General features: G+C 50.9%; 4 protein-coding genes and 1 long non-coding RNA gene across 5 annotated transcripts; 2 read left to right on the top strand and 3 right to left on the bottom strand.

Annotated features, from left to right (window-relative positions):
- Positions 1–33,018: 33,018 nt before the first annotated feature.
- On the bottom strand, positions 33,019–34,271 carry BLOC1S4 (biogenesis of lysosomal organelles complex 1 subunit 4). The gene has a single exon (XM_041750985.1). The coding sequence runs from the start codon at positions 34,218–34,220 to the stop codon at positions 33,564–33,566; it is 657 nt and encodes a 218-aa protein (XP_041606919.1). The 5' UTR covers positions 34,221–34,271; the 3' UTR covers positions 33,019–33,563.
- Positions 34,272–37,943: 3,672 nt separating this feature from the next.
- Positions 37,944–58,392, top strand: LOC121489808. Its single transcript, XR_005987427.1, has 3 exons — positions 37,944–38,419; positions 56,218–56,321; positions 58,265–58,392. It is a non-coding gene; the product is annotated as an uncharacterized LOC121489808 (long non-coding RNA).
- LOC121489806 (S100 calcium binding protein P) lies at positions 49,560–52,636 on the bottom strand. The gene is made up of 2 exons (XM_041753158.1): positions 51,850–52,636; positions 49,560–49,771 (listed from the first exon to the last, which is right to left on the bottom strand). Exons 1-2 carry the CDS (start codon positions 52,258–52,260, stop codon positions 49,622–49,624), a joined length of 561 nt encoding a protein of 186 aa, XP_041609092.1. The 5' UTR covers positions 52,261–52,636; the 3' UTR covers positions 49,560–49,621.
- Positions 58,393–64,058: 5,666 nt separating the features above from the next.
- LOC121489807 (putative MORF4 family-associated protein 1-like protein UPP) lies at positions 64,059–66,090 on the bottom strand. Its single transcript, XM_041753159.1, has 2 exons — positions 65,544–66,090; positions 64,059–64,782 (listed from the first exon to the last, which is right to left on the bottom strand). Exon 1 carries the CDS (start codon positions 65,931–65,933, stop codon positions 65,559–65,561), a length of 375 nt encoding a protein of 124 aa, XP_041609093.1. The 5' UTR covers positions 65,934–66,090; the 3' UTR covers positions 64,059–64,782; positions 65,544–65,558.
- Positions 66,086–67,699, top strand: LOC121489805. Its single transcript, XM_041753157.1, has 2 exons — positions 66,086–66,687; positions 67,549–67,699. The coding sequence occupies exons 1-2, from the start codon at positions 66,086–66,088 to the stop codon at positions 67,565–67,567; spliced, it is 621 nt and encodes a 206-aa protein (XP_041609091.1). The 3' UTR covers positions 67,568–67,699.
- The last annotated feature ends 1,996 nt before the right edge of the window (positions 67,700–69,695 follow it).

Below are 69,695 nucleotides of genomic sequence, written 5' to 3'. Positions count from 1 at the left end.
AGCCCAGGGCCTGATCCTGGAGACCGGAGATTGAGTCCCATGTTGGGCTCCCTGCATGGAGCCTGCTTCTCCCTCTGCCTGTGTCTCTGCCCCTCTCTTTCTCTCTCTCTGTCTCATGAATAAATAAATAAATTTTTTTTAAAAATCAACATTTATTTGTTTTTAGAGAGCATGTGTGCGTGAAAGGGGGAAGTGGCAGAGGGACAGGGACAGAGAGCATCTCCACTGGGCATAGAGCCTGACACCCAATCCCCCCACCTCAAGATCATGACCTGAGCCCAAATCAAGAGTCTCACGCTCAACCGAGTGAGGCACCAGCAGCCCCCCAAAATCAATTTTGTTTAAATGGACAACTCACTAGCATCCAGTACATTCACAATTTTGTTTAACCACCACCTACACGTAGTTCTAAAGCATTTCCATCACCTCTAAAGGAGACCCCATACTCAGTAAGCAATTACCCTCCCTCTCCCAGCCCCTGGTGGCCACCCATCGATGGTGTCCCCGTGGATCTGCCTGGCCTGGCATCTCATAGAAATGGATTCAGACAAAAAGCCTTTGGTGATTGGCTTTTTCCACTTGGTATACGTGTTCTATGTGCATCTACATGGTAGTGAGAGTCAGCACTCCGTTCCTTGTTAAGACTGAGAGATCTTCCACCAGCGGGGATAGATTGCATTGTATTTGTCTATTGTTCTAGCAATGGACACGTGGGCTGTTTTCACCTCTGGACTCTTGTGCATGAGATTATTATGACACTCCACTTACGTCAGCCTCACTTGTCACGCCTGCAAAATGGGGACAAGAGAAGGACCTACCTCCTGGAGTTGCTGGGAGGCTGAGTGGATTATAGATATGAGGCCCTTACCTGGCACCTGGTGAGTCCTCCATTGTTGATTCTGTTGGGAGTTTGCTCACAATCTGACGTTTATTGAGCACCTACTGTATACCATGTTAAGCGCTTTACCTGTATTAATTCATTTATGCCAATGTTTTTCCTTCATTCATTAATTCCTCCAGCAACTCTACAAGGTAGGCCCCCCTGGGCAATTCTACTGTACAGAAAGCTTGGGCCCTGAGAGGTTAGCTCAGGAGTTGTGTGTAGAGGCAGGACTTGAAGCAGCTGACCTGACCCTGAATCCCACATTCTTAATGCCTTTTTGGTCTATTCTCATGGGGTCGTTTACGCAGCCATCCACTGGGATGTCTGTAGTCGTCACCTCTGGATTGGGCACTGTGGGGGATTTTTGCCTTCTTTTCCCCCTGGACTCTTCCATGTTTCAGTAATTGTTTTTGCAAAACCAAATAATAATTTTGTAATCAGAAAATAACCACAAATATGACTTTAGATCATAACATATATGCTAAGTGAAAAGAGCCAAACACAAAATTCCAGGTACAGCTTGATCCCAACAGGTCAAAACGCGCACAGAAAACAACCAGGGGGACTGTTCCTCAACATACTAATAAGGTTTGCTGAGCCACGTGGGATGATTCTGTGACTATTTGGCATAAGTTTATTGTCTTTCTAGCTTTTCCAACTGTATTCTGACAACAGACAAGTATCACTCTTATATTTGTTTTGTTTGTTTGTTTTTTAACGATGTTATTTATTTATTCATGAGACACAGAGAGAGAGACAGAGAGAGAAGCGGAGACACAGGCAGAGGGAGAAGCAGGCTCCATGCAGGGAGCCCGATGTGGGACTCGATCCAGGGTCTCCAGGATCACGCCCTGAGCTGATGGCAGACGCTCAACCATTGAGCCACCCAGGCGTCCCTCACTCTTATATTTGGAGAGAGATTCTAGAAACCAAAGACCCACATTCCCTGCTGGGAGCCCAGGGTGTTTCTGCCTTGGGCTGGCTGGGTAGGTGAGTCTGAGCCCCTGACAGGCCAGGAAGCTCCTGTGGAAGCTGTCAGATGGGGCGGTTCCTGCACCGAGAGACTGGCCCAGGGCTTGCTGGCCAGACACTGCCGTTTGTCGTTCTATCTCCATCCAGGAATGCAGAGATACAGAGAAAACCTCAGGACTGCTGGTGCCGAGACAGGGACCACCTCAGTCTCTAACTGTCCCTGTGCTGGCCACCCAGCCCAGCCACCTCACCTTTGCTTAGGCACTGCCTTCCACCTGGAATTCCTGTCCCCCCTGGGATGTGCTTCCCGGATCTTCATGCTCCCTCTGCTACAAGCAACAGGGCCCAGTGGAGCATTCCAGAGGGCCACCCACGATTAAAGGAAATTGTTTGTCCTGGCTTGTTTTGCGTGGCCCTCGTGCTCCCCCCGTACCCCCCAGGTGGACATCTCCATAGCACCTTCTCCCTCTGCTGACACACGCTTGAGTCTAAGGCCCCCATGCCCTCCCTGGTCCTGGTTTAAAGTGATCCCTCACACAGGGAAACGCGGTAGTCGTGCCTCCCTGGACAGGGCCATGCAGAAGTGAGGATGGCCAGGGAGATGGCTAAACCCCTAATGACAGCACAGCAGGGGCAGAAGGGCTGGACTACGTTCCATCTGGGGGAGTCCAGAAGCTTCCTGGGGGCAGTGCCTTTCCTCAGGGCTGTGACAGACCGACGGTGGGAGTTTGACGAGATGAGCTAAGAGGAGAAAGACTTCTCAGCCAAGGAAGGGCGTGGAGGGCAGAGGACGCTGCATCTGACCCCACGGCCACCCCTGCCTTGGCAGGACACCCAGGCTAACCCAGCCCAACCCTGACAGCCCCTGCCAGGAGAACAGGTCAGAGCAGGACGGACCCTGGCGGCATTGCCTGTGAGCTGGGCGGGGACACGCCGCTTGAGCAGAGGAGGGTGGGTGGCCTGGGCTGGCCCCTTGGCCTCCCTGGGGCTGTCACTCCGGCCAGGACACCCAAGCCGCCCAGCGAGGTGTAGGTCACAGCCCAGCTGGCAGGGCGGGAGGGCTGCCCCACAGCCCAGACCACAGGATGGGTGGGAGCCCTGTCCCCACCCAGCTGTGCTGACACAGCCCCACCCAGGATCCAGGCCCAGCCTCCTGTGGGCTGGACGTGCCCCTTAGCAGGAGGAGGGACCTGGCCAAGGTGGACAACCACTCTGAACCTCAGTGTCCCCATCGGTAAAAGAGGATAAGCTTCTTCCCTCACGGCTCTCAAGCACATCCGGGGAAATAATGTTGGAAAAAGTGCATTAACCGTTGGAAGCTCGTTCACATTGGATTCTTGTTACCATTGCTACCATTATTATGACTTTGTTATTAGTGGTGACTATTATTATGGGCGAATGCCCAGTCCAATGGGAGAAGAAGACAATTCTGGATTTGATTCCAGCTCTGCTCTGAGTAGCTTCGGATCTGGGCTGATCACGAGCCTCAGTTTCCCATCTGTAAATACCTAGGAAGTGTGAGTCCCTGAGCTCTGCATGGGGCATGGCCAGCCTCCGGGAAGGCTAAGGTCAGTCCAGAAGGGCAGGTCCAGCTGGGGCAGCTCCAAAGAAGCAGCGTCCTCTTGGACCAACGCCAGGCTACTGCCCAGGGCCTCTGGGTGTGTGTCCCAGCCCACGGATGACCCCTACCTCCCACCCAGCCCCATGCCCAGCCAGCCTGCAGGGCTCACACTTGCAACCCCTCCACTGCGCACCAGCCCTGGCCATTCATGAGGCATTTCACCTAGAAGGTCAGAGACAAATAGCACTGTTTGGGTGCTGCTGCGGGTGCCGTGCTGGGTGCTGGGCCTGTGTGAACAGCAGGCCAGCAGAGACTGATAACCACAGCCAGCCAGACAACTGGAGCCTCCACCGACATGCCGGCCCAAGGGTCGGGGGCTTAGGGAGGGTCAGGCAAGGCTTTGAGGAGGTGCCCTTTGGCTGAGCCTTGGAGGGTCCATGGCCTGGCTTCTGCCCCTCCAACCACTTCTTAAGTCCAGGCTGGTTGTTGGCCAGGGACCTGACAGGGGCCTCATGAGTGCACACAGAATGGTGATTGCATGAAGGAAGGAAGAAATGAGTGACACCAGGTGGGGAATATTATATTATCTTTATATCAGACTCTGAATTCTCTCAGGGAGAGAACTTGACTCTGTGAAATCACTTAGTTGAGTCTCTTTGGGTGGTAATGGAAGCATGAAAACATCTGGGACTGAATGGCCGCCCCTCCCAGGCCTTCTTCTGGCCTAGGAGGTGAGTTGGGCTCTCCCTAGCCTCTACTGTCCAAGGGCTGGGAAGTCCCGATGGTCAGGGCCCTTGCTGTGCTATGTGGCCTCAGGCCACCCCCTGACCTCTCTGGGCCTCGGTCTTCTCATCTGTGAAGTGGGATCATGACGGCAGTGTGCACAGGGCTGTGCCAGGATGGGCGGGTTAGCAGGCAGCGTGGGAGTTGTTAGCCTGCTCCCTGCTTTCTGGAGTCCCACCGGCCGTGGGGGGCTCCCTGGAGACCCAGAGCAGGCAGTTCGCTTCATTCATGTTTCTGGGCATCCCGGTGCCAGTTGTGCTGGCTGCTGGCAACCTCTTTAATGACCAGGTCTGTCCCCACGCCCCGGTGTGACTCTGTCTGCCTGAATGCATTCATTTAGGCCTCATAAAACAGGGTGACAATGAGTCATGTCAGAGATGAGGAGAGAAGGCTTTCCAGAGGCCTCCCGATGCACTCAGGCATCCAGGAGGGCAGTCTGGGGCTCTTGGGGGAGCAGCTGGGCTCTGTCTGCCAGAAGGCCTGCAGGGCCTGGGCCAGCCCTCCTTAGAGGGGATGTGAAGGGAGAGACAAAGACTAAGACAGGGAGGCAGAGAGAAGAGGATAGGGAGGGGAGCCAGTGAGAGAAGGAGCTTGAAAGGACCAGAGACAGGGTCAGAGTCAGTGTCAGAGACACAGAGACAGGGTCAGGAGGGTGGGAAGGCAGGAGGGGCAGCCTATGCCCAGCTGCTCTGGCCCGTGGGCCTGCGCAGCCCCACCAAACCGCATAGGAGCCAAGGTTGTGGGGGCAGGTGGGAGGGAGTGGCCTGCTTGGAAGCCACCCTGCAGCTCACCCACAGCTGCACAACCCACAACTGCACACGTGCCCCTGCGATGTGCACACCTGGTCAGCACAAGGCAGGGGCTACCAGGCTGCGGGGAAGCAAGTACGAACCGGGGCATGCAGGTGCGTACCCGGGACTGTCCCCTGAGGCTACACGTGTCCAGGGTGCACAGATTCGCCTGAGCAACCGGTGGGGTCCTGGAGATGCGGATAACAAAGGCAGAAGGAAATTGAGATAAAACCAAATGTCCTTATAACCTACAGCCCATTGACAAATACTTGAGGCTGGCAGAGCTTAGTTTCTTCCAGGAAGCTCCCAACCATCTAGATGTTAATGCCTGGATAGAGGGAAAAGCAACCTTGGTTGGACAACAGCAGGGCCTCTAGTATCCTGTGAGTCTTCTTTAGCATATGAAAATCCTTCTGGAACTCCCTTTATCTTTACTTCCCCCAAAGCATATAATCCCTTACCCCTCACAATGGGGAGAGGGCAGCAGCTCTTCCTGACCCTGGAGTCCTGTCCCCGTGCTTTAATAAAACCACCATTTTGCACCAAATACGTCTCAAGAATTCTTTCTTGGCTGGTGGCTCTGAACCCCACAACCTCACCAACATCTAAAAACTAAATCACTGGAACCATCTGGGGCTTCAGTGAGGGTCCCACAGCCCCATTTTATTTATTTATTTATTTATTTATTTATTTATTTATTTATTTATTTATTTATTTATTTATTTATTTATTTATTTATTTATGAGAGACACAGAAAGAGCTAGAGGCAGAGATATAGAAAGAGCTAGAGGCAGAGACACAGGCAGAAGGAGAAGCAGGCCTCCTGCAGGGAGCCCGACCCGGGACTCTATCCGGGTCTCCAGGATCACGCCCTGGGCTGAAGGCAGACACCAAACCGCTGAGCCACCCAGGGATTCCCCACATCCCCACTTTAGAGCTGATCCTGCCCATCCTGCATTCATCCCACAACCCAGACAACAGCTGGGGCCCCTCCCCGTGGAGACCTCCCATGAGGAGTTTCCATGTCCTGGGCCCCACTGCCTGTTATCTCACTGCTCCTCATGGGGCCTGGTGGGACACTCAGCTTCCTATTCTCATTACACACCCCAAATCCACTCCTAAGCAGTATCGTGAGCAGAGCAGAGCTTAGGGATTATGGGGGGCGGGCAATGCAGAGGGAGCTTCCCGGGGACTGAGGCACAGACATGCACAAGGGGTAGAACCCACCACCTGCAGAAGCCATTGCCACGTGGATGGCCCTCGCGGTGGGCAGCAGCCCTGGTGGGGGCCTGGCCCGTTTCCCTCCACCTTCGTCCAAGTCCAGGGCAGATCGGAAGTGGGGGCTGACCCCATCCCAGCAGCCCTCCACCAAGGAGGGCTCGCACAAGTGAGCTCTCTGGCTTCCACTTCGGTCAAACCACCTCTGTGGAAAAGGGTTTGTAGCAGCTTATAAAATCCTCGGGAGCAGAGCCAGCTCGGGACGCGCGCAGTCAGGCCACGACAAGATAGTCACGGGATGACTTAAGGTTGTCAATTTTTATACATTCACAAACTTTTTTCCTACTTTCACTTTTCAAATTGCAGTTTCTGTTGAGATATAATTTCTATTACAGAAAACCTGTCATTTTTTGGGCACCTGGGTGGTTCAGATGGTGAAGCATCTGCCTGTGGTTCAGGTCGTAATCTCCAGGTCCTGGGATCGAACCCCATGTCAGACTCTGAGCTCACAGGGGAGTCTGCATCTCCCTCTCCCTCTGCCCTACCCCCTGCTTGTGATCTGTCTCTCTCTCTCTCAAATGAACAAATAAAATCTTTAAAACAAGCAAACCTGTCATTTTACAATATACAATCCAGGGGCACCCGAGGGGCTCAGTTGGTTTTGGTTCAGGTCGTGATCTCAAGGTCATGAGATTGAGCCCCACTCAGGCTCCACACTAGGTGTGGAATCTGCTTAAGATTCTCTTCTTCCTTCTCTCTCTGCCTCCCCTTCAAAAAAATTAATAAAATGAAATCCATTTTAGGGGAAATCCAGAGCCAACGACCAGGAAATAATTCTTGACAGGTCTTTGGTGCAAAAAGGTGGTTTTATTAAAGCTCTGGGGCAGCTGCTGCCCCGGGTCTGCAAGGGGAGGCTGATTATATACTGGGGAGTTGGAGGTAAGGAAGAAAAGGAGGTTTTTAAAAGAATTTTCATATGCGAGAGAGGACCTAGGAGCTATTAGAGGCCTTGCCATTATCTGGTTAGGGTTGTTTTTCCCTCTAGCAAGGCATTATCCTGAAGACAGTAAGGAGCCTCCTGGAGGAACATTACACTTGGCCTGACTTAAGGCTTGTCACGGGGCTGCAGTTTAAGACATTTAATTGTATCTCCATTTCCTTCTGGAAGTTAGGTTATTGATAAGAATGCTTTCTCTTGTAAATTACTAAAACATTTGTAAGCCAAAGGGAGACTCCTAGGCTGCCGGATGGCAATCTTTATAAATTAACCATTTGTTTTTCCTTCCCTTAGCTTTAGAGCAGCCTGGAGCACCTGAGGAAGGTCACACACATCCCACCTGGGATTGTGGCAGGAGCTACAGGATGTCAGCACGTGCTCTGCCCTCAGCTTGCCTTCTGCTCCCTCATCATCACCATTACCACTTTCCATTTCTAGAACATATGTATTGAACTTCGAAAGATACCTTGGACCCAGTGGCAGTCACACCCATTCCCCTCCTCCCAGCCCCTGGCATCCCTCCAGCCACCACCAATCCACTTTCTGTTTCTATTGACTTGCCTATTCTGGACATTTTATATAAAAGGCATCCTGGAACATGTTTTTGAGATTCACTCACATTGTAGCGAGTGGCAGGATTTTGTTCCTTTTCCTGACTGAATAATATTCCATTGTATGAATAGACCACCGTTGTGTGTCCAGTCATTTGATGATGACTGTGAGCTGTTCTTTTTTTTTTTTTTTTATAATAGTCACAGAGAGAGAGAGAGAGAGAGAGGCAGAGACACAGGCGGAGGGAGAAGCAGGCTCCATGCACCGGGAGCCTGATGTGGGATTCGATCCCGGGTCTCCAGGATCGTGCCCTGGGCCAAAGGCAGGCGCCAAACCGCTGCGCCACCCAGGGATCCCCTTTTTTTTAGACTGTGAGCTGTTCTGAATAAACTTTTAAGATATGTCATTCACAAAATAATTTTGGAAACACCAGTATGCGGTGGACAACTGTCCTTTCTTGTTTTCCCTATTCTGAGACTTAAGTTATTCCTATGTTTAATTTTTTTAAGGTTTTTTATTTTTATTTATTTGAGAGAGCACAGAGGGGAGAGACTCCCTGCTGAGGAGGGAGCCCCACATGGGGCTCGATCCCAGGACCCTGGGATCATGACCTGAGCCAAAGGCAGAGGCTTAACCAACTGAGGTCCTCAGGCTCCCCTAAATGTTTTTTTTTTTTAATTTTAAGAAAACCGTAGTGACTCCAGACAAAAGTTTTAACAAAATGTCCTCGGTGGAGCAAGGGGAACGGAGTTGGCAACTCTAAATTGAGTCCCAACCCTTTCTAGTCTTTTGGTGCAGGAACCGCAGGGCTGATGAACCGCAGCGCTGGTTCAGCTGTGACATTTACTGAAGGCAGGAGTCTTCACTTATCATTAGGGTTTTTCTTGCACCAGTGTTTTCAGGAGTTTGCATCTAGGTGGAGAAGAAGGCATCCTGGCCTGGCCTGTGGGGAAGTGGATGGCCTTGGTGCACATCCTCCCTGCCCTGAGGGTGGTTCTGAGCAGGGCAGGGGCTGGGAGGAGGACCAGGCCTCCACTGAGCCCACGTGTGGGGTGGGGCGTCAGGCTCCCTGGTCTCACTTACTGTCCTGTTTCCTGCTGTCAACTGCACACTGCTGTTACAGGTGAGATAAGGCGCCAGTCACCTGGAAATGGGCCGGGCGGGGTGGTGAGAAGGTCATTGCTGAAGAGACTCCATTCAATGCACTAAAAGTTACAAGCAAATAAATAAATAAATAAATAAAAGTTACAAGCACATAGAGTTTATTATAACAGTAATACAATAAAACAAATCAGGTTCTTTTTTTTAACATTTTATTTATTTTTTCATGAGAGACAGAGAGAGAAAGGCAGAAGCAGGCTTCATGCAGGGAGCCCGACGTAGGACTTGATCCAGGACTCCAGGATCAGGCCCTGGGCTGGAGGCAGGCGTTAAACCGCTGAGCCACCCAGGCTGCCTGCAAATCAGATTCTTAAAAATAGGAGAAGAAAGAAAAAAATCGCCTGTTATCTCACGCCAATACAAGCACTTATTTGCATTTTGATGAACTTTTCAATCTGCCTCACCATTAAAAACAAGAAAGATTAAAAAGCACTTTTTTTCTGATTACACTGGTTGTACAGCTTCCCTGTAGCTAAGATGTAAACCAAAAGAGAAAAAAAGGTAGGAAAGAAAGTGAAATGACTCATTATACCACAACTTAAAGATGCAACGAACAAGTTGCTGTTCTTCCTTCCAGGCTTCTTCTAAGCTACTCTATTTCTCACAATTGTATCCTACATGACTTCACACCAGCTTTTCCAGTTTTGTGGTCTTTTTCACCTAAAATCATGGACTGAATTTTTTCAAGGTGTTAAAAAATATGAAAATATTTTAATGCTACATGTCTTAATAGGGGTTACACATAACATAGGAATCATAACAAATCTTGATTTTTTTTCATTTACGATCTCTTTCACACCCTTGAAGCCATCAGGCAGCTGTCCACAGCCCTCACTGCTGACTGACCTATGCAAATACAGCAAGTGGTGGGTAATCATTCTTCACTTACCAGGTCCCCTACTGATAGGCGGCTCTGCGCTATCGCAAATGATACTCCCAGAAATGCCCTTTTGTAAGTCAAATGTTTCCTACAAATGGGCTTACTGGGTAAAAGAGCATAAATAGTGTTAAGGTTCTATTTCAGCATAACATTGCAGAAATTTTCCCACATAATTGTGTAGGTGTGAAAATAACCAGACATCAACATCCTTTTGACGTAAAGCTGGAATGTCAAGTCCAACTCTATTGGGACATATGAAAATAAATGACTCAGTAGAACAATGACAGCACACGAACCCTAGGGCTTCACTTCTGTGAGGTACAGTCTTAGAATCCCAGGCATCCCCACCAAACCCTCCTGGAGCAGAGAAATGTTGGTGCAGGGACAGCAGAAGAGGCATTAAGTACACTTATGATCCTATATAACCTTCACCATTACTTATTTCCAGAATTTTTTTTTATTGTTTTGAACAGAAACTCTACCATTAAAAGGTTAGACCCCACTCTTCCCTCTACTTCTGTCTCCATGAATTTACCTATTCAAGGGACCTCATACAAGTGGAATCATACAGTATTTCTTCTTTTGTCTGGCTTATTTCCACTCAGCATAATGTTTTTGAGGTGCATCCATGTTGTAGCAGGTGTTCATAAGTTTATCATTATGAACTTCTCCTAACCCTTTCTAATCTTTTGGTGCAGGAACCAAAAGATAGATAGATAGATGATAGATAGATAGATAGATAGATAGATAGATAGATAGATAGATATTTCTGGATAGCAGGAATGCTATCCAGCATTCCACCTTATGGATAGACCATATCTTGTTTGTCCATTCATCTGTCAATATACACTTGAGTGTTTCCATCTTTTAGCCATTGTAAATAGTGTTTAACACTGTGTAGGAGTATCTGTTTGAGTCCTACTTCCAGTTCTTTTGGGGCATATACATAGGAGTGGAATTGCTGGATCACCTATGTTTAACTTTTTGAGGATCTGCCAGTCTGGTTTTCACAACAGCTCCATGACTAAATGTTACGGGGAAAAAAACAAACAACCAAAAAAAAAACACCTCTTATCTTTAATATTGCTAAACTGTCAGTATTGCCCAAAGCAATGTACAGACTCAATGCAATCCCTATGAAAATCCCAATGACACTTTTCTGTAGAAATAAGAAAATCTATCCTGAAATTCATGTAGAATCTCAAGGAATCCTGAATGGAACAAAGTTGGAGGTTTCACTCTTCCTAATTTCTTTTTCTTTTCTTTTCTTTTCTATTTTTTTTTAAAGATTTTATTTATGTATTCATGAGAGACACAGAGAGAGAAGCAGAGACATAGGCAGAAAGAGAAGCAGACACCTGGCAGGGAGCCTGATGCGGAGCTTGATTCCAGGACCCCGGGATTAAGACCTCAGCCAAAGGCTGATGCTCAACCACTGAGCCACCCAGGTGCCCCCTAATTTCAAAAGTTACTTACTTGAGACATCTTTGGTGGGAAAAGGTGATTTTATTAAAGCATGTGGACAAGGACCCTGGGGACAGGAAAAGCTGCTGCCCCAGGGCTGTAAGGGGTGGTGATTATAGACTGGGGAGTTGGCGAAGGTGAGGAAAAAGGGAGGTGTCCAAGAGGACTTTCATCTGCTAAAGAAAACTCTCGGGATCCTGGAGGCATGGCTATTATCAAGCTAAGGTTGTTTTTCCCTCTGGCAAAGTATTAACATAAGATAGTTGGGAGTTCCTTGTAAGAATGTGACACAGATCCCACCCAGGAGTGTGCGCATGGGGGGGTGGGGGTTGAGGTTGTGAGGTGTCAGCTTGTGCTTTGTCCTCAGCTGCCCTACTGCTCCCTCATCCACTAGACCCATATATCCACACAAGCAGCACTCTACTCTGACATTTGTTCTTTCCTCTGCGGAGAGCAGGCCGGGCACATAAATGATGCTCAAAACATGTATCTGAGGAGCAAAGGCATCCTGCAAAGTATGTTTACTTGTAACAATTTTTCAGAGAGGTAGTGTTACTTCTCCAAGAGTGAACAGCCAGAAAGAAGCAGGGCCGTGATTTGAACTAGAAGTTGGGTCTCTTTGGTCCATGAATCTTGAAACCTATTGTGTAGGGTAGGTGGTGTTGGCTTGTGTTTCTCTCTGGGTGGCACAATGGGACATCCCTATGCATTAGCTCCTGGGAGCAGGCTGTTGGGTTGGCAAGTTCTATGGCATCACTGTCATTGTCATAGAGGGTGAGGGTCCCCTTTCTCTCCTGCTGGAGGTTTACTCCTTTAGGTCCTGGTTTATGGGGCATCTCCTCTAGGAAGCCTTCCCTGACCTGCCCCAAGCCAGCTAGTCTCCCTCCTTCTCTAGACTATCCTAGGCTCTGTACAAAGTCCTACTAAAGTGTCCAATTGTAGAGAATCCTAAGTACAATGGAAACACTTTGGGGGAGGATGTCAGGCTTTCCCAGATGTGAATCCCAATTAGCCATCACAGAGTGTGAGACCCTGGACGTATCACTTCTCTCCCTTGGGAGCACCTTGTCTCATCTGGACAGTGGATGCACTAGTACCCACCCTGCCTGGGCTGCTATATGTGACACCACAGACCAGGTGGCTTAAACAACAGACATACAGCATCTCACATTCTGGAGACCAGAAGTCAAGGTCAAGGTGTAAGCAGGGGTGCTTTCTCCTGAGGCCCATCTCCTTGGCTTGCAGATGGCCATTTCTCCCTGGGTCCTCACATTGCTGTCCCTCTGTGGGTGCTTGTGTCCTAAGCTCTTATAAGGACACTGATGAAGGAACAGAAGGCAAGCTGAGGGCAGAGCACGTACTGACACCTCCAACCCTACCCAGCCCCCAAGTCCCAGGTGGGATGTGTGTGACCTTTCTCAGGTGCTCCTGGCTGCCCTAAAGCTAAGGGAAGGAAAAACAAATGGTTAATTTATAAAGATTACCATCCTGCAGGCTAGAAGTCTCCCTCAGTTTACAAATGTCTTAGTGATTTATGAGAGAAAGCTTTCTTATCAATAACCTAACTTCCAGAAGGAAATGGAGATATAATTAAATGTCTTTTAAACTGCAGCCTGGTGACAAGCCCTTGAGACAGGCAGAGTGTAGGGTTCCTCCAGGAAGCTCCCTACTGTCTTCATGTTAATGCCTTGCTAGAAGAAAAAACAACCCTAACCAGACAATGACAAGGCCTCTAACATCTCCTAGGTTTCCTCTTTAACATATGAAAGTCTTTTTTTTTTTTTTTTTAAGAAATCTCCTTTTTTTCTTTACTCCCAACTCCCCAGTATATAATCAGCCACCCCTCACAACCTGGGGCAGCAGCTCTTCCTGCCCCCAGGTCCTGTTCCCAGAGCTTTCATAAAACCACCGTTTTGTACAAAAGACATAAGACGTGTCAAGAATTTTCTTGGTCGTCAGCTCCAGACCTCACCTACATTCCAAGGCTACCTCAGACACCAGTCAGATTAAATGAGGACCCACCCACATGATCTCATTTTTGAACTTGATTACCTGTGGAAAGACCCTATCTCCAAATACAGTCACATTCTGTAGTGTAGGGGTGAGTGGATTCCGGAGACACACAGTTCAGCTCATAGCACTGCCTTTAATCTGACACTCAAATTCCTGCTACACTGCCTCTGACAAGAGTTGCCCAGCTTTGGCTTGCACACCTCCAGTGGCGGGGAGCTTTCTACCTCCTGAGGGGATAAGTGGTGGACAGTGATTTTCAGCAGTGGCTGCTATCCTTCTGAGAAGCCTCACATGGAGGCTGAATTCCTTTAGCTCTCTGTACACAGAGAAGGCTATTTCAGTGTCTTGAGCAATTCAAAACAGGTTGTTTCGCCCTAAACAGCAAGAGAGCTTGCTTGTTTTGGAAGGCAAATTCAAAGGCAGATTCCTGCTGGTAGACTTATCTGTGTTTTGTTATCTGCCTTGAACAGAAGTGGCTTTGGAACCCCAGAGTGTGGACGCCTGGTTTGCCCAGATAAATGTCACGTCTGCGCACCCAAAGGAAGCTATAAATAGGCCACCTGAAGGAGAGGGGGTGGCTTTCAGGGTGGCCAATGTGAAACTGAAAATTATTTTCTTCCCACCCAAATGAGCTGGATAGTTCTTGTGGGATCCCATCCAGATGGTGAGAGGAGCCACTAGGGACATTCAGATCAAGTCTTACTCAATTCAGTTTGACTTTATTTTTTTTTTTTTAAGATTTTATTTATTTATTCATGAGAGACAGAGAGAGAGAGAGGCAGAGACACCGGCAGAGGGAGAAGCAGGCTCCATGCAGGGAGCCCAATGCGGGACCCGATCCCGGGACTCCAGCATCATACCCTGGGCTGAAGGTGGCCCTAAACCACTGAGCCACCCAGGCTACCCGAGTTTGCTTTATTTATTTATTTATTTATTTATTTATTTATTTATTTATTTATTTTCCCAGTTTGACTTTAAATATCCATTCTCAGCAAAGGAAGCAATTACTTTTTTTTTTTTTTTTTTTTTAATTTATGATAGTAACAGAAAGAGAGAGAGAGGCAGAGACACAGGCAGAGGGAGAAGCAGGCTCCATGCACCGGGAGCCCGATGTGGGATTCGATCCCTGGTCTCCAGGATCGTGCCCTGGGCCAAAGGCAGGCACCGAACCGCTGCGCCACCCAGGGATCCCCGCAATTACTATTTTTGTACCCCAATTTCACTCTGCTATTCTATTTTTTTCTGAAAAATTTTCACATTCCAAACATAATACACGTGTATTATAAATAATATGGAAAATGCACCATGTAAGGGAGAGGAAAAATATTACCTTTAATCCCATCACCTAAAAACTCTGTTAATATTTTGATGTACCTCTCTCTCATCAATGGGATTATACCTTTTATTTTTATTTATTTATTTATTTTTAGATTTTATTGATTTGAGGGAGAGAGAGCGAGCAGAAGTCAGGGGGAGGCCAAGGGAGAGGGAGAAGCAGACTCCCCACTAAGCAGGGAGCCTGATGCAGGGCTGGATTCCAGTCATGATCCTAATGACCTGAGCTGAAGGCAGACACTTAACCAACTGAGCCACTCAGGTGCCCCTGGGATTATACTCTTTAGAAACAGTTTACAGGGAGAAGCCTGTGTGGCTCAGGGTTGAGCATCTGCCTTTGGCTCAGAACATGATCCAGGGTCTGGAGATGGAGTCCCACATCGGGCTCCCCGCAGGGAGTCTGCTTCTCCCTCTGCCTGTGTCTCTGCCTCTCTCTCTCTCTCTCTCTGTGTCTCATGAATAAATAAATAAAATCATTAAAAAAAAAGAAAGACAAAGAAACAGATTACACTGTATCTCTTGCACCCACCAGAGGTGTGTAGAGTGGTGAATAAGACAGCCAAGGGCCTGTCCACTTGGAGCTCACAGTCCAGAGGGGAGACAGAAAAAACACGTAGATGAATTTTCAGGCCGTTTCCAATGTTAGTGTTAGATACAGGACTGCAGCGAGCACTGGGCCCGTGGAAATCCTGAATGTACACATGTTGATTGCATAGGATGACTTTCTAAATGACTTTCTTTCTTTCTTTTTTTTTAAGATTTTATTTATTTATTCATGAGAGACATACACAAAGAGAGAGAGGCAGAGACACAGGCAGAGGGAGAAGCAGGCTCCCCGTGGGGAGCCTGATGTGGGACTCGATCCCGGAACACTGGGATCATGCCCCGAGCTGAAGGGAGGTGCTTAACCACTGAGCCATCCAGGCGTCCCTCTAAATGACTTTTTAAAAGTGGAATTTATGGGGAGGCTGGGTTGCTCAGTGGTTGAACGTCTGCCTTCGGCTCAGGGTGTGATCCCAGGGTCCCGGGATTGAGTCCCACAGTGGGCTCCCCGCAAGGAGCCTGCTTCTCTCTGCCTGTGTCTGTGCCTCTCTCTCTCTGTGTCTCTTATGAGTAAATAAATAAAAATCTTAAAAATAAATAAATAAAAAATAAAAGTGGAACTTATGGCACAGAGTTTCTCTCATTATAAGCAAACTATAACAATCTTCTTCATGTATATTTGTATGAGTAGCATGTTGGTACCATCTAATAAATACCTCCTCTGCCTGTGTTAGACCCTATAGATTCTCTGGATTCTCTGGCGTTTTACAGCTTTCCCATCTAGGTGAATCCCTCATCCTTCTCCCTAGAGAGCTTATATACCCCAAGGAACAGAATCCTCTCATTCCCTCCTCAGGCAGCTCCTTCCATCTCTGTGTGGCTCTGCCCAATTTTGAAATGAAATTGGTCTTCTTGGGCTTCCACCACTGGCTCTTGAAAATGCGGAGCAAATGAAGTGAGGAAGGCAGCCTGGGTGGCTCAGCGGTTTAGTGCCGCCTTCAGCCCAGGGCGTGACCCTGGAGACCTGGGATCGAGTCCCACATCAGGCTCCCTGCATGGAGCCTGCTTCTCCCTCTGCCTGTGTCTCTGCCTCTCTCTCTCTGTGTGTGTCTCATGAATGAATAAATAAAATATTTTTTAAAAAATCAAGTGAGGAGTCTTCTTCGCATAAGCCCTGCTGAACCTGCGGCCAGCTCCACATCCCCTTGGAGGGCTGACCTTGCAGCTCCCACACCACCCCCCACCTGAGTGGGCAGTTCCTTTCTTGGGACTCCACCCAAGTGGAGTTACCTCACCTCCCCCAGGGAGCCTTCCCATACCACCCCTTCCTGAGGAGCAGGTGGTCTGGCTCTTCTGTCCTCCTGCTCCCGTCCCCGCTCCAGGAAGCACATATTTCTTCACTCAGCAGCTTCAGCTCCATTTCTGTTCCCACTGGGTGTTGGATAAAAAGCTGTCATATAAATGAATGGAGGACAGGAATCCATAGAGCACCTGTATCTCGAACAAACTCTGTCACTGTGGGCACATCGTGTGCTGGATCTGGGCCTGCTGCCCTGAGCTGTGTAGTGGACGTGGAATCAGCTATGCACGTGCTGAGTGAGCACAACCTGCCCTGAGAAGGGGCCGCTCCAGCTGAGACCCCAAGGAGGACGCTCCTCATGTGAAGGGGGCAGGCAGCAGAACTCCAGGAATAGTGGCTACAAAGATCTTGAGATGGAGCAAAACCAGGGTGACCCCCCAAATTTATCAGAGGTCATGTGAAGGGCCCTAGCTTCTTCATTCAATCACTACTCACGGAGGGATGGTGTGCACTGGCCCAGCAGTGGCTGTGGGTCCAGGTACCCCGGGTCAGGAAACTGGCCCCAGCACTGCCCCCGCAAAGGGCTCAGAGGCCAGTGGGGATGATCAGGTGATTAAAGATATACACATCAGGAAAGGCTTCCTGCCTGTGTGCCCTGACCTCATGAATTCGGTGATTGATCCATTGAATCATGGTTTCACGGACTCACAGGCTGATTTCTTAATACAGTGGATGGTTTGTTCATTCATTCATCTAACAAATCTTGATTGTGGCCTTCTGTGAACCAGGCTCTGTGCTGGGCTCTGGGGAATGGCCATGATCAAGAGACACAGCAACTTGACTCTTGAAGGATACCCTCTAGAGGGACAAGACAAATGCTACTGACATGGGGGTAAAAATCAAACTGGGCCCTGAGATAGAGCCAAGCACTCAGTTGGGGCCAATCCTGGTCCAGGGAGGACCCACTCACGCACGCTCAGGTGTGAAGGAGAGCCAGGAAGCAACCCCCACAAGGATCAGAGGATCAGCCCGTGGAAAGGCCCAGCACCAGAGTGAGCTTGGCATGATCAGGAAGCCCGCTCTCCAGGGCCGTCTGCCTGCTGAACATGTGTCTTGTCCACAACAAATCACCCCTTAATTTGAAGGGGCTGCCAATGAAGACGTGCCCCGCCTCCGGCCACACACGGTGCCTTCGTCTTCCTGCAAACCGGCAAAAGCAGCCTCCCCGGCTGGCACAGCCTCCTCCCGGGTAGGCCTGCGGAGCTGGCGGCTGTGTGGCAGGAGAACAGGGCCACATTGTGAGCTTTCCACAGGACGCCGTGGGCAAACAGAAGGGTGGGCAGGCTGGGCGCTCAGAAGCTCATTGAGCCCTCAATCGCCCGGCCAAGAGCGCAGCCAGGAAGAAACAGGTCTTTATTAAGGGAAGGCCCGGCACGGCCTGAAACGGGGGGCATGCCAAGCCCATCCATCTGCAACCTCTGTGAGGCTGGGCTGGGAGGGCAGCGGGGCCGGACGCGGAGCCACGAGCGCCCAGAGAACCAGCAAGTCTACCTTTACGGTCTGCAGGCAGCTCGCCTCCTGGGGAGGGATTCACACAGGGACACACGTCTTCCTTTCCTGCACTTCCCTCCCCTGGGACCTAAAACGTGTTTTGAATTCCCACGTGAAGGACGGTGGTCCGGGAATGATGCCATGTGAGCCTCCGTGCGCCTCGACATCTCAGCTCAATTCCTCTCCACGATCCCTAGGAATAGGTACCCCTAGGAATCAACTGGGGCCAGAGCATACCAGTGACTTGGCCAGGGTCCGAGGAGTAAATAATGGAATAGGGATGGAACTGGGTCTGCCCAGCCCCAGGCCTGTGCATTTCACCATTGGTGTGTGTGTGTGTGTGTGTGTGTGTGTTGTCTGACCATTCCAGGGCCAATCCAGAAGCTTGACCTGATCGGGACACGTAGGGTGAGCTGGCTTTGGGAACAGCCAGGCTCACTTAGAGCAACTTTTGGGGAAATAAGCCCCAAGGTGCCCTCTGCCAATGCAGGAGTGCTCTTCAGGCTGTGGCATTTCTTTCATGGGATCAGGGCCTCAGGGAGCTGGGTCAGTCCCTGGACGGCTGGTAGGCAGGAAAAGTAGCAGAGGCCCAGAGACAAGGAAGGAGCAGGGGGGATGCAGGCAGGGAAGCTCAGGGGCCTGCTGAACCTCTCTGCCCCACAGCAGACCCACCTGCCTGGGGAAGGGGGGCCCAAGGTTTATGGGGCTATAACCTCCTCACTGCTCACCCACCTCCAACCAGAACCCTCCCAACTCTTCCTCCCCAGTGTTGTCCCCAGAGGATCTCAATCAAATCTGCCCCACCTCTCCCCTCCTGTAGGCTTCCCCAGGGACATATTCCAAGGCTGCAGGACAGATTCCAAGGCTGCCCTGTCTCTGCCCTCACCCCCTGCCTCACCCGACTTTGGACTTGGCCCGCTAACAGAGCTCTGCCAGCACACTGGGTTCACACCTCTGGGCCCTTGCCCCTGCGGTTACTCTGCTGGAATCCTTCCCCTGACTGCTCCTCTGGCAAGTTTTCTTTCTTTCTTTCTTTCTTTCTTTCTTTCTTTCTTTCTTTCTTTCTTTCTTTCTCTCTATTTTATTTATTTATTCATGAGAGATAGAGATTCAGAGAGAGAGAGAGGCAGAGACACAGGCAGAGAAAGCAGCAGGCTCCATGTGGGGAGCCCGACCTGGGACTTGATCCCTGGTCTCCAGGGTCAGGCCCGTGGGCTGAAGGTGGCGCTAAACCACTGAGCCACCCAGGCTGCCCTCTGGCAGGTTTTCTACCCTCGCCAAGGCTCTGGCCCTCCAGCCCCTGTGCTTCCCCTGCCCAGCGCTTGTTACAGGGGGGTTGATAACTCATCCATCCCACTACCAGCCATTCCCCATTCAAGGGTAGGGTGGCGGGTCCCATTATTCTGGCTATGGGGCAAATTACCCAAAGACTTCCTGAAACAAGGATTTGTTAACAGATTCCAGGGGTGGGGGATTTGGGCTCATCTCGGCCCCACGTCATCTGGGGCCTCATCAGGAATCATCTGAGGGTTCATTCATGTGGGGCAGTTGATACTGGCTGTCCCCATGGGTGCCTTCCCATGTGGTCCTTCTGTGTCAGCTAATTTGGGCTTCCTCACAGCATGGCAGCCAGCTTCCCTCAGAGTGAGCATCCACAGAGATGGAGGCAAGTAGAGGGTGGACCCAAGCGGAGAGACTGCTTGGTGGGAAACGTGTCTGGGGCACCATGTAAGGAGTGAGGGTAGGACCAGGGTTTATTTCAGGCGATTCAGGTGCCACCCAGTCCAGCAGCCCTGAGTCCAGTGCAAGACCAGACGCCAGCTCTGAAGAAGTGATCAGAGGCTGGATGTCTGGGGACACATGGCCTGAGAACACGCACTGGCATCTGGGAAATGGAGTGATGGGTCCTGCCCCTCCTAGGACATGTGGGCAGACTCTTGAACCTTGGCAGGTCTGGCAGAGTGGGATCAGTGCACATTGGTGTGGACTTGCCCTGTCATTCAGGTGAACCCCTGTTGGTGACACCCTTAAAGATCTCTGGGGTCACTGGTGGCAGCTTGGCACTGACTGGACTTACTTGCTGAGTGCTACAGGGTATCTGGATGTAACTTCCTCTGAGTTTTCCAAGGTGGCTATGCAGTGACTCTCATGGTCCCTGGGATGAAGGCCACAGTCTTTAAAGTGGCTTCAGAGGCCCCTCCTGCTCCTTGTCTTACACTAGCCTCAAAGAGTCAAGGCCCCAGAGGCTCCCGCTACCTAGTCAACCATCAACAGAGCAAGATGCCCATGCTCTGCAGGCCTGCAGGAGTCAGACCAACGGCCCACCTGCAGGTTCTTGCTCCTGTCTCATATCGGCCTTTAAAAAAAAAAAAAGTAAAGTTTCATATGCCTAACTGATTTTTCACTAGTTCATTTTACAATGATGACTTCACTGTATGATGTGCTCTCCAAATCCATCTCTGCTCTGTGTGTTTGCACATGCTGTTCCCTCTGCCTGGAGGGTGCTTCCTCTCCCATTTCTCTCTAGAAAGCTTTGACTCACCCTGTAATGTTTAGTTCAGCTATCACTCCCTCCAGGGAGCCATCCCTGATTACCTACCCCTACTCCAGACCTCACATAGAATGCCAAGATTTCTTCTTGTGATGACTAAGATGACTCTTTAGCACACTCTTCCTCAGTGTCCCTTGAAGTCAGGGCCTGGGTCTTACTGGCCAGTGTGCCCAGTGCACATTACACACCCCAAACAGTGTTTGTTGAATGAATCAGTAAAGGATGCATTTTAAATGAAGCCACCTACTCTGGTCCAACTTCCATCTCTACCACTTTCAGTCTATGTGATCTTGGATAGTTTTCTTGACTTCTTTGGACCTTTCATCTCAAAGTCTGGGAGAGTCTGAAAGCTACGTGTGTCTGCCAGCAGTTGTCCATGTGTCTCCATCTAGCAGTGACTTTTTCTTTGTGGCTGTTCTCACCAGATACCGAGACTGGGAGAAATATAAGAAAGCACGACATTCAATGGGTAACCTGGGACGAAGAGGCAGCATGGGGGGTGGAAGGGGAGCATGTGCCACGGTGAGGGGCGAGGGGCATGGCCTTGAGTGGGTTTCCTCCCTCTGCCTGGCCTTGGTTTTCTCATATGTAACAAGATGGAGGTGAGCTGAAATTTGAAGCCACATAGGCTGGCCCCTGAACCAGGCACTAGTGGCTTCACCCCCGCTGCCTCCTTCTTCGCTCTCTGCCTTCTCAGGAGATCCAGCCACCCCTCCACCCCGCTGACACCTCCTATAGCCCCCACACTCCTGTCTTGGGATTGAGTGAAGTGTGTCTCACACACATGCACACACATGCATGCATGCATGTACACATATCTTCACCTGAGTGTGGCTTTCTGTACTCTCTCTTCATGTGAGGGTCATGTTCTCCAGTCACTGCCCCAGATTTATCCAGCCAAAGTCAAGACAAGTGACTAGGAAGTGGAATCCCCACAAATAAAATCCTTAACACCTGATATCAGAGACTTCCTTCCCTGTCTTCACTCCTAAACCTCACGGAGAGACACCAGGTGCCATGCCTGTTGCTGCCTCAGAGCCTTTGCAATTGCTGTTCCCTTGTGCATTAGCTGTTCTTCCCCTCATCACGGTCTGGCCGCCTCCCTCTCCTGGTTTAGGTCTCAGCATGGATGACATCTGCCACCAAAGAACCTCTCCATCCCAGGCCATCCTGGGAGTGGGAATGGGGAGTGTCCCACATGGGGAACGGGATGGCACAGTCGCAGGTGGGTGTGTGCTGGAGTGGCTTTCTGGGGCACACAGGGCATCTCTGCTCACAGCCAGATTAGAAGCGAATGACATCTGTGCTTCTGCTTCCCATCTGAAAGCTGGGTACTCATCCAGCGGGGCTGAGCAAGAGAATGTGAGCAGGGGGCACAGCACAAGGCAGAGTCTGCACTGACTGGGGCTGCGGAGGCAGGTTGCCCGGGGCTCACGGCCCAGGGTCCTGCTGCCTGGAGCACAGCACTCAGGCTGTGGGAGCCAGGAAGCCAGGGGGTTCAGGAAATGGGTCGAGGCCTCTTCCCTAGATGGGAAGACAGACAGTGTCAAGAACAAAAGGAACGGCCCTGCAATGAGACCACCTAGGCTCATCTCAAGGGCATTAGGCTGTGTGAACAAAGGCAGTCTCAGATTACAGGCTAGATGATTCCATTTATATACCGCTCTTGAAATTTTAAAAATATATCTAGTCATACCGAGAGCGAGTGGGTCAGTGGTGGCCAGGGGTTGGAGTGGGGAGGGGGTGACCAGCAGGCAGAGAGCACAAGGGAGTTCTCTGGGACGATGGAACAGATCTGTACCTGGGGCGGTGGTTACAGAGAACTAGGTACAAAGGGGAAAAGCAAGTGCCCCCAAGGGCAGGAGGAATCCGAATAAGGGCTGCGTTCAGTTAGTGGATGGTGCCAATGTCAATTTCCTGGGTCCATCATTGCACAGCGGTTATGTAAGACGTGTCACCGAGGGGAGCTGGCTGAAGGGCACACGTGAGCTCCCTGAACTATTTTTGCAACCTCCATGCAAGCCTAAAACTATTTCAAAATAAAAAAGTGTTTTGTTTTTTTTTTTTTTAAAGATTTATTTATTTGACAGGGACAGAGAGAGAGAGAGAGAGAACACAAGCAGGGAGAGCGGCAGGCACAGGGGGAGGGAGAAACAGGATCCCCGCTGAGCAGGGAGCCTGACGTGATGCTCCATCCCCAGACCATGGGATCATGACCTGAGCTGAAGGCTCAACCGACTAAGTCCCCCAAGCACCCCTAAAGATGGCTTTAAAAATGAAAAACACTGAGACGACCTCATCTAATAACAGCAGAGCGCACATTCTTCTCAGGCTCCTGTGGAACATTTGCCGGAGCCACGTTATGTTTAAAAGAATGGCATCCATGCAGTGTGTACTCTCAGACCACAGTGGAAGTAAGCAAGCTAGAAAGTCTTAATGGAGAGATAGTTGAAAAACCCCAGATTCTTGGAGATCAAACAACAGTCTCCCCCCCCCCCTTTTTTTTAAGATTTATTTATTTATTCATGAGATACAGACTGAGAGAAAGAGGCAGAGACACAGGCAAAGGGAGAAGCAGGCTCCTCGCAGGGAGCCCGACGTGGGATTCGATCCTGGATCCCAGGATCACGACCTGAGCCAAAGGCTGGCGCCCAACCACTGAGCCACCCAGGTGTCCCAAACAATAGTCTTCTCAACACAGGAGTAAAAGAAGAAATCAGGAGGAACTTGAAAATATTTGAACTGGGTAAAACTGAAAACACAACTTATATAAATTGTAGCAAAAGCAGTTCTTAGAGGGAGGCTGGTAGCATTCAACTCATAAATTAGAAAAGCAGAAAAATGGGGTGCGGGTAGCTCAGTCGGTTTAGCATCTGATTCTTCTTCTTTTTTTTTTTTTTTTTAAAGATTTATTTATTTATTCATTCAGAGAGAGCGAGAGAGAGGCAGAGACACAGGCAGAGGGAGAAGCAGGCTCCATGCAGGAAGCCCGATGTGGGACTCAATTCCGGGATGCCAGGATCACACCCCAGGCTGCAGGCGGCGCCAAACCGCTGCGCCACCGGGGCTGCCCAAGCATCTGACTCTTGATTTTGGCCCAGGTCATGATCCCAAGGCACTGGGATTGAGCCCCACATCGCTGTCGGGTTCCTTGGTCAGCGGGGAGTCTGCTTCTCCCTCTTCCTCTGGCCACCCATCCCGCTCCTGCTCTCCCTGTCAAATAAATAAATAAGATCTTAAAAAGAAAAAAGGGGATCCCTGGGTGGCTCAGCGGTTTAGCGTCTGCCTTTGGCCCGAGGCGCGGTCCTGGAGTCCTGGGATCGAGTCCCGTGTCGGGCTCCTGGCATGGAGCCTGCTTCTCCCTACTCCTGTGTTTCTGCCTCTCTCTCTCTCTCTCTCTCTCTCTCCCTCTCTCTCTCTGTCTATCATAAATAAGTAAGTAAATAAATCTTAAAAAAAAAAAAAGATTTTAAAAAGAAAAAAAGAAAAAAGAAGAATAGCAAATTCTTTTTTTTTTTTTTAAGATTTTATTTATTTATTCATGAGAGACACAGAGAGAGAGGCAGAGACGCAGGCAGAGGGAGAAGCAGGCTCCATGCAAAGAGCCTGATGTGGGACTCAATCCGGGGACTCCAGGATCATGGCCGGGGCCAAAGGCAGGTGCCAAACCGCTGAGCCACCCAGGGATCCCCAAGAAGAGCAAATTCAATCCAAAATCGACAAAAGGAAACCCATCTACCCTGAGAAGGCCCTGCTCCAATCTCACTAGTCTTGCACAATGTATTAAGAATTTCCAGGGGCATGTTCCCCATGTGGCTGCAGTGGACATGGGGTTGTCCATGTGGGCAAGAGCTTCTCCACATGCCCTCCTGCCCACCGTCAGGAAGGCAGCCAGAGCAGCCAGCTGTTGCGACCATTGCCATGGCACACCGGGCTGAATCCACCCAGGGGTGGTGGCTATAATTCAGTAACTCTGCCACTAAGAAATGGTGCCTGAGGCTCACGCCCAGCACCCCTACTGGGGGGAAGGAAGGGTGGGCAGGAGGCTTGATGGTGAACCAAGAACACAGGGGGATGGGGTACTGACTGCAATTCTCACTGCTGGAATGTTCTCCACCCCCTCGCCACCTTACATCTGCTAAGATGGCCATTATAAACTAATAATTAGAAGGGTTGGTGAAGATGTGGGGAAATCGAAACCCTGTGCATTGTTGATGGGAATGTAAAAGATGGTGCAAGCGCTGTGGAAAACAGTGTGGAGGCTCCTCAAAAAGTTAAAATTAGAACTATTGGGGCAGCCTGGATTGCTCAGTGGTTTAGCACTGGCTTCAGCTCAGGGCGTGATCCTGGAGACCTGGGATCGAGTCCGGCTCAGGTTCCCCACAGGGAGCCTGCTTCTCCCTCTGCTTGTGTCTCTGCCTCTCTCTCTCTGTGTGTGTGTCTCTCATGAATAAATAAATAAAATCTTAAAAAAAAATAGAACTGCCATAATGATCCAGCAATCTCACTCCTGGGTATTTACCCAAAAAAGTTGGAAGCAGGGTTTCAGAGAGATATTTATACCCCCACGTTCAAAGCAGTGTTATTCACAGCAGCCAAAAGGTGGAAGCAACCCAAGTGCCCATCAGCAGATGGATGGATGAACACAATGTAGTCCAGACACACAATGGGATATTACCCGATGTTGAACAGGAAGCACATTCTGACACCTGCTACCACATGGATGAACCTGGAAGACATTGTTCCCCGCAAAAGAACCCTGTCACAAAAAGACAAACACTGTAGCACTGCAGTCACATAAGGTGCTGAGAGCAGTCAGGTTCACAGAGGCAGAAAGCAGGTGGTGGGTGCCTGGGCTGGGGGTGGGTGGGTGTGCGGATTAGTATTGAATGGGGACAGAGTGTGAATCTTGCAAGGAAAGGATTTTAGGGATGGGCGGTGGTGGTGGCTGCACAACAGCATGAATGTGCTAAACAGCACGGAACTGGACACACAAAAAATGGTTAAGATTGTAAATATATGTTACGTGTTATTTTATCAGCAATTCTTTTTAAAAGAATAAAAACAATGATTGAACTAAAACAATCAATTAAGGGGACCCTGGGTGGTTCAGTCGGTGAGACAACTACCTTTGGGCTCAGGTCATGATCCTGGGGTCTTGAGATCAAGCCCAAGAGTCAGGCTCCCTGCTCGGCTGCTTCTCCCTCTCCCTCTGCTCCTCCCCCTGCTCATGCTCTCTCTCCCTCTGTCTCTCTCTCTCAATCAAATAAATAAACAAAATCTTGGGGACACCTGGATGGCTCAGCATTTGAGCGTCTGCCTTCGGCTCGGGGCATGATTCTGGATCCAGGGATCGAGTCCCACATCTGGCTCCCTGCATGGAGCCTGCTCCTCCCTCTGCCCGTGTCTCTGCCTCTCTGTGTGTGTCTCTCATGAATAAATAAATACAATCTTTAAAAAATAAAATCTTAAAAAAAATAAATAAAGCAAGAAAGAAGACAAGAACACTTAGGTTTCCAACTTAACCATCTTGCAAAGCAGTAGTGCTGCTGGCACGGGGGACTCCGCTTGTGCCAGCTACTCTTAATTTCCGCCTCCCAGCCTGGGACCTCCCAGCCCTGGATCTCCCACCCAGCAGACTCTTCCCTCAGTGAGCAGAGTCCCAGGCAACAACATGCTGTCACGAAAGCCCACCTGGGAGCAGTGACAGGGACTTTGTGTGTGTTGGGACAGCAGTCTGCCTTTTTCTCCCCTCCGAGAAAACTGCAATAGGTCTCCTGGTTTTGGCAGGACCGGGAACTGGATTCCGGGGGCCATATGAGCTGCAGGCTCCTCCTTGCCCACCGCCTGCCCACCTCCAGTGTGCGTCTTCCGTGCATCCCTCACATTGGGAGGGCCTGCTCTGGGCCAGCCATTGGGCCAGGCACCCCGGACTCAGGGGCGCCCCAAGCCGACAAAGGCCAAGCTCCCGGCCGGCCGTAATGGGGAAACAGGCAGACAGACGGACAGGCGCATCAACAAAGGAGCCTGCTCATTCTGGGTGCAGAACAGACGCAGAGGACGGCAAACAGGGTGAGGGACGGGGCAGGGCCGCTGTTTGCCGCCCCTGCCCCTGCCCCACACTGTATGTGCCCCCTGCCCCTGCCCACTGGCGGCTCCTAGCCCACCTCCCCCCCACGCACCCCGGGCCAGAAGAGCAGCCTTGAGGTGTTGCCGCGGCCCCCCCCCCACTGCGGGCCCCCCGGGAGGGACCGGGCCTGAGGGCTCTGATCCTGCAGCTTCCAGGGCCCCACGGCCCGACCCGGGGTCGCAGCTGCGGAAGGCGGGGCGGGACCGGCCGCTTGCAGGGCGGCCTTTCTCGCTGCGGCGGCGCCCCCTGCCGGGAAGGCGCGGCTCCTGCAGCTCCCCGGCCAGCCTCCTGCGCGGTCCCGGTGCCGGAGCCGGTGCCGGTCCCGCAGGAGGGGCCTGGGCCGGGCCTGGGCCGGGCCTGGGACGCGCCCCGGAGCTCCGGCCTCCGGCCTCCAGCCTCCGCCTCCGGCCTCGGCCGGGCCCACCCGACGCCCCGCGACTCGCCTCCCTCGGGGATGAAGACACAAAGGGGAATCTCTCATTCTAAGATGCATTCCCTTCCCTACGGCTGGAGCTCACCGTGGAGGTCCGCTTTGGAAAGGGATTTTTAACCTTTTGGCACATGAAGCAGTCTCTTCAGAAAGATAGTTCTGGGGGCCCTAGGGGGCTCAGTTGTTGAAGTGTCTGCCTTCGGCTGGGGTCATGACCCTGGGGTCCTGGGATCCAGTCCTGCATCAGCCTACCAGCTCAGTGGCTAGTCAGCTTCTCCCTCTCCCGCTCTCTCTGCTCATTTCTCTCTCAAATAAATGAATAAAAGAGAGAGAGAGAAAAAAGAAAAGGTAGTTCTGGAAGTTCTCTATCAACATCCCTGGGGCACAATGAAGTGGCCCTCTTAGAGCGCCCAGGAAAGCTTGCACCAAATTAACAAATTCAAACCTGAGCCTACCTGAACCTGGGATTGGACCGAGTGGCCATCTGACCCGCTCACCTGCTGGCCCATCGGGCTCTTGAAGAAGAAAAATCAGGTCTTATTTTCCTTGGTGTCTTCAGTCCTCCCTGGGTGCTCCAGTTCCCAGCAGACACTTGACTGAATTACTGTATTCACCTTTCTGCCTCCTGATCCTTGTGGGGCACCCGGTTTTTGCCTGGCCATTGGTTCACTCTGGCGGCCTGAAGGATGTTACTGCTGTCAGTACAGCCTCCTGCAGCAGGCCTGAAGGAGCCCACACCTGCCAGAGGGAGGGGGGTGCAGACCATGCTACCTCTCAGGATTGAGAGTCTGGAGGGGTGTGAGCAAGGGGAGAGAGGAGGCCCAAGTCAAGGTCACTGCAGGGGTGGGAGCCAGATCCTGTAGGGTGTGGCAGGCCATAGAACAGAATTCAGATCTTATTCTAATGTCTCCAGAAGCCAATGGTAGGGGGCGTCCTGGGTGGTTCAGCGGTTTAGCGCCTGCCTTTGGCCTGGGGTCCTGTATCAGGCTCCCAGCATGCAGCCTGCTTCTCCCTCTGCCTCTCTCTCTCTCTCTGTTTCTCTCATGAATAAATAAAATCTTTAAAAAAAGAGAGAAGCTAATGATGGTATCAGGCAATCTATCTGGCCTGTGGTTTTTGTTTTTTAGATTTTATTTATTCATTCATGAAAAACAAAGAGAGAGAGGCAAAAACATAGAGGGAGAAGCATGTTCCCTGCAGAGAGCCTGATGCAGGACCCCATCCCAGGACCCCAGGATCACTCCCTGAGCAAAAGACAGACGCTCAGCCAGAGCCACCCAGGCATCCCTGGCCTGTGGTTTTTAAAGACACCTCTGGCTGCTGCTTACTGTGTGCAGAGTGGCTTGGAGAGGGGTTGAAGGAAGCAGAAAACCACTTAAGAAGCTGCTGAGCAGCCCAGGTGAGATGGGTTAACTGTGGTATGGACATTTGGTGCATTTGGGATGTGTTCTGGGTGGTCCTTGTAGTCATACTGATGAGTTGGATGTCAGTTCTATTTTTTTTTTTTTTTTTTTTTGAGAGAGAGAGAGAGAGCGCGCGCGCACAAGCAGGGGGAGGGGTAGAGGGAGCCGGAGAAGCAAACTCCCCGCTGAGCAGGGAGTGTGACACGGGGCTCTATCCCAGGATGCTGGGATCATGACCTGAGTTGAAGGCAGACACTCAACCAACTGAGCCCCGTTAGCTCTATTAACAAATCATTCTAAGCTGAAGTCCTTAGAAGACACTGCTGTGTGAGAGTCCATGAAGTTTTGTTTCTGATAAAGAAGGCGGGTCTCGAAGCAGGTAAGACCTAAGGTGGCCTCCAGCTGTTTGTGACTGTCTGAGGTCTGAAGACAGCTGGTGACCTGGGCTCCCTCTCTGCTGTCCTGAGCCCAGCTCTCCTTATTTGCTTTCACCAGCAGTGGGGAAAAAAACCTAACCAACTAATGCTTTCCCATGTGCTGCTCCTTTTGAGGCAGCCAAAGTAGTTTAAAATCTTAAATTCAGAACATTATTAGTTTGCTCTCCTTAGGTCTTTTGTTTCAAGAAATACCTGTTTATAAGTTTTATTTGCACACACCCTGCACATTTGTCTACATGTGGTCTGTGGCTGCTTGTGTACCATGAGGGTGGAGTAGTTGGGAGACTGGGGAGCCTTGTGGTTCTTTCCATCTGGCCATTTAGGGATGTGGCTAGCCTGTCCTAGTTCATACAGTTAGCAGGTTCACACCGGACTGAATCTACGAGCTGCACTTTTTGTTTTGTTTTGGGAGACAGTGAGTGAACCCAGGTAGGGAGCTCAAAGCAAGGCTCGATCTCAGGACCCTGGGACCATGACCTAAGCTGAAAGCAGACATTTAATGGACTGAGCCATCCAGGGAATCCCTGGGTGGCTCAGCGGTTTAGTGCCTGCCTTTGGCCCAGGGCGTGAATCCTGGGATCGAGTCCCACGTCAGGCTTCCGGCATGCAGCCTGCTTCTCCCTCCTCCTGTGTCTCTGCCTCTCTCTCTGTGTCTATCATAAGTAAATAAATCTTGGAAAAAAAAAAAAAAAAACGGACTGAGCCATCCACTTTTCTATCTGCACTTTTCCATTTACATTGAATGGATCCACCTCCTTACACATGGTCCAAGACTCGTTTCTCAAAGTTCTGGCTAGGAGGAAAAGCCACAAGGTACTGACTAGCTCATTAGTACCCAGTTTCATGAGTGTTCATAAACTGGCTCCCGGATGCCCGAGGCTGCCCTTGGACTAGGTGGAGGTCCTATGGACTCCCAGACACTCTAAGCAGAGCTGTGCTCTATAAGCAGGTGTGGGAGTGAAGAACAGATGGACTCCAGTGAGACTGGTGGGGTACCTCCTCTCGAGCTTTATTAAACCCCGTCCTTGTTTATTCTTCTATTAAGTGGGGGAGCTCCAGACCCAGCAGTAGAGATGAATCTGCTGGGGTCACCCATGATGAAAACTAGTGTCCCCCCCAAATTTTATTGACTTATTAGAGTGAGAATGACCTTCCTTAAATCTCCAGTTGGTCAGGGGTAGTGGAGGAAGGAGCCAGGAGGTCTGAGGGTAGCAGTGCCAGAGCAGGGGTGTGCCTGGCTCCCCCAACCCTGGTTCTTGAGACAAAGGAGCTTCATTTGTCCCACACTATTCGAGTGCCCCATTCCAAACAAGGCCCTGCACTCTCTATTTAGAACCTTCAAGAACAAGTGACCACAAGAGTTTTCAGAACCCAAGGCTGCTTAGAGATAAGCTGCACATGTAATCATGTAAGTTGTCATCTAAACCAGGGCTTTTTTTTTTTTTTTAAGTTTGTATTTGGAGTGCCTGGCTGGCCCAGTTGGTACAGCGTGCAGCTCCTGATCTCGGGGTTGTGGGTTCATGCCCCATGTTGGGTGTAGAGATTACTTAAAAATAAAATCTTAAATAAAATCTTAATTTATTAATTTTAAAGATTTTATTTATTCATGAGAGACACACCGAGAGAGAGAGAGAGAGAGAGAGAGAGAGAGAGAGGGGCAGAGACACAGGTAGAGGGACAAGCAGGCTCCATGCAGGGAGCCGGACGTGGGACTGGATCCCAGTCTCCAGGATCAGGCCCTGGGCTGAAGGCGGCGCTAAACTGCTGAGCCACCTGGGTTGCCCCATAAGTTTATTTTTTAGTAATCTCTATATCCCACGTGGGGGTCAAACTCAGAACCCCAAGATTAAGAATTGCACACTCTTCCCACCGAGCCAGCGAGGTACTGCCAGGGATTGTTTTTTAAAGTATTGTCAGAAAATGTTATGTGGGGATCCCTGGGTGGCGCAGCGGTTTGGCGCCTGCCTTTGGCCCAGGTTTGTATTTGGAGTGCCTGGCTGGCCCAGTTGGTACAGCATGCAGCTCCTGATCTCGGGGTTGTGGGTTCATGCCCCATGTTGGGTGTAGAGATTACTTAAAAATAAAATCTTAAATAAAATAAATATTTATTTATTAATTTTAAAGATTTTATTTATTCATGAGAGACACCAGAGAGAGAGAGAGAGAGAGAGAGAGAGAGGGGCAGAGACACAGGTAGAGGGACAAGCAGGCTCCATGCAGGGAGCCGGACGTGGGGACTGGATCCCAGTCTCCAGGATCAGGCCCTGGGCTGAAGGCGGCGCTAAACTGCTGAGCCCACCTGGGTTGCCCCCATAAGTTTATTTTTTAGTAATCTCTATATCCCACGTGGGGGTCAAACTCAGAACCCCAGATTAAGAATTGCACACTCTTCCCACCGAGCCAGCGAGGTACTGCCGGGCTCCCAGTGCATGGAGCCTGCCCCTCTCTCTCTCTCTCTCTCTTTCTGTGCAACTATCATGAATAAATAAAAATTTTTAAAAAAAGAAAATGATATGTGATTAACTTTAAAAAATGTCAAGCTGAATTTCATTCTTTTACTGGTTATTATACTTTAATGTTCTCAACCCAGTTTACTTTATAGATAATGAAAGTAAATAAGTACTATATGTTCCTAATTAATAAAGTATTACTCTTCAGCATACTTGTGAACTTAATGCTTTCTGGAATTTAGAGTTTTTATTATGCAGAGATCAAATCTCAGCTTTAAAATTCTAATTTTTTCATAATCTGCCCTAATTACTACCTGCTTTTTAATATTAACCACAATTTTATTTTATTTTTAAAGATTTTGCTTATTTGACAGAGAGCATGAGCAGGGGCAGTGGCAGGCAGAGGGAGACAGAGAAGCAGAGTCCCCGCTGAGCACGGAGCTTAATATGGAACTCAATCCTAGGACCCTGGGGCCAGGACCTGAGCCCAAGGCAGGCGCTTAACCAGCTGAGCCACCCAGGGTGCCCCTTAACCACAATTTTAAAGAGCATTTTAGCTAGGGCACCTGGTTGGCTCAGTGGCTGAGCATCTGCCTTTGGCTCAGGTCATGATCTAGGGGCCTGGGATGGAGTCCTGCATCAGGCCCCCTGCAGGGAGCCTGCTTCTCCATCTGCCTATGTCTCTGCCTTCCTCTCTCTCATGAATAAATAAAAATCTTAAAAAAAGAGAGATTGTCCTTTAAAGAAAAAGGCATTTTAGCAACATGGATATTAGGTAAGAAAGCTATTTTCAGGGGCAGCCTGGGTGGCTCAGTGGTTTACCGCAGCCTTCAGCCCTTCAGCCCAGGGCGTGATCCTGGAAACCTGGGATGAAATCCCACATCGGGCTCCCTGCATGGAGCCTGCTTCTCCCTCTGCCTCTCTGTCTCTCTCATGAATGAATAAATAAATAAAATCTTTTTTTTAAAAAAAAAGGAAAGCTATTTTCATATTCAGTGACGTCATAGGGATATGCTATTACTTCCCAGTGATGGCCAGTATTAAATGTAACTTACATGTGCTTTCAGCTTCTAAATTCAGAGATTCTTTGTCATCAATGAGCTTCCTGAATAAAAACTGTAAATGTGCGATATGGAAGGTCCATGAAAGCTAAGGTGCAGATTGCATTATCGGATTTATCATGATGTACACAGCTAAGGGAGGCTATACCTGCCCTGTCAGCCTCTGAGATCTTCGATAAATGACACAAAAACAGCCTAAGCTGGGTGCATAGTTGAGGTCTACGGTCTGTGAGGACCAATGGAGAATACCGATTAAGATTCAAATCAAGATCAAAGCCTGTTGTAACTGCAAGATTTTATGCTGTCGGTGAAAAAGACAAAAATCCTAACACTGGTCATTCACACGTGTGATTTAACTATTCACTTTGATAGGAAAGAAACATAAAATTCTGTGAAATAGTAGCTGAGTCTTTTCACATTTTTCACATCCTCAAGGAGGTACTCCCAAGCCACTTTTCCTTATCCCTAAAATCATGAGCAACAGGTCTATTTTCAAACAAACAAACAAACAAAAAGGGAATAAGTCCTTTTCAGAAGAAAAGCTTTTTCCGATAAAAGTTAGAATTTTTATTAATATTTAAGTTATAAGCCAAAAATGTTAGCAACCACAGACGTTTGCCGTGGACAAATTAAGATTCTGAGGCCCCAGTGTCAAATTCAACTTCAGAATTAGTTGCAATAAATCAATACATCTTCTCAGAAAGTGTATGATCCTTCCGTTTACGGCCCATGATGTGAAAAGCTTCATAGGACGTGAAATAACTTACCATCTACCCTGAAACTAAGCTACAGAAAATGGAATCGCCATTAGGATGGAAATAACAAGGCTCTGAACACCTCAGCAGTTCTTCTTAAGTGTATAAAATATAGAAACTCTGGAAAGGTGAACACTGTCGGCCGAGCTGTAAAACCCATAAAAGGAACCGTAGTGCCGCAGCGCCCCGATGAGCTGGTTCATTTAGCTTCCCCGAGGACCCCCTGACCAGGCAGCCCTCGTTTCGGCTCGGAAGACACGGAAAACCACATGCAATCACGCAGGCGGCGAGGCACGCGGGTGTGCAGCAGGCAGCCCCCCCGACCGGCGCCGTCCCGCGGACTCAGACCTGAGGTCTCTCGCTGCAGCAGGGAAAGTGGTCTTCGGTCCGGAACAGGACGGGCGGTTCGTAGGCGCCCGGCTGGGGCCTGCCGGAGGACGCCTTGTGGAAGAAGGAGGGCACGGCGATCGTGTGCAGCAGCTTCCGGAAGGCGCTGGGGAAAGCGCCCAGCTCGGCCTCCGCCCGGGCCACCTGCTCCTCCATCCTGGCCACGCTGGCGCCGATCATCGCCACGAAGGCCTCCAGCCGGTCGATCTTGCTGTACACCTGCCGCATCTCCGTGGCCTTCGCGTAGATGCGAGGCACGCCCTCGCTGACCACGTGGGACGAGTCCCCGCGCAGCATGTCCAGCATGCCCACGAACTCGTCCACCCTGGTGAGCAGGTCCTCCAGGCTGGCGTCCAGGGCCTCGACCTCGGGCCGCGCCCCGGCTCCGGGAAGCAGGCAGGCGGCGTAGCCCGCGGCGGCGCGGCGCAGCAGCGGCAGGTCGCGGCCGGGCGCGCCCAGCTCGGAGCCCTCGTCCTCCCACGGCCCCGAAGCGCTGCTGTGGCTCTGGGACACGTTGCCGCTGTCCCCGCTCCAGGCAGCTCCCTGGAGCTCGGCCTCCTCCTCGGCCGGCCCCTCGCGCGGCGACGCCCGACCGGCGGGACGACCCTCCATGGCCGGCTTCGGCCGGGCCGCCCGCCCCGCTTCCGGGCTCGGCCGTTCTCCTTCCGGCCCCTCCGCACGCATGCGCGCGCCGCCCCCCGCCTCGGGCTTCCGCTCGCGGACGCGCGCGCCAGTCTCTCCCCGCCCCTGGGCGCTCGTGCACGCGCAGCGCTCACCCGCAGGACTCTAGAATGCGAAGAGGTAACAGGATGTAAGATGCGCACATCCTCAGCGCAAATTTTTTTTCTTTTAAGATTTTATTTTTATTTATTCATGAGAGACACAGAGGGAGACGCAGAGACCTAGGCAGTGGGAGAAGCAGGCTCCTGTGGGAAGCCTGATGTGGGACTGGAATCAGGACTCTGGGATGACGACCTGAGCCAAAGGCAGGCGCTCAACCCCTGAGCCAGCCAGGTGCCCCCTCAGTGCATCTTTTGCATATGTTCCCACAATCCTGGAACCTCCACCCGGATCAAGATATAGAACATGTCCAAGACCCATGAAGAGCATCCTATTATCCCTAGTTTATTCTTGCTGCTTATATTGAAATGAAAGAGGAGAAAAATAAAAGTATGGTCCCTGAAACCTTGCTATTCTTGGTGACTTTAAGAGTTCTCAGCTTCTGGGACGCCTGGGTGGCTCAGCAGTTTAGGACCTGCCTTTGGCCCAGGGTATGATCCTGGAGTCCCAGAATCTAGTCCCACATTGGGCTCCCTGCATGGAGCCTGCTTCTCCCTCTGCCTGTGTCTCTGCTTCTCTCTCTCTCTCTCTCTCTCATGAATAAATAAATAAAATCTTAAAAAAAAAAAGAGTTCTCAGCTTCTTTCCATATTTTCCCCAACACTTGGTATTGTCAATATTTTCACTTTTAGACATTCTACTGGATGTATAGTGAGTACTATCTCATTGTGGTTTTGATTTGCATTTCCCTGTTGAATCGTGAACTTTAGTGCCTTTTTATATACTTATGGGCCCTGTGGATATTCTCTTCCGTGAAGTGCTGGCTCAAGTCTTGTCCATTTTTAAATTGAGCTATTTGTCTTTTCCTTATTGACCTATAGAAGTTCTCAATACAGTTTGAATATGAGTCCTTTGTCATATATCTTCTCCCACTCTGTGGCTTGCATTTTCATTCTCTTAAATGATATCTTCTGATGAACATGTGATAATTTTAAGAAATTCCAATTCATCAAACCAGGAACATCTGGAGCGTGAAAGACACTCAGGATACAAGATATAAAATATTGGGCAAACTATATCATGTAATTATTATGGACTATAAGGATTATAAGATGATCATGAAGGATCATATGTCCAATGCTTATCCTAGTGCAACAGGTGGTAATTGACACCCAGAGATATGTATTTGAGTTAACCAACTTGTCCAAGGCAAGTAATTGGAGGGACTAGGACCTAATGCAGGATGTGTCTGACTCCAATACCTTTGGCATCAAATAACCTCTATTCACTGTCATAATAGTTATAAAACCATCACCACTTACATCTACTGGTGCTTTGGTATTTGCAAAACACTTTCCTGCGCATCATCTCACTTATGCATCTTCCCACTGACAGAGATTCAGGCTGGGATCACTGGTCTTTATGAGACTGGAAAATCGAAGCTCTGATGTGTGGCACTATGCAAACAGCATCCCTCCAAAGTACTGCTATTATGGCACCAGTTGAACAAGCCTGGAAACAGACTCCATCTACTCCACAATGGCATACCCTTGGTGCTCAATAACTTTTTAAGTGAATATTGAAACAACATTTACTGGGCCCATGCTGTTTTGCAGGTCCTGTAGGTGGTGGGGACCGAGACCAGAACCTGTCCTCAAGGAACCTCCAGTAGGCAGAGGCTCTTACATTTTCAGAAAGGAGGCCTTTTCTCTAAAACATTCCCTAAGGCCCTACTTGTGTCCAGGCTGCCAGGAGGGGTTAAGGACAGAGCTGAAACGGAAGTGGTCCTTTATCGTAGGTTGCTCACAGTCTGATGAAGATGATGCAGGCAGGCTGGATCCAAGGATCTACAGAGGGTGCCCTGCAAGACCAACTTTGCACAGGACAGAAATGAGATGTGAACCGGAGAAAGTAAAAACAGAGTTTATTGAATAGCGTGAGTGACATAATAGCAGACAGCATGTCTAGGAGACTCAGAAAGGAAAGGAGAATGATGAGCCTATATTGGAAAGAAGTCTAGTATACATGTTCCTTCAGGAATCCAGGGTAGGGCCCGATCAAGAGCAAGTGGCAGGTGAATAATAGGTGTAATTCTATAAATCATTTAAGGTAGGGGTTATCGATGCCAGCATCAGCTAAGATTTGTTCAAAACTAACGCCCTGGAACATGTTTGCGATCTGCCTCTTTGTAGATGTTATCAGGTGTTTGGGGGCTTAGGACAAAAGTTCAGAGAAAGATTAACTTTCTTGTTTCCCCTTTGAAGTGGGAACATAGCTTCTTTGGTTAATTCAGATGCAAAATATAGACCAAGAGTAACTGTGACCTAGCAGAGAAATAGCAGAGATAGAGCCTTTCTAAAATGGACTCCCTTCAGCTCCCCTACCTCAAAGAGAGATAAACTACTGACCAGAACCACCCGAGGCATCTGGAGAAACATCCCCCCAGAACAAAAATCTGGGAGGAAGGGGTGGGGATTACAGAGAAAAGGCCAGGTAGGATCCCTGGTTTTTGACGTAAGGGCCTGTCTCAGAAGAGGGAGCATGTGCTGTAGGTAAGGGCAGCGACTAGAGACCCAAAATAGCTCAGGTTCAAATTCTGACCTAAGCATGATTTTAGCCAGTTTTTCATCTAAAGGTCCATTGTGAGGTGAAATGAGTTAATCTCAACATTTTTAAAAAAGATTTTAAAAGTTTATTCATTCATAAGAGACAGACAGAGAGAGAGAGAGAGAGAGAGAGAGAGAGGCAGAGACACAGGCAGAGGAAGAAGCAGGCACCTGCAGGGAGCCCCAAGCAGGACTCCATCCCAGCACCCTGGGATCGCGACCTGAGCCAAAGGCCTATGCTCAACCACTGAGCCACCCACGTGTTCCTAATCTAAGCACTTAGAGCAGTAAGCATCAGCCCATCTTATTCAAATTCAAGGGAGGGAGAATTGCTTTCACTTAAAAAAAATAATAAAGGGGCGCCTGGGTGCCTCAATTGGTAGAGCGTCTGCCTTCAGCTCAGGTCATGATCCCAGGGTCCCGGGATGGAGCAGCCCCATCGGGCACCCAGCTCCGCAGGGAGCGTGTTTCTCCATCTCTCTCTGCCTGCCTCTCCCTCTGCTTGTGCTCGCTCTCTGTTGAATAAATAAATAAAATATTTTTTTTTAAAAAAAGAGAAGCAGGCTCCCCGTGGGAGCCCGATGCAGGACTCCATCCCAGGACCCGGACATCACGATCTGAGCCAAAGGCAGATGCTCAACCACTGAGCCACCCAGGTGCCCCAAATAAATAAAATCTTTTTAAATAAAATAAAGAAAAAGAAAAAAGCCTAGGGATGCCCTAGCGGAGGAGGTAATCAAAGAACTACCAGGCTCCCAAAGGCTGACTGGAGAAGGGAGGCAGGGCAGGGCGCGGGAAGCAGGTGGTGGAGGACGTGCGCGCGCCCGAGGCAGGGTCCCTCTGCGTGCGCGCACCCGCACACAGGAGTGGGTCCAGGTGTGGCCGTAAAGAGGCCGGGCCTTGTCGTGAAAGTGCCGCAAACACGCCCACCCCGGTGATGGCTGCAAGTACCCCCGCAGTGGCCCGATTAAACAGCTTCCGCTTCCGGGGTGGTGGTCCTGTTATAGGGGTGACGGCGAAGCCTCAGTCCTACTGTGTCAGGAATTGGGCAGTGGGAGCAAAGTTGAGGTCAAGAGGAAAATGAGCGCGTGCTACCTTGGCTAGGAGTTCATGGTTTTTGAGGCTGCCCCCAACCTCCGCTGGTCATTAGAGAAAAATTAGAATGACTTCAGGTTCGTCTTTGGAAAACTGAAAAGCCCCTTCCAAAGGGACAGCTGCTGGAGGTAGAGCCGCCTAGGCGCTAAGGAGGGTGGTGCTGGGGAGACCAAAGGAAATCTGGCCCATGGAGCAGAATAGGGGAGGGTGAGAACACAGGGAAAGAAACGGAGAAGTGTGAGGCTGTAGGCCTTGGCCGGAAATGCCCAGGTTCTTCTACAAGACAGATGCGTCGGAGGACCTAGTCTGAAAGAAGTGACATTCTTGTGGGTAAGTTTTTTTTCTTTTCTTTTTTTTTTTTTTAACACCACTGCAGAAATCTGAAACTCAGGGTCTTGATGGCAGATTTCTTCCAGTTGTGCTTTACCTTCACAGCTGATGGATTCTGGTCATCTGGTAGGGATGGGCTGCCCGGCTCAAGGATGCTGAAACAGCTTGTTGTTTACTCTGTTTTTTAATTCTGTCTTATTCTGTTAGGTTTTTTTTTCTTTTTAAGATTTCACTACTTATTTATTTGAGAGAGATAGCACAACTGGGAAGGAGAGGAAGAAGCAGGCTGCCCACTGAGCAGGGAGCCCACTGAGGGCTCTATCCCAAGACCGTGAGATCATGACCTGAGCCAAAGGTGGACACTTCACCGACTGAGCCACCCAGGCACCCCTGTTTCTGTGTTTTTTAATCCACATGTAACAGTCTCCCTTAGGGCAGGAGAATTCGTCCCTTGGAAGCATAGTAAGTCAGTAAAAGACTGACATGGAGCTTTTGCAGTGAAGCCAGATAGGCTGTTCCTTGGCGTGGTACCACCCAGGAGAACAGGGGGCTCATGTTCCAAGTCCCAAACTGCCAATGGCTTACAAGTGAGGGTTTCTAAGGGCGAAATTTGGGGCGGGGGTCTGCTGACAAGGTGGACACAGTTGATGGATTGGAGGTAAAGTCAGGTCGTGTTCACAGATGTTACTTAGTTATTCTGGTCCCATGGAGGTCAGTCTGTTTGCTCTCGAGAGACTTGGAATCTAAGAAATGTCTTTATTTCTTATGTTGGAGATTTTGGATTAAGTATATCTGGTGATTCTGTAGTTAGGATAGTGTTGATCAGCTGCTTGTATGTGCATAAACTAGTGGGGTTGCATCCTTCACGTTCCTTTGAATGATCAGCAAGCATTTCAGCTCTTGGACCTGGGTCTGTGTGTTTCCTGGCCCGTCCAGCTGTGCCTGGGGACGATAAGACCTCTAATGTTTGTCCTTTCATCTGACCTAACAAGATGGGTGCTGGCATCAGCTGGTGACCCTGATGTGGGTTTAGATCGTCCAGTGTATTTGATTCCTGAAGAATAACTGTATGGGAAATACTCTCATAATGGAAATGGGGCTTAATGCAGAGTTGTTTCAGTGGCCACGTTCGTTCTTGTTACTTTGCTGTGTTCAAAATGTTGGGCGTGGCCAACATTGTGTTTTGCTGGTGCCATGTGACCTGATTGTCGTCTGGAACTTTGGGACATCTGTAGATGTGGGGCCAGAATCTTCTACCTGTGGAGGTGCCTGGAAGGCACTGCTTGGGTGTGGCTGGTGCCCAGTGTTGGGGTGAGACTGCTTTGGGGAACACTGGGAAAAACTGTGAGGCAGTTGGAAGATGGTTGGGTGTGTATTTTGGAACTTTGATTCCTGTGAGACACAGGAATAGAGCTATGTCTTATGGCATATCGTCTGGTGTATGTGGTATCACCCATCAGGTGAGTTTATTTAGACAACGTCGCTGGCCCCAAATAAAAGTTGGAATAGAGGGATCCCTGGGTGGCTCAATGGTTTAGCGCCTGCCTTCAGCCCAGGGCGTGATCCTGGAGTCCCTGGGGTCGAGTCCCACATCGGGCTTCCTGCATGGAGCCTGCTTCTTCCTCTGCCTGTGTCTCTGCCTCTCTCTCTCTCTCTCTCTCTCTCTCTGTGTGTGTGTGTGTGTGTGTGTCTCTAATGAATGAATAAATATAATCTTAAAAAAAAAAAAGTTGGAATAGAGAATGATGGGATACGCTTCACTGTCGGAATGCCCTCAGTTAACAAGGGTTTCGAGTATCAAATCAAACAGACCATCTACAAAGAGCCTGGGGACACTGGAGAGAGGAAGAGGCATCATCAGGACCCATAAAGTCCCTTCTAGTTTATCAGGATAGACCTGACCGAGATTTGAGATTGAAGTCAGACATGTGATAAATTAAGTGCTCATTCGCCTTGCAAAACAAAGATCTATAAAACACCTTTTTAAAAAAAATGATTTTATTTATTCGTTTTATTTATTTATTCATGAGAGACATACAGAGGGAGAGGCACAGGCAGAGGGAGAAGCAGGCTCCATGCAGGGAGCCCGATGTGGGACTCCATCCCAGGACCCTGGGACCACACCCTGAGCCAAAGGCAGATGCTCAACCACTGAGCCAAGCAGATGTCCCAAAAACCTTTTTTAAAAGGTGACATTCAGATGACCAAGGCCCCTGTGTGTGTTAATAAATTTCCTTTGAAATGGACACGCTCCTTTCAGTGCTGCTGCCCATCCACATGTGGGACCAAGTTGCTTGAAGTTTGGGTTCTCTGTGAGCCTGGAACTGTGAGGGAGAATTGCTCATGGTAGCTGCCGTGGGGATAATATAACAAAACACTCAGCTCTCAGCAGAGATGCCTGGTCCCAGCCCCTGCCCCTCATCATGCTAGAAAGTGTGTTTAGTCTCTCAGGGGGCATAACGTGCTTTCTTTCCAGCCGAGGCCAGGGATGTGGGAGCAGGAGGAGGGACTCAGCACTATGTGGAAGGGACTGGAACTTGCCCTAGAACGCGCAGTACAACTTCTGAGAGTAGAAGCCAGTGGGGGCATCAGAAGCTCAAGAACGATTGACCTGCAGCCCTGGGGGGGTTCATAGGGGCCTGTTGATGTACATTGCAGGTTAGTTGCTCCATGGTCTCTTAATTCCAGGAGTTGGCTGAAGAAGCACCTCTTCTTTGGGATATTATGGACCTTGACTCAGGAAATTTAGTTAAAAGTTGTGTCACTGATTTTTTTTTTTTTAAGATTTTATTTATCTGTGTGAGAGAGGGGCGGGGAGAGAATGAGTGGGGTCAGGGGTAGAGGGAGGAGCAGACTCCTGTGGCCAGGGAGCCTGATGTGAGACTCGATCCCAGGACCCTGGGATCATGACCTGAACCAAAGACCAGACACTACGCACTTAGCCACCTAGGCGTCTCATTCATTCATTCATTCATTCATTCAAAGATTTTATTTATTCGAGAGAGAAAGAGAGAGAGAGAGAGGCAGAGACACAGGCAGAGGGAGAAGCAGGCTCCCTATGTGGAGCCCAATGCAGGACTCAATCCCAGGACCCCAGGATCATGCCCTGAGCTGAAGGCAGACTCAATTGCTGAGCCCCCCAGTGCCCCTCTAGGCGCCCCTTAGAAATAGATGCATTGAGGGTGAAAAACTTGCTGCACTTGTGTGTGTGGTATATAGATGTACACAGTGTATGTATGCTTCCTCTTGATTAACTGACCACAGATTATATTTCTTCATTGGAATACATTTCATCTCTTCATTATCCTAGGTCTTGATGCTAAGCCTCCTTCATGGTCAGAGCCCTAAGTCTTCCGAATCATTTTAAACCCTTGGCTGTAATGCAGAGCACTACAGTGACAGGCTGATGGTCTTCATTCATGCTTGTGATGCAGAGTAACATAGAGGCATACAGGGCTTTGTGTGGATTTCCTATTTTAACTCATAAATTTCCCCCTAATTGGATTGCATGTCCGTGGAATTCAAACAACTTCTAAGTCAGCTAGAAAATTTGAATTGCGGGATCCCTGGGTGGCGCAGCGGTTTGGCTCCTGTCTTTGGCCCAGGGCGCGATCCTGGAGACCCGGGATCGAATCCCACGTCGGGCTCCCGGTGCATGGAGCCTGCTTCTCCCTCTGCCTGTGTCTCTGCCTCTCTCTCTCTCTCTCTGTGTGACTATCATAAAAAAAAAAAAAAAAAAAAAATTTGAATTGCCTTCTGTCAGCAGCTCTGAAATCATTTGTCATGGACAAGCCTGTCGTGCCCAAACTCTTTGCTGTGGAGTCTGAAATTCTGTGTTCTCTTCCAGAAGGCTTGGGAAATTCTCCAGCCACCACTTGCAGCAGCTGGCTTGTGATGCCTGAATCTTCACTCATGTTTTGTTGCGGTACTTCTCAGAGTTCTGTTTCTTCTGAGAACAGGTGATTATCCACTATCCACGTAGCTCACTAGGCCACCTTTCAAGTTTCTTGCTTACAGGTTGTCTTACCGGAGAGGCCCCCATGTTCCCTCTTTAAAAACAACACGGCCGTCCCTGTTACTCTCTATGCTCCTTTATTTTTCTTCTCACCACCTGCCACATGATGATTAATTTGTGTATTGCCTGACCTCTCCCTAGGTCAGAGAGACTCCCTAATGTCAGTCCCTTGAAGACAGGAATTTTGTTTACTGCTAAATTCCTAGCACAAAGACCAACGCTTGATTGGCCATATGGTTGGTACTCAATGCTCATTGAATGAATGTGTACCAATTTGGTATGTAAATTTAATTGTGGGTCACTTGGATGGCTTGGTCGATTGAGCATCTGACTCTTGACTTGACTCTTGGTTTCAGCTCAGATCATGATCTCTCAGTCATGGGATCCAGCCCTGAGTTGGACTTCATGCTGAGCACGGAGTCTGCTTGTCTCCCTCTCCCTCTCACTTGTATGCTCTTGTGTGCTCCCTTGCTCGCTCTCTCTTTCTCTCTCTCTCTCTCAAAAATAAATATATAAGTCTTTTAAAAAGGGCACCCGGGTGGCTCAGTGGTTAAGCATCTGCCTTTGGCTCAGCTCATGATCCTGGGGTCCTGGGATCCAGTCCTGCATCAGGCTCCCTGCATGGATCCTGCTTTTCTCTCTGCCTGTGTCTCTGCCTCTCTCTGTGTGTGAATAAATAAATAATTTTTTAAAATAAATCTTTAAAAAATATTGTGTCTGCTTACCAGGGCAGATAACTCAACCCAAAGTTTCTCAGCCAGAAACCAGTGTCCTTGATTCCTCCTTCCTCCTCAGCAATCTCTTCCCCCTTCCTCACTATCACTGACACACATCGATTCTTTGCCAGATTGTACCTTAGGTTCCCCCAACTCCCTCCAGCTGCCCTAGACCACTAGCACAGTGCTCTCCTAACTGGCCTCCCTGCTTGTCTTATTGCCAGTCCCTCTCCTTCACAGTCAGCAGCAGATTGGGCTACGTTGAGTCCCTGCTTATAACCATTTCCAAAATTCATTTTGCTGCACAAGTCTTTACTTATTGGTATTATTCACCTCCTACTATGTATCAGACACTGTTCTAGGCATTGAGGGCTGTGAACGGACATTCCAAAAGTTCTGCCCCTGGAACTTCATTCTAGTGCTGGAGATAATGGTAAGCAGGAGAAATTGGTAGCATGTTACCTAGAGATGAGTGCTAAAGACATTCATTCATTCGAAATATGTAGTTAGTTCTTTCTGTTTTTGTTTTTGTTTTTTCCGATTTACTTATTTATTTGAGAGAAGGAATATGCTGCAGGAAGGGGGCGGTGGGAGGGTCAGAGGGAGAGAGAAACTCTAGGATTCTGCACTGAGTGTGGAGCCTGACTCGGGGCTCAACGTGGGGTGTGATCTCACGACCCTGAGATCATGACCTGAGCAGAAACCAAGAGTCCACCCAGGCGCCCCATATATATTTCTCATATGTACAAGGATTTCTCCATCCCTCAGCGTGGGCTCACTCTGGTTTTCCTCTGTCACTATCCAGAAGTGAGCCCTCTCCCTTGTCCTCAAATGTTCACATTTAAGATGTTCATCTTCCTTGTGACTAGCCTTCCTCTTACCTCTTACAGACTCTAACTCCTACTTCTGTCAATGTCTGCTGTCTGGACACAGCCTCTGCAGCTTCAGGGTATGGGGTCTTCACACTCCACTCCCTGCGTGAGGGCACAGAGAATGTAGGTACTCGGAATGTGCAGGGCTGCAGTTTTGCCAGTTGGATGCAATTCCTAGAGTTGTGTGCATGTCTGTGAAGACAGTTGGTGCTTGTCATTTGTGGTAAAGACACCATGAGCACTGAGTTAGCAAATATGGATCACTGCCTTTAAGGGATGAGCAGGCTTAGGTTTCTGCCAGGGTCTGGCCACATTGTCATCAACGGACCAATACATAATATAGTTTTGGGATGTCAGGGTGGCTCAGCGGTTGAGCATCTGCCTTCATCCCCAGGGTGTGATCCTGGAGTCCCAGGATCGAGTCCCACATCGGGCTTTCTGCATGGAGCCTACTTCTCCCTCTGCCTGTGTCTCTGCCTCTCTCTCTCTCTCTCTCTCTCTCTCTCTCTCATGAATAAATAAATTGAATCTTTAAAAAAAAAACAACCTAGTTTTATATGTGTTTGTGTTTGAAGATACCTTATTTAGCATATTTTTGATTCATTAATGTTGAACTCCCAGCCAACAGCACTGTAACCCACGCTTCATGGAATCTTATCTAACACACGTGTTTTCTCTGTAAGGCACTTCACTATTTTTGTGGTTAGAAATGCTGGGAAGAACTTCAGCACTTAGGCTTGGAGCCCATTTCAAACTGAAGTCACCAACAACCCCTCCACTTCCCAAATGCAGACTGTGAGAAAGACACTTGTACGAGGTGAGCAGAAACAAGAAGGCAGGGTTCCACGTCATTCTTCCTCAGCTGCACATGTCAGTGAGTGACCAGGAAAGCTCCACGAGTATTGATTTTGGGGCTACAAATATATTTTACTGAGTAGGTAAGTTTGTAAATATAAAATCACCAAATGAGGGCAGACTACACACTCAAACAGCCCGGTGTAGATGTCTTGGTGAGGAATAGGGAGCCACAGTGGCCCATGTCAGGGCTCAGCCTGGGCAGGGTGGAGAGGACATCCCTACAGAGGGGCAGCCTGGCATAGGGGTCAGAGCCCTCCAAGCAGGGTGAAGACATCTATGGAGGGTGGCTGGAGGGAGGGAAACCCAACCTGGGAAATGAAAACCCAGGCAGGGTTAGGAGTCCCCAAAGTGGTCAGGGGTCAGAGCCCAAGTCGAGTGAGGGGAGCAGCCACACATGGGGATAACTCCGTGCAGCTTGTCAGAGCCTGAAGGGGGTAAGGAGGGCATCCATAGAGGAGGCCAGACCTGTGATGTGACTCAGCCCAAGGGGTGAGAGGGTGTGCATTCAGGGTCTGACTGGCTTATCAGGGCTTATCAGAGGCTTATCAGGGAAAAGTTTTCCATGCAGGAAAAGGGGTGCCAGCAGTGGGAGAGAAATATGAGAAAAGAATGCCAGAATGAACTCCGTGGTATTGGATTGAAGTTAGAGGTATCTGAGTGAACTTGTGGTTCTATGTATATATTATACAACTATGTAGAACCATAATGTGCGTATATGAATTAATGTACACACAAATATTCTCACATTCTGCCTATTGGAAGCATCAGGAAGCAGTGACACCCCAGTAGTAATGAGCATACCTGGCTCTCTGATCTTGGCTTTTTAATTTAATTTAATTTTTATTTATTATTTTTTAAAGATTTTATTTATTTAGGAGAGCACAAGCAGCGGAGGGGCAGAGGGAGAAGTGGACTCCTCGCTAAGCAGGGAGTCTGATGCAGGGCTCAATCCCAGGACCATGGGATCATGACCTGAGCTGAAGTCAGACACACAACCATCTGAGCCACGCAGGTGCCCTATTTTATTTTAGAGAGAGAGAGAGCACTCACATGTACACAGAAGGGAGGGACGGGGGACACAGAGGAAATGAATCCCAGACAGAGTCCCTGCTGAGTGCGGAGCCTGATGGACCCTGACCTCACCACATGAGCCAAGACCATGAGTGCACCAAGCATCTGTAAGCCAAGATGCTTAACAGAATGCACCACCCAGGCGCCCCGTCATCTTGCCTTCTAAATACTACTTTTCCACTAAAAGGAACTAGAAGTGCTTGGAGAAATGGTCAGTTCTAGAGCCAGGGCAGGGAGAGTATAAGATGTATCCAGATACCTTGCTGTGATAGAAAGCAAGGGGTGTTCAGACAAGGTTGGGATAGGTCAGAACACAGAGCCCAGCTTGAATGGGTCCCGCTGCCAAACAGGATGCAGTGTGGTCATCAGAACAGTGGTGGTAACAGTGATAGTGCTTAAGAATCACTTCTTGCCAACTCAGACCTGAGTCATGAAACATCAGATAAACTCAAATGGAAGGAAACTCTACAAAATAACCTATAATCATCGAAAGTGTCAAGCTCACGAAGGTCTGTGAAACTGGGGAACTGTTCCTGATTGAAGAAGACCAAACAGACACGAGAACTAAATGCAGCAGTGAGGCGTGTTTGCTATAAACGTGATCCTTTGCTTTATAAAAGACGCTATTAGAACAATTGGCAAAACTTGAATGGGGTCTTGAGATGGGCTGGTGGTCGTGTGTCCATGTGCATTTCCTGATCTCAGTGGCTGCACTGTGATTCTGTAGGAGAGTGCCTTGTAGGGGGACAGTCATACTCAAGTACTTGGGCTGATGGATCATGTCAGCAGCTTATTCTCAGATCCTTCTGAAAAATTAAATTCTTTGTACTCTAACTTCTGTAAGCTTGTGATTTCCGTAAGTTTCCAAATTTAGAACATTTCTAAAGTGATTAATAAAATAACGCTAAAGACCTTTTTATTTTTTAAAAATACGTATTCAGGGGATCCCTGGATGGCTCAGCAGTTTAGCACCACCTTCGGCCCAGGGCCTGATCCTGGAGTCCTGGGATCGAGTCCCACATCCGGCTCCCAGCATGGAGCCTGCTTCTCCCTCCGCCTGTATTCTGTTTCTCTCTCTCTCTCTCTGTATCTCTCATGAATGAATAAAATAAAATAAAAAAAACCAAAAATATTTATTCATTTGAGAGACAGTGTGAGTGAGCATAGGGTGGAGGGTCAGAGGGAGAGAGAATCTTAAGCAGATTCTGTGCTGAGCCTGACATGGGGCTTGATCTCATGACCCTGAGATCACAACCTGAGCTGAAACCAAGAGTAAGATGCTCAACTGACTGAACCACCCAGGTGCCCCAAGACCTTTTTAAAAGCTTAATGTTGGGATCCCTGGGTGGCACAGCGGTTTGGCGCCTGCCTTTGGCCCAGGGTGCCATCCTGGAGACCCGGGATCGAATCTATCATAAATAAATAATAAATAAATAAATAAATAAAAGCTCAATGTTGTCTCTGAAATGTAGCCACAAGTCTCTATCTTTTACTCAGTATTTATCATGAACAGCAGAAGGCAACCAGGTCTGTAAGCCAACAATGTTTCTGAATTTGTCAGGAAGTTCTTTCTAGATTCATCCTTTTTTTTTTTTTTTAATTTTCCACATTTTTAAAAAGATTTTATTTATTCATGAGAGACACACAGAGAGAGGCAGAGACCCAGGCAGAGGAAAAAGCAGGCCCCATGCAGGGAGCCGGACACGGGACTCAATCCCAGGTCTCCAGGACCAGGCCCTGGGCTGAAGGCGGCGCTAAACCGCTGAGCCACCTGGGCTGCCCCAGATTCATCCTTTTAAAAGTCTGCCTTTTTTCCTTTTGGTTAAGAATTACTAATAAAGTCACTACTGTTATTATATATGGTAATGTGTTATTATATATGGAATAGTTATTAAAATTATTAACTATTACAGTAACTATTGCTGTTGCACATTCTTTGCCTTCAAATAACGAATTTGAGAGCTTTATGGACGAAATCGGTCAGGGTTCCTAGGGGCACAGAAGCTGACCCGGGACAGGTAAGGCAGTTTCCAGAAGCACGGGGAGGGCTCAGGAAGAGGTTCAGGGTGCCGCTTCCAGGAACAGCCCACACTGCAGAACTGGACGGAGAGGAACTTTGCCTTGCCTCTGAGCTCAGGACGGTTCAGTTCATCATACCTGCTTCTGCCCCAACACCTTGCCTCTACCCCGCCTGAGTAGACCTGGCTCCTTGAACCCTCCCTTAGCATCACTAGCTCTTGTCAGACTAGGCACGGGTGACTCCGATTGGTGGGTTCCAGGTCATGTGACAACACTTGCAGGAATCTGGTATTTTCAACCAGACTGGTTAGACAGACTTGCGGCCCAAGGTGCACAAGCGATGAGGGGTGCAGATGTGGAACAGACAGAACGAAGGACAAGTATGCACCACAGGGTGGTTCTGGGGCTGATACTGGCTAAATGTGGCTTAAGCGCTGTGGTCTCGTATGTCCCAGAATCCGGGGGGTCGCAGCCCTGGGGCATCAGGACCTCTGGGCCGGGGTCAGGGCACCTGCTGGCTGCTCGCCCGGGGCCCGTGCTGCCCCCCCGGGGCTGCCCCAGCATGGCCGGGGGTTCTGCTCCGGTGGGAATGACTTCAAAGCCGAGGGGAGACCTCTGCTGCTGGTATTGCAAAGGTGATGGGCGCCTCAAAACCAGGTCCGGACTTACACCCACGACCTCGACCTCACCTGGGCATGTTTCTAAACGTGCTTTCTATTTCTTTTTTTTTTTTTTTTTTTTTAAGATTTTACTTATTTATTCATGAGAGACACAGAGAGAGGCAGAGGCACAGGCAGAGGGAGAAGCAGGCTCCACGATCCCAGGTCTCTAGGATCATACCCTGGGCCGAAGGCAGGCGCTAAACCGCTGTGCCACCGGCGTCCTTTCTTTCTAAAGGCAGTGTCCCATGCTGCAAACAGAGTGGCAGGCAGCTAGAAAAACACGTAAGGACCAGACTTAAGCAGGGACTCTAGCCCTCACTGGTCATACATTTCTTTTTTCAAGATTTTATTAGACCGCGAGTGCATTGGCGGGAGCACGAGTAGGGGGGAGGGGTCAGGGGGAGGGACAAGCAGACTCCCTGCGCAGTGGGGAGCCCCTCCCATGACTGATCTCACCATCCTGGGATCATAACCCCGGCCGAGGTCAGACTCAACCAACTTAGCCACCCAGGCACCCCTCGTATCATTCAGTTCTTCTCTGTTACTGTGTTTTACAGCCTTTGGCAAAAACCGAAACCCCCAAACTTGTATCAGTGTGTTAAAAAGCTGTGACTTGAAAATGCGTTTGGAGAAACAGAGGGGCGGGGGTTTGAGGAGTGGCTGGCCCACTGTCCCCCGGGCTTCTGAGGGTCCAGCACAGGGTGGCACCCTCAGGGTGCTGACCCACCCGCAGAAGCAGGAGCGGGGCCTCTGCCCACTGGAGCACGGGGGGCAGTCCGGAGGTAGCCCCCTACCCACTGACCTGCATCCTACCCTCTCCATCTCCCCCCTGGGCAGGAGCACGAAGTGACAAATCCACGGACTCATTGTGTTGGGGGTGGGGGCGCTGAAGGGGTCAGGAAATAATCCATTTCCACCAGACGGGGAGCTTTTCACAAGTATTTTATTGATGCTGGCCCAGAGGGTTCTGGAAGCCAGCCTGCAGGGCATCAGGGGAGCCCCGCCCGCTCGAAGTACTGGTGGCAGGCGGCCGTGAGCGTGGCCACAAACACGATGAACTCGCTGAAGTCCACTTCGGCGTCCCCGTTGGCATCCAGGTCCTTGAGCAGTTTGTCCACGGAGTCCCTGTCCCTTTTAGTCTAGAGACAGAGGCCGGGGTCAGCGCCACTGCTGGCGGGGCGGGATGGGGGTGAGGGCGTTGGGGACACTGAGGCCCGAGTCCCGGGGCTCTGGGCAGTTGCGAACTGCTGGGACCCACCCTTGAATTTAGGGCCAGTCAGAACTGCGTCATGCAGCTCAGGAGGCAGCGTGTGTCTCACTGGCCAGTTGGGGAGAGGGTGTCCTTTGGACTGTTTTGATATGCTGTAAAGGGGGTACCCACCAGCTTTGCCGGGTCACCTCACCAGATCACATGGGGGCCTGTGTTCTACACCCTCCTAGGCAGTGAGCCTCTGATCCTCAGGGCCAGCCCGGACACAGGGAAATCTGGGGCTGCAGAGCCCCTGGGCACTGTGATGTGTGTGGGGGGTGGCAGGGAAAGTTGGGGCTACAGAGCTCCCCCTCCCTGGGTACCCGGGGATGGGGGGGCAGTGGGCAGGGTGTGTGTGCGTGTGTGCGTGTGCATGCCAAGGCTCTAGGTAGTCTATGGGAGTCTGCCCCAGTGCGCGGCCTCACCAAGGACCACCCTGTGCAGGGGTGTCCCTGGCCCAGTGCCCCACAGCCACCCACTGGGGCTCCTGAGATTTGTAGCCAACAGCCCACCCCCCAGTATGGCAGCTCTGACTGCACCCCAGGCTGGGCTTCCATGTCAGCTGGACCCCGGAGACGGCAGCCCTGAGCCCCTGCTTTTGCCAAGTTCCTTCGTTAGGATCCCCCCCTTAACCACTGGTTCTCAAATTGTGTTCCCAGGCCACTTGCCTCTGCCCCTCCTGCAATCCCCAAACTTTTGGCTTAAAATCCCCACAGGTTAGACTCAAACTTGGCAGTTTATCAGAGCATCTGTCCCCACGCCCAGTCCCCCACCCCCACCCCGGGCAGGGGCGTTCTGTGAGCACTGGAGTTTGAGACTCTGCTCTAAGTTCAAAATGAAATTAAACTGCATCTCTAGGGTTTGACACACATCAGCTTTCAGCTCCTGCAAAGGGAAAAGGCTGAGAGAGGGAGAGTGTGTTGGGTGGGGATTTCTTGCCTCCACATTTCTGTATTTTTACATTTTCTACCAGAAACACGTTATTTATAGTAGACAAAAACAAACTTCATTTAAAGAACTGTATCCTCACTGCCCTTACATATTGAAAGACTGTGTTTGAATTGAAGACTGAAACTTTTAGGCTTCCATTTTTAAGAATCAGCTCAGGGTAGACCCATTAGAGGGCAGGTAAGTGGGGTTTGGTGGGTTCCAGGGGAGCCAGGAGGGGGAGGGGGGAGAAGTGGGAAAGAAGGGAAGCTGAAGCTGAGAGCTCCCGGTCTGAGAGGAAGAGATGGATGGTGAGCAAGGGGAAAGGGAGAGGAGGGGAAGATGGAAGGGGAGGAAGTGAGGGAGGAGGGGACAGGAGAGCAGCTGGAGGGTGAAGAACAGAGAGGAGCATAGTGGGGAAAGGAGGAGTGGGAGCAGGAAGGGAGGAGGCAGAGGAGGGCGGGGCCTCTGTTTTGAGGTCCCCGGAGGAGGCCTCCCTTGGGCAGAAAAGTGCCAGGGTGGGACCTCCTCGCGTCTGTACCCCTGTCAGCCCCACTAACACCAGGCCCGGGAATGCTGGGAGGACGGCCAGAGCAGACGGCACAGCAGGAGTGGCTGTGGCCAGCAGCCTCAGAGGGGTGCAGCTGTGAGGGGCCAGCACACCCAACCTCACCGTGGGTCCTGGATCCCCCCCAGTCCTGCAGCCCAGTTCAGGCTGCCACCCCGCCCCCAGCTCTCCCCCTGAGCTCCCCCCCCCCCCCACTCTGGCAGCAAGTAAACTGCTGCTCCAACTCCAGGTTTCAAGGACTGACCCAGGAGCCACACCTGCTCCTGGCTCTCCCCCAGGGCAGCCGATCCATTCCTGGGGTGGGGGGGGGGCTCCTCCTTCCAGAGGCTCTAGCCCTGGTGGGGGGCAGTTCAGCCATGCAGCCCTTTGGGCCTTCCCTGCCCGCTGGCCCACTGTCCTCCCTGCCCTCCCCACGTGCCCCCACCAGGTCAGTGCTCCCACTGTCCTCCCTGACCCTCTCCGTGGGCCCTCACCTGCAAGAAGCCTGGAAGCTCCTTCTCCATGAGCACCTTCAGCTCCCCCTTGGTCAGGCTCTGCTTGCTGCCCTCCACCCCTGCGTACCGGGCGAAGACGCTAATGATCATGCCCATGGCGGTCTCCAGTTCGGTCATGGTGCTGGATGTGGACCCACCTTCCCCCTGGGAGCTGGCGTGATGGAGGAAACGTCCCCAGAGCCTTTCTGGAGCTTTATAAAGGCCAGCCTCTATTGACAGAGGGTGCGACCAGCGGCCGGACCAAGCAGCAAACCCTGCCCTGCCCCTCCCTGTTCTGCATTGCTCACTTCTGAAGAAATGCATCATAGAGACTTCCTGTCCAAAGCCTCCCCCCAGCCTGCACCTCACGGCACCCACATTTCCCTGTGCTTCCGTGTGTCCTGGGGTCATTCATCACTGATTTACTGAGCAAGGGTCAGGGGACAAGGGGGTCTGTGGAGTAGGGGTGTGCCTGGCGAGCATTTGTTAAATGAGCAAGGAATGGATGGAGCAGTCCTATCTGGTTACATCTGGCCCCATGCAGTGGAGGAGGCGGGCCTGGCACTCAGGGGCCCAGCTTGAGGAAGGCCGCCTGAGGGAATGGCTGAAAGAGCAGGATTTTCCACCGAGCACGCAGAGGACAGGCGCCTCAGTCCCGCTCCCCAAACCCACAGCAGACACTGCTAGCCCCCCAAGCAGGTGAAGGGCCACCCTGGCCTGCTCTGCCAGGCTCCTCAGAACCCCCTGCCTGTTCTTACTATCTCCCTGTGCCCTGCTGGGGGCAGGGGTCTAGGGGGGCCATGTGATTTCCAGACCTGAAGGCTATCTCTGTTTCCTGATGGACGGTGCCAGGCTGTGACCAAGCCAGGACTCTGGGAGCACAGAGTTGCCCCTCCCTCGCTCCCCAGAGGTGGCATAGGTCATGGGGCTGTTGCTGGAGATGCCTGCAGGGCCTGGCAGAGGGAGCCCCTGGACAGAGCTTGGGGGTCGGTGGAAGGGAGATAAAGCCATTGCCATGCAGCGGGCTCAGCCCCAGCCTGGCACTGGTGGGAAGCAGCCCGTCTTCCACCAGTCCTTTCTCGTTTGGACACATTGCCTTTCCCAGGTCTCCTGCAGAGGAGGCTCAGCGTGGCCCCGCAGGTGGTCATTTGGGAGCAGATATGGTCAGCCCACTCTGCTGTTCTGGGCAAGTCCCTCTTAGGATGAGACTCCGGGTCCCCAGCAGGATGGAGGGAGCTGGGGGGAGCCTCCAGAGGGAATCCCGAGGCCTGGAGCCTCTGCAGCACCACGAAAGGGTGTCAGAGGCCCTGTGGTGACAGTTGGTGAAAGGGAAGTAAGTGTTCAGGGCTGTTGCAACAGGGCTCATGACTATCCCAACAGTGGGGACACTGGCTCAGCGCCCACTCACAGCAGAGCTGGCAGGGATGTTCAGGAGCAGAGTCAGTGGGGGTCACAGAGTGGGAGATTACTGAGGAGGCAGACAGGTTGGGGGGATTCTGGCCGCAGGCAGGCCAGGGCTTACCGGTCTGAGCAGGGATGAGGAACTTGGGTCAGGTGTCAGGATGGGGAGGGAACTTCCTGACTCTTGCTACAGCCCCGGGGTGAGGCAGTTGGGAGACAAATTGGGCCCAAGGACAAGGCAGGATCACAGAGTGGGCACCAAGCAGCCTGATGAACGGGAGAGGCTGCCAGACCCTCTTGGCTGAAGACCTGGCACAGAAAGGGGCCCGGCGTGGGGCCAGGAGGGGCCCAGGAGGTGCCCGCCTGTGCTCTCTAGGACAGGGCTTCCCTGGAGCCGGGGCGCGGGGTGCCAGTGCAGCACCTGCGGAGCGCTGGTCCTCCCTGGCCTTCTCAAAGCACAGTCACCTTCCCTGCTGAAAGAGGATGCTTCTCCCCCACCCCAGAACATTTAGTGATGAGTGTGTGGTTTTTTTTTTCCAACATTTTGTATTCAAAATCATTGCAAAAGTCAAGGCAAGGTCACTCAAAGACCTCTCTTGGTGGAGATCTTTGTAGGCATTAAAAAAAAAAGTGGTTAGATTATCACTGGTAGAGTGAACACAGGTGGAAGAAATGCGGGGATGAAGGTCACTAAGCAGCTCGCTCCCCTCAATAACAGATGCATGGTGGTGACACGAGGGGACACAGCTAACTTCCCAGACCAGCTCTTCACTCTTAAACATTTAACAGAAACTGCTGTTACAAAGAAAAACTACCTACAGCCCACTGAGAAGTTGAAACAGGTCGAGTGACATTCCTCCAGGAGCTCAGGTGCCTCGATGTTGATACTGAGGGCAAAAGGCAAGCCTAGCCCAGGCCCAGGATCCTGTCAGTCTACTGGGACATATAAAATTCTTTTAGAAACTTCCTTCATCTCTACCCCCCAAGATCCATGTTGGCAATCATCCCCCAAGCCTATGACCCACCGACATGCATCTGAAGGGTCTCAGGACAAGGGTTTTACTGGATTGTATTAAATGACCTTCTTCTTAAAATGACCTTCTCCCTCTTCTATACAAACCTTCCATTTTGTACTACTCCTGGGAGCTCCCATCTACTTGCTACTTGGGGGGCCATCTGGTTCCTGAATCGCTTAACAAAGCTAATTAAGTCTTCAAATGTACAGAGTTGGATTTTGTTTTTTTTATACTGCATTCATCTGGAAAGCTAGTTTTTTGTTTATTCATTTGAAAGAGAGTGTGAACAGGGGGAAGGGCAGAGGCAGAGGGAGAAGCAGACTCCCTGCTGAGCTGGGAGCCTGGGGGGGGGGGCTAGGTCCCAGGACACCCTCCCCCCCATCATGACCTGAGCCAAAGGCAGACAACTGAGACACCCAGGCACCCTGGAAAGCTCGTTTCTTTCCTAGCAACTGTGAATTGCATCATGCAGAAACACCTCTCTGTCCCTGACCATTGCAGGGTGATTTTTCTTCCCACCCTGGGACTGGGTGCCCGAAGATCACTGGTGCCAGGCCCTCCTTTATAGCATGGCGATTCTGGGGGGCCTCCAGGGTCAGCAAGGAAGCAGACTGGGGTCACAGATCTGGGAGACTGTGTCTCCACAGGCCCAGCCCCCAGCTTACTGGGAAGGGACCAGCATGGCTCTTCTGAGCAGGGTGAGCTGGGAGAGAAAAGTGCTCCTGCATTGGCACAGACCGCCTCCCCCTCCGCCCAGCCCACTTTATGCTCCCCATAACCATAAGGGCCAGACCTCTGCTTGCGGGCCCTCCCACATCTAGCACCAGAGGCCAGATGAAGAAGTGGAATTACGAGCTTTTACGCGGGGCAAAGAGGAACCACCAAGAAAGACAGAGGGGCCCAGGTGATCGTCACCCGGGAGGCCCTACCCTGAAACAGAAGGCTGCCCACTCTCCAGAAGCCCAGGATGTTGTCCTACTTCTGAGGAAATGGCTCTGTGGGTCCAGGAGCTCTGGGGAAAGGCACGTGTGGGGAGGACTTGCCCCAGGAAACCCCAGAACTGTGAGCTTGACTCTCGAGTCCAGGTCCCCCTGAGAAGGATGTTTGTGCTCAGCAAACATGACCGAAGGCCCCTCGTGTGTGGCCCCAGGTCAGCACAGGTCCCAAACCATGTTGGTGCAAGTTCTGAGTCCTCCCAGCCCTCCCTCCCCACCCCCACTACTCCCGGCTGCGGGGGGGTGCACACCCTGGCCTCTGGAGGGCCTGGGTGGCAGAGGCCCACAACAGGGAGGCGGGAGTGCACAGGCGAGGAGGCCCTGGCCCAGGCAGCACCTAGACAATGATGGGAAGCCCGCAGCGGGACGCAGGTGTGCAAGAGCCAGCCCCGTGGGGATGGGATGGGATGGATGGCGAATGCAGCAGAGAGCAGAGACACGAAGAACTGCCGCTTTGGAGAGCTGGGGAGGAGCTGTGGAGGGAATAGGACACCGAGCAGGAAAGGCCCTGCAGGCGGGCCTCGCTGGGGCCCTGTCCCAGAGGCCTGGGGCTCCTAGCCCTTGCAGCACAGCGGAGCTCCTCAGTGACTTTAAATGCTGGCTTCAGGGCCCCGTTGCCCTAGAGCTGCAGTTTCATGAGGCTGTGCTGGTCCAAAGCTTGCCAGCTGGCCACACAGCTAGAGACTCAGGGTCTTGGAGGGTTTTCAGCTGAAAGAGATCTGGTAGGATTTACCTTTTAGGCTAACTCAGCAGCTGGTATGAGATTTGGATGAGGAGGATGAGGCTGGAGGCAGGGAGGCCAGCAAGGAAGCTGCAGAGTAAGGAGCCCTCCAGGGATGCCGGTTGGGGAGTCCCACAGCCCCTGCCCAAAGCACATGGGGGAACTGGGAGAGGCCTCAACAGGGTGAAGAGAGAAGGAAGAGGAGGGGCCTCACCCTCTGATCCATCCTTTGCAGATGGGGAAACCGTGGCTCATGGCGATGACATGGGTGAGCTAGCCTAGGCTCCTCTCCAGTTTCACTGCACAAACAGCCCTGGTATCAAACCGTTTTTATCCACGGTAATGTATCAAATATTTGCTGAGGGAGGAGGTGGGGGGAGCTGAGAAAATGAGTTTCTCGAGGACAAGCTGAGTGTCAGGGGTCTCAAACCACGGAGCCGCAGGGGCAGGGGCCTGGTCTCAAGCCTAGGCACATGGCTCCCAGGGAAGGGGGCAATGAGCCCTGGGCTCCGGCGCAGCCGCCTGCAAATCCTTCTTCAGTCTAGAAAGCAAAAGGACTCCACCTGCCACCACCCCCCCATCCTCCTTTGGTGCCTTCTGAGGTCTGGACGTGACACCCGGATCAGTAGCAGCTGTGATGCCACCATGTGGATTCTTGGGGTTTGTGATTGAGAGCACTCCCAACAGGCTCTGTTCCCAGGGCTGATGCCCACAAACTAGGTGCTGAGAACAGCAGAAACTGCTTCTCTCACAGGCCTGCAAGTCCAAAATCACGGTGTCAGCAGGGTGGCTCCTTTGTGGGGCCTCAGAGGGAGACTCTTCCTGCTGCTCTCCTACCTTCTGGAGAAAGCCTGAAATCCTTGGGGTCTCCCACCACACAGCCCCTTAACTCCAGCTCCTGCCTCAGCTAAATGCTGCCAAAGGGCTTTGATGGAGAGAAAAAGCCCACCCTCTTTGCCATCTCAGGAGGGCTGGAGCCCCACAGCCTCCAGCCCAGAGCACACAGGGCTCACCTCTGGCCTCCTCCAGAGCCACACCTCAGGAAACTGCTGTTTTCTTCTGCGAGTCAAGACTTGCAAGTGATGGGTATCAGAAAACCCAGGACAGTTTGGGATGATAAGAATAAAAGTCCAGGCTGGCCAAGACAAAGGGCGCTCAGGACACGTTTCTGTGTTCAAACCCAGGCCTGGCTGACCCTATAATGTGTTAATGCCCTTCAAATGGCTCTCTCAGGAGATCCTCCTGACATTAGCATGAATCCCCTACCCCCCGCCCCAGGTCTCTGTCTTAAGCAGAAGCACAGGGGGTCTTCCCTGCCGCCTGTCCCCACACTACACTTCCTAGATCCACCAGGGCCGTGTCAAGGTCCATGCCGAGTTCTCTAAGGCGCAGTGGGGGAGCCGAGGCCCAGGTAAGACAGGGCTGGGTCTGAGTCTGCCCCTGCCATGTGCTGGCTGGGGACCTCTGTGAGCCCAGTTCTCTCCTCGAGAGGAGATGAAGCATCACCCCAAGGGTTGTAGTGGAGAGGGACAGCATCCCACCCACAGGCTGCCCGCCAACAGCCACAATGGTTAATGTCAGTTTGGCTAGTCTACAGGGCCCAGCTGCGTGGTTCTACATGTCTAGATGTTGCCGTGAAGACATTGCTTACTGGACTCAGTGAGGCAGAGGACCCACCATTCTGCAGGTGGGCTTCACCCCAACCATTGACATCCTCCAGAGAAAAGACCAAGGTTTCCAGGAGAGAGAGGAAGTCTACTCAAGACTATGACAGACACCCTGCTTGTTTCTGGGTAGCCTGTAGAATGCGGACTCGAGACTGTGACATTAGTGCTTATTCCAATCTCGTCACTGGCCTACTCTGTGATTTTGGACTTGCCACATCCCCACAGCTGTGTGAGCCAATTCCTTAAGTCTCTGCTTTCTATTCCTAACTTGGAAACTAGACAATCTGACCCCGTGGGGTAGCCCTGCCAGCCTGAGGAGAGGCCGGCCGCTGACTCCCCAATCTCAGATTCGTCAGCAGCCCCTGCCCTGCCTGAAGTAGGGGCTCCTCCTCAAGGGAGGACGGTGGGCAGGGTAGCACAGGGAGGGAGAGGTGGGTCTGGAGGCTGCAGCACCTCCACCCCTGCACCCAGTCCTCACCCGCATGCATGGTCAGGCTGGCACCAGCCTTGCAGGGTGTTGTGGAGACACAATGAAAGTGAGTCCACAACCCATTCCCTCAGTGGCCACGATTGCGATGGGCACATTTTAGATTCATTTTGTTTCCATTTTGTTAGATTTCATTTTGAGCCCAGAGAGAACTGGGCTCACAGAGATCCCCAGCCAGCACATGGCAACTGGGACTTGAAACTGCTGCCACCAGGAGCCAGGGCTCCCCAGGCTTCCTTCCGAGACTCACAGGTAAGACCACAGGCCACAGGGCTGGATGTTTTTAAGACTGTTAACATTTGACCTTTAGTCTTTAAAATTTTTATTTTATAATTTTAAGACTGTGTTTTAAATATAAGGAAGTGTAAAATGCAACCAATAAAGATAGTGGACCCTACTCAGCTAACTTTTGTTGACATTAACAGGTAAATACAGTGCTCCTGAGCAGGCTTAGAAAATCCAGCAAGACTAGAAGGCACACATCAAGACTGAGAAGCTTGCCTTCCCCAGGCCCCCAGTTTCCCACTCCAAGGGAAGCACTAACACAGTTGCTTGTGATTCCTTCCAGAAAAATGTCCATGTACCCTCAGCTTCTAGGAACCAGCATCGCACGAGGCATTCAGTGACACCATTTTTAGGCTCATAAGCACCACCCTCCATCGTTGGCCTTGATCTGCACCTTGTATTTCCACCTAGCCCCTCCCAGCAAGTGCTCAGAGGTTTGATCCTCTTGGCCTCCTGGGTCTCCACCCATCCTTCCAGCCTCCCCCAGGGCCTCCTTTCCAATGACACTGGATCCACAGCACTGCCCCAGCAGTGGCTTGGAAGGTCCATATGGCTGGGGTAGGGAGTCCAACCCATCCTCCATGTCCAGAGCCCAACCAAGGGAAAGGTCCTGGTGGTGCCAGGACAGGGATGGAGGTATCTGAAGCCAAGACTGAAGGGGTCATGGTCATGGTGAGGGGCCAGCATCTGGTCAGATTCTGCAACTCACGACATGTTTGTGAAACTCCCCATGCCTGGGTGAGGAAAGCCAGCTAACGTTTCCCCAGGCACACAGGCTGTCCGGACCTAAACAGACCAACCAAGTTTCCTTCTTCCCACACTTGCCATCCTCCACCCTGGTGCTCCAGCCACAAATGCCTTGGCCTTTCACATTCAAACTTTTTCTGTCTAATCATCCGTCTTTCCTCCATTAACCTGCCACTGGGTGAATGTGTGAGTGGACTGAGGCTGAGCAGTTGTGAGACCTCATGGTCTGCCAAGCACAGCTGAAACAGAGCGCTACGCTACGCTTCTGTGGGCAGAAGGAACAGAAGGGATCTGTTGACACCCTCTACAGATATGCTCTGCAGCGACCTCTGTTGGTTACAGGGCTGACCGGCCTGCACATCTCACCAGCCGAAGGCACCTGCTGGGTAGCATTTGGGGCAGGGCAGGTCACGCCTGAGCCTCCTGAATGATGAGGCCTCTGGACTGTCAGCAGAGGGCTGCCCAGGGGATGGGGGTAGCAGAGCGGTGGTGAGCTCGCTGTCATCACCAAGTGAGTGGCTGTTCCACCAGAAAGCCACAACCTTGCCATTTGTGTGGACTCTTCGGGTCACCTTCCCAGGAAACCTGGGGGGCGGCAGGGGGGCGGGGGAAGGCCTCTGGATCACGGCTCATAAACCCATTCTCACCCAGCACAACTTCAGAATCAAGTAGATTGCTTCAGGAGGGGTCGGTGAGATAGGGCAGGGTGTATCAGAAGTGCCTCCACAGGGCTGGAGGTCTCCAGCACCGTGGAGGTCAGGATTCTCAGGGGGGAAGCAGGGAGGCTGCTGGGGAAGGGGCATGTGGGCTGCAGTTGAGTGCTCCCCAAGGCAATGTTCTAGAAATGGAAGATCAGTACTGATGCACCTCTGGCTGGTGGCTTGAGAGAGAACTGCAGGGAAGTTTATGCTAACTCAATCAGAGGCTGGAGGGCAGGAGAGAGGCATGGAGAGCCAGGGGGTTAGGGACCACTATGCACCAGGGTGGTCCCATCAGCAGGTGCCTTCCCCGTGTCACACATCAAAGAAGAAACCCTCGCTCGAGCTACTCCCCACTCACCTCATTCCTCTGTTTTGCTCCACAGCAGAACTCCTTCAAAGTGCTCCCCATTCTCCCTCACCATCTTTACTCCTTTCAGGTAATGGAGTGCCCCAGTCAGAAGCATCAACACGGGCAAAGGCCCTGGGGCCAGCACGTGCTTGTCATGGCTAGGGAACAGCAGAACAGCCTACCTGACTGGAGCAGTGAAGCAGCCTAACACCCAGGAGCTAGAGGTGGGAAACTGCAGAAACTGAAGGTCAGAGGTGGGAAACTACAGAAGTCTGCACATCTTGTCCTTTGCAGTCTGTGGTCCTGACTTGGGATTTGGTTTAAGGGATAACTGAATTCTCAGACAGATGCCAGAAAGTTACTAAGGGAGAATACCAAGGGGAAAATGGACAGCCGGTCATCGGAGAGTCCAACAAGCCTGGCTCCAGCTGACAGCTCGAGCATGACAGAGGACTGCTTCGTCAGGCAGGCATATTCTACGGGAGCACATTAAGGAACTCCTCTGTCCTTGGAGTCACAGGGCGTACCATGCAGTTCAATCCACGTGGGTGAGTGTGTCACCAGATGACCATGCGGGAGTACCAAAGGTGGATTTCATCTGCTCAGTACCTTTCGCAGCTGGGGAATGTGTCTCAGGGCCTGTCTGGAACCCAGCCACTGTCTGCTGTCTAAACAGACTTAGTCCTAATGCAGGACTCACGTGAAAGTCCCAGGGTAGCTGGGCCTCCCCTTAAATTCCCAAAGCCTAGGAAGAGGCCAGACACACCTGCCTTCAAAGCTCTGCCTCGAGGGCCAGCACTGAAATTGTCCACTGGCTGAGTGGTTACTTGACATGAACTCTAGACAACTAGAACGTCAAGCCCCAAGGAAGCTCAGAGAAGAGAGTGCAAAACCATCATCTTCTGGTGGCCCAGAGTCACAGAGCCAGCTCCTCCTCCAGAGCGATTCCTGGGGGTTTTGCAGCCCCTGCATCCTCACCTGAACAAGGAGGACAATAAAATGACCTCTCAAATTTCTGAAAATTAGATAATGTATGTTCAGTACCAAACCCCAAGTAGCTTCTAATAGATTTTTGTTTTCTTTTTTTTTTTTTTTTAATTTTTATTTATTTATGATAGTCACACACACACAGAGAGAGAGGCAGAAACATAGGCAGAGGGAGAAGCAGGCTCCATGCACCGGGAGCCCGACGTGGGATTCGATCCCGGGTCTCCAGGATTGCGCCCTGGGCCAAAGGCAGGCGCCAAACCGCCGTGCCACCCAGGGATCCCAGACTTTTGTTTTCTCATTCCAGACGTCCAATGTGCTGCCTGCCCCTGGACAGAGCTGTAGGAACATGGCTGTGGGCCGACAGCACAGATGGGACACTTTCGGGTCCTTGAGTGATTTTAGAATTGGATCTGTTCCACCCCATTTGCATCCCAGAGACTGACTTTATTCCTCAGGAGTTTGATGCAAGCAAAGATAATACTAACCACTGCCAGTTAGAAAGGGAAATGGATTTTAAGATGTAAATAAAAGGATGTTTGCCTTAACAAAGACCTCACACTCAAAAACTGGGGACTCCCAAGAATCCCCCCCATTTTCACCACTACCCCTCTCCATTTGACACTGCTGCTGTCACCCATGATCCAGCCTGCGGGGACAGCCAGGACAGGGGCCTCAGAAACTGCGGCTCCTATGGAAGGGGTGTGCAGTCCTCAGCCCCAGCAATCCCAGCTCTGTTCAGCTGCACCCACGGTGCTCCTAGCATCATTAATTGGTTAAGCCAGAGCACAACATACAGTTGTCCTTCTAATAAAGGACTCCAAACTTGGGGGGCTGGTCCCACAGGCCATTGGCTGTTGCAATTCCAACGGTGACAAACATCATGAGCAGCCAAATGAAGCAGAGGCAGGGAGGTAGGCCAGGTCCTCTGTTCTCCCCTGCACAATCATGGAGGTGGAATCTCTACCCTCCCCTAACAGGCCTTGCCTCGTCCACCTTCCACAACCACACGCGAGTTTCCTAAACCACAGTGTTGTTGACCTGCTCAAGCCTTTCCAGCTAACCACCACTACCTCAGAGACCTGTCCTCCTTGAATCGTGGTACCCTGACCAGCAGCACAGGCATCATGTGGGCGCTCGTAAGAAATACATGACATTAAGTCCTTTACAGGACTAGAATCTGCATTTTGAAATGACCCCAGAGTTTCAGAGGTACTTTACATTTGAACAGTGCTGCTTTAGGGGCTCGGCACAGAGCCAGAAGCAGCCCCAACTGTGAGACTTTTTTTAGCGAGTGGTAGGTCATTTCAAAAACTTAAAAAAACTATATTTTTTCTTGTCACACATTCAAAAACATTTGACTATTCAGAATATACCAGTATATCTCTTGGTATGAAGAACTGAGAGCACATCCAGGTGCAGCCCAGAGCACAAAGACCCCAGGTGGAGAAGCAGGCAAACACAGGATCAAGTTTAAACTCTTCCAAGTCACATGCAGATGGCTACAAGCATGCCTCCTACCTCCCGCTCCCTGCAAAAACCCACAACCCGCTCTATCATGTCACATTTCTACCTACTGACAGGCTCCCAGGGTGGGTTCCAGAACACTTGTTCCCTGTGCCTGGGGTGCTGTTCAGGGCTGAGCTCACACTTCTGGGTCCAGACCAGGAGATACTGGGTCTGAAGAGCTTTCTCACACCCCCAATGCTCAGTGGACTCCCTCTTCAGTGCTCCCACCACAGTAAAAACACAGGGTACAACATCTCCTGGGCCACCTGCAGCAGGCCTGGGACCACAAACCATATCATTACTAGGGCCACCTTTCACTTTCAAAACTGCCCCAGTTCAACAAATGACATGGCTACCCTCAACAGGTGCTCAGGCCGTGAACCTCGGGACACAGCTGGATCCTTACACATCCACATCATCTCTCAGTAATGCCTTCAGAACACCATGCACCCACCGGTGCCTGCAGGGACCACCCTGCCCCAGGACCCCCAGCTGTCTGCTCCTCACTCCGCCCTCAACTTCAATTCTTAATCCAGCAGCCGGTGAATCTCCTCATTCCTGGTCAGGTCCCACCACTCCTCTGCTTAAAGCTTCATTTCCGTGTCACCTGCAGTCAGAACAATTGTCCCTTCTGACCTCACCATCTGTCACTTTCTCCCAAACCATTTGTGTCTCCTGCTATTCCTCGGCTCTCTGCCCTGTTTGTCCCACCCACCGAGAGCATAGAACATTTTTCCCCTAGATATCCTTGTGTATATTACACACATCCGTCCTTGCTCAAACATCACCATATCAGGTATGTCACTCGACCACCCTATATCAAACAGCAACACCTCCCTCCCCAATACCCCCTTCTCTCTAAGAACTTACCACTATTGGATATATATGAATTTTTTCCTGCCTTAGCACAATGAGACACTATCCTAAGCTTACAAACGTCAAATCCAAGCGTATAAGCACTTTGTTCACTGATACACCCCCAGCACCTGTCGGTACTCAATTTATGTGAGATATATAAATACCACCAATGGGGGCACTGTATTGTGATTCTGTTTACAGAGCTGTCTTAACCCATGGGATCACCCCTCCTAGAAACTCCTAGCATCCAGCAGAATCTGGAGTGGCACCCGGTCACAGTGAACGTTAAGGGACTGAATGAACTTCAGCCCCCTGGAGGCAGAGGTCAGACCAAATGCTTTCCAGAGGCCCCTTCCTGCTCTGCCTTTTCTGTCCTGTTACAGTCCCCACAGATAGAACCTTCCCCTGGCCTACAGGCTTTTGAGCACATTCCAAAATAGGAAGCACCGGACACCCATTCGACAATAACGACAACCAAAGGGAAACTTTCATTCTGAAAACAATTTATTTATCTCACCTTTTCCTGGCCAAGTCAATGGCTTTGGTTATTTGCACAAAGGTTCTAAAAACTGGCTTTCAGCGCTTCTTTTCTAGGCAAGTGAACTTTATAGTAAGAAGCTAGAGCTCTGCTCTCAACCCCTTTGGGGTCTGCTCTGAGGACCCAAGCTGGGTACCACCTAAGCCTGGAAGATGCTACCTGTTATCAATTTGGGGCCCACCATTGGTAGCTCCATGCTCTTCTACCCAAGCCCTCCAGATCACGTAGATGTCACATGCAGTTGTGGCAGAGAAGTTCCTGAAATGCATGATTATATTATAATGGTTTACCCTGAAGTCAGCCAATACACACAGTACCTAGAATTCATCCCCTATTCTAGGTTACTCACCAGACAGGTTACATGATGTGCACCAGTTAACATGCCACAGAAAAATTACATTTCTGGAAAAAAAAAAACAAACAAAAAACCAAAAAACAAGCAAACAGAAAAAAAGAAAAGAAAAGAAAAAAACCACAGCTCTCCTCCTCTGATACGAGAGACTGCAGAATCCCAAAATGCGGATGCCATCCATCTCCATGCCCAAGAGCCCCAGGGGCTTCTCAATCTGATCCAAAGCAGCAGCATCCGCATCCTTGACCGGTCTGGGCTCTTGCTTCAGCAGCTGCAGCCAGGCAGGGTCTTCTCTCTTGCAGAAATCTGACCTCAAGCCTCTTTCATGTGTCCCCAAATTCCAGGAAGCATTAAAAAAAAAAAAAAAAAGCAAAGCACAAGAGTATACGTCGGAACTTTAAAAAGACAATAAAGTCAGAGCAGCCTACAATCTAGACCTATTCCCTTAGGAAACAGTATTTACCTAGAAGCTGTCTTCTCTAAACTCAATACACCTGATAATCATAATCATCTCCGCATACACAATACTGAAATCCTCTTCCCAGAATAATACTAGAGACTTAGTATTCAACGTGTGAAAACATCGTAGAGAAAGTGAAAGACTCTTGGTTTCATGAAGCCTCTCCGGTCAGTCCTCTTTACCAGCTGAACGGAGTCCATCAGCGGATAAGCTGGAGTACAAGTGGGGCAATTCATCATCATCATCACAACCTAAATTCTAGAACTCGTATCCTGGGGTCAAACAAACCCAACCAACTGTGCAGAATGCTACCGCCTGCTCTCGGGTCGTAGGAAACGCTCCGACCTCATCACACCAAGAAAAGTCCTGTCCTGCACTTGCATTCACGCTCCTCCAGCTCGCCTCCCGGGCTTGCTTCCACCCGGCGGAGGGGGCTGGCCCACCTTCTGCAGACGTTCCCCACGGCGGTCTCTACGGCTCACAACACACCAAACGCCTTGCGGCTAATTCCCAACGTAAAACCGAGACCCCGCGTCCATCCGCCCGGCGGGGCGCTCCGCGGCAGGGCTGCACGAGCCCGGGTCCAGCCAGCCGCCCCCGGCGCCCCGCACGTGCACGTACCCGCCCCCGCGTCCGTCAGGCGCAGCCGCAGCCGCAGCTGTCGATCTGCCGGTGCAGCTCCACGATCCTCCGCCCCATCAGCGCGGCCTCGGCGGCCTTCCGCTCCGCCTTCTCGCACAGCCTCAGCACCCGCTCCTCCGCCTCGCCGCCCGCGCGGCGGCCGGGCCCCAGCACGCCCTCGGCCGAGGCGTCCACCTCGCTCTGGAGCTCGTCCAGCAGGGTCGCGACCTCCAGCAACTTCCGGCGGGCCCGCAGGTGCGCGCGCACGTGCTCGCGCTGGAGGGCGGCGACGTCCCGGCGGGCGGCGGCGCGCCCGGGGCTCGGGGGGCTCGGGGGCCGGCCGCAGGGCTGCTCCGGCCCCCGCCGCTCGTCCGCGTCCGCGGGCCGCATCGCGCCGCCCCCGCTCCCGTCCCCCGCCCCGGCGGCCGGCTCACGGCCCGCGAGAGGCCGAGCGGCTGACGGCGAGCGTCGGGTAGGGGGCCGAGCTCGCCGTGTGGAGCAACAGGTTGCGCCGAGTTTTCGCAGCAGAGACGGCGTCCAAAATGGGGCCCCTGCCGTCTGCCAGCGCCGCGCTCACGTGCGTCCCGTTTACGGCACGCCGGGGCTACTTTGCGGCCGGCCGTGCGTGCGTGCGTGCCGGCGCTCGCGGAGTGCGGACGTCGCCCCGGGTCCAGCTCACTAGCGTTTCAAGCCCCCGAGAACCGGCCGGGTCCGCGCTGCAGGGATCCTTCGCTGCGGCGAGGAGCGAGGGGGCGAGCTGGGCGTCGGGGCTTCGGTGCGCGCGCCGGCGGCTCCCCGCCCTGGGCTCCCGGGCACGGTGGCTCTCGGCCCCGCCCGCAGCCGCGCTGTGCGCTGCGGATGCTCACGGCCGGGTTCGCCCCGCCGCCCCCCGCCCCGCCGCCCCGCCGCCCCGCCGCCCGCCCGGCTTCTGCTGGAGCGTGGGATTCACTGAGCCTCGCTTGATCCCGGCCGGCATCGCCTCGCCCGGCTTGGCGCTAGGAGCGCCCTCGCGCGGTCGTTCGGGAGGAATGATTCATTCTCGATCAGGCTGTGTGAGCCCGTCCCTGTCACTGCAGGCTCTGCAGGCAGGTTCTGGGTGGTTTCCGCAGAACCCTCCCCTGCCTCGGCATACAGAAAGAGCTCAGTAAGTGCTGATGTATCGTTTTTTTTCCCCGACATTTCTTTTTTTTTTTTTTTTTTTACATTATAGTTGACACAATGTTACATTAGTTTCAGGTGTATAGTGATTTGGCAACTGTACATTAGGCTATTCTCACTACAGGTGTAGCTACCATCAAAGATATTTTTTAATGCACCTATTGTCATTGTGGGACGGACGAGGTAAATTTCTAGGCTTTTTCACTCTGTGCACCTCTAGCAGGTGATATTGGGGAGACCCTCCTTGTGGGTTGGCCAGAGGTCACGTCTCTTCTAGGCTACTCTACCGTGCACGTGGCCCCTCTTCAGAGGCAGCAGCATCATGTCCAGTCCTCATCGTTTTAACCCGGACATCACTGTCTGCTCCTAGCCAGAGAAGACTCTACTTAAGGAGTTCATGTGATTAGATCAGGTGTGCCTGAGTAATCCTCCTTTTGCAGTATAATGTAACATAGTCACAGGAGTAATACTTGAGTTCACAGTGATACCAGAGAGCAATAATATGGCTCACGGGAAGCCGTATTAAAATTACGCCTAGCATAGGCTCCTAGGAATCCTAAGAGCTTGATCTCACAGCAGCCATATATGACAAAAGTAGCAGTAAGGAAGTCTAGAGAGCTAAACATAACAAGAATTGCCCGGCTTTTGGTACAAGAGCAGAACAATAAAATACATAGGAAATCTACTGAGTTTTTGAGGCAGTCGTATTAGCAAAAGTGCTGCCACCCTAGTTGAAGAAAGCTCAAGGCTGTTCAAAATGTATAAAGGCTTCTAGACTCCCAATTTTCTGTCAGCAGAAAGTAGGCTCAGTAGCCAAAACTGACATCTTTTTCAATGCCGTCTTCAGAAGTGGCCAAGAAGTGTGATGGAGAAGAGAGAACATGTTGGAGAGTACAGACACGTGTTGTGGAGGACAACGGATAAAGGCAGGGTCAGCAAACTACAGCCCTGAGCTAAATGTTTTTCACATATTTAAGGAGCAGTTTAAAAAAGAAAAAGGAGGGACACCTGGGTGGCTCAGCGGTTGAGCATCTGCCTTTGGCCCCGGGGTTCCAGGATCAAGTCTCACATTGGGCTCCCTGCATGGAGCCTGCTTCTCCCTCTGCCTGTGTCTTTGCCTCTCTCTCTCTGTCTCCAATAAAAATAAATAAATAAATAGATAAATAAATAAATAAATAAAGTGACACAGAAGGTATGTGATGTACAAAGCCTAAAAAAGTTGATTCTCGGCAATCCTTGAGTGGCTCAGCGGTTTAGCACATACCTTGGACCCAGGGTGTGATCCTAGAGTCCCAGAATCAAGTCCCACGTCAGGCTTTTGCACGGAGCCTGCTTCTCCCTCTGCCTGTGTCTCTGCCTCTCTCCGTGTCTCTCATGAGTAAATAATAAATTATTATTATTATTTTTTTAAATTTTTATTTATTTATGATAGTCACACACACACACACACACACAGAGAGAGAGAGAGAGAGAGAGAGAGAGAGAGAGGCAGAGACATAGGCAGAGGGAGAAGCAGGCTCCATGCACCGGGAGCCCGACGTGGGATTCGATCCCGGGACTCCAGGATCGCGCCCTGGGCCAAAGGCAGGCACCAAACCACTGCGCCACCCAGGGATCCCCAATAAATAAAATAAAAAAAAAAAAGTTGGTTCTCTGGCCCTTTACAGAAAAAATGTGCCAACACCTGCATTAGTGAAGCTTTTGCAGGGCCAAGACCTAATCAAGGAATATTCCTTATCCTAAAGTAGAAAGACCAGACGATATTTGCCCCACAGCATGTCAACATTGCTGCAAGTCAGTTACTGCCTCCATTCAGCCTCCCTTACAAATGGGCACTGTCCTGCCCCATCACCTCGGTGTATTGGCTCTGTGCAGCTGTTAGAGACTGCATGTTTGCTGACCACCCCCCCCCCCCTCAGATTCATATGTTGAAACACTAATCCAAATGGTATTTGGATGTGGGTCCTTTGGGAGGTAGTTCGGTCATGAGGGTGGAGCCCCCATGATAAGATTAGTGCTCTTAGAAGAAGAGACGCCAGAGAACTGGCTAGCTCATTCTCTCTCGGATACAGTGGGAGGGCAGCTGTCCACAAGCCAGGAGGAGGGCTCTCCCTAAATGCCAGATCTGCCAATACCTCAATCTTGGATTTCCAGCCTTCAGAACTGTGAGAAATAGTTTGTCGCCTTAAGCCACCCAGTCTATGATATTTGTTATAGTAGTCTGAACTAAAATATAGGGCAAGAACTTGTCTTTTTAAAAAGTTCATAGGCCTCTGGGCCATGAAAAGCCATATTTAAACCTGGTGTGGATCACAAGGTATCAGACTTCTAGCCAAATGCCATGCCTAGAGGAGATTTGGGGGGATCCTTAGATGAGGTTGAGGAAATTTTACGTAATTGGGGACATACCCAATGTGGTTCATACCAAGTCGGGCTCCCTGCATGGAGCCTGCTTCTCCCTCTGCCTATGTCTCTGCCTCTTGCTCTCTCTGTGTCTCTCATGAATAAATAAATAAAATCTTAAAAAATATATTAGTCATCTGTCACTATAGCCACTTTTAAATATCACTGCCATATGCACAAATGATGTTCCCCAAACTTTACATTTTACAATCAAGATCACATTGCTATGGCCAGCTGCAGACCACATCACACCACATTGAGGATTCTGGAAGAAAAGGGATCTTTCTTGGTTACAGCAGCAGAGAACTTGGCAACCTGAAGAAAAGTGGAAAAGATAACATGTACCTAAAGAACTGTATAATCAAGCTAAGGAGATGTGAAGGCAGTGTTGAAAGTTGCCTGGATTCTTCTAGTTGTTTATAGTAGAATGTAAGAGGGAGAAACATCTGTTACATATAAAAAAGCCAGGACTTGCCGGGTTTGCTGGGTTTCTCATTCCCAGCCTCTCTGCATAGCAGACAGTGCTAACATTAAGGAAGGGCTCTGGACAGAGATTAAATCCTTGCTGTCAGGAAAACAAGGTTAAAGATG

The sequence above is a fragment of the Vulpes lagopus genome, chromosome 4 (genome assembly GCF_018345385.1).
Source record: "Vulpes lagopus strain Blue_001 chromosome 4, ASM1834538v1, whole genome shotgun sequence".
NCBI lineage: Eukaryota > Metazoa > Chordata > Mammalia > Carnivora > Canidae > Vulpes > Vulpes lagopus.
Note: the sequence above shows the minus strand (reverse complement) of the source record. Positions and strands in the feature narration are given on the sequence as shown.

Excerpts from the sequence above, each read along its gene's own strand:
- BLOC1S4 (XM_041750985.1), bottom strand. The coding sequence starts at position 34,220 with ATGGAGGGTCGTCCCGCCGGTCGGGCGTCGCCGCGCGAGGGGCCGGCC.
- LOC121489806 (XM_041753158.1), bottom strand. The coding sequence starts at position 52,260 with ATGACCCCAGGACACACGGAAGCACAGGGAAATGTGGGTGCCGTGAGG. Across the intron at positions 49,772-51,849 it reads AGCTTCCAGGCTTCTTGCAG|ACTAAAAGGGACAGGGACTC; the intron begins GTGAGGGCCCAC and ends CTCTGTCTCTAG.
- LOC121489807 (XM_041753159.1), bottom strand. The coding sequence starts at position 65,933 with ATGCGGCCCGCGGACGCGGACGAGCGGCGGGGGCCGGAGCAGCCCTGC.
- LOC121489805 (XM_041753157.1), top strand. The coding sequence starts at position 66,086 with ATGGGGCCCCTGCCGTCTGCCAGCGCCGCGCTCACGTGCGTCCCGTTT.